Genomic DNA, 72,089 nt, shown 5'->3' with positions numbered 1-72,089 from the left:
CTCCAAGAGGAAATGTTCTCAGATCCTCAGATCTCTCTTTCCCCTGCGGTTTTTATGGGAAGAGGAAAGTTCAAATAGGCAGCAAGAAGGATTCTTTTCCTTTAATTTTTCTTTCTAATATTAGAGCTGTGCAGCAAAGACACACAATGACTCCAAGCTCAGAGGAGCAGAATCAAGCCTACAAATAGAGACCATCCTTGGAAGAACACATCCTCCAGAAGCCTTGTAACACAGGAATATTCCCAACCTTGCCTTTGATTTTGAGAAAACACTAAAGAATAGTGGGGAAAGATGAAATGAAAAATCAGGACAGCAAGAGGTCCCTGGAGAACCAAATTAAAGCTGAGATCTGCAAAAGAGTGACCTGGTCTAGTGGAAGTTGTCCCTGACCATGGCAAGGGGTGGAGTAAGATGGGCTTTAAGGTCCCTTCCAAACCATTCCGTGATTTCCAGATGACTTATAAAACGGGATATGAGGGGCTGAACAAGCAGGACACAGCAGCATCTTCAAACAGCACCTGGCAAAGGAGCTCTTCATGAAGCAGCCCCGTGGTTTTCTGTCCAAGACAGTGATGCTCAGGTAGGTCTTGCATGTCCTCAGAAACACAGCCCTGTGGGCCAGGAAACACCACCCAACAAACAATTTCATTGCTGGGGGCCAAACCTATCCCATGGCCAATTAGAGTAAATGCTTTCACAGAGACCAGGTAACCAGCTCTTCTGACCTCAGGCACACATGAAAACCAAATAAATGGGAAAAACGGGGCTCTGTGCCAGGGCAAACAGATGCTGGTGGTTTTCACCTGCCCTCATGTCCCCCCTTCCCCAGGAACGAGGATTCTGCAGCTGATAAACTGCATTTCCATAAATCCTTCATCCTAGACTGCTCATAAAAGACAGCCCTCTAAGGAGTCCAAGGAAGGGGAAATCAGAATCAGGGAGAGACCTCTGTGTGCTGCTAAATGAGGACAAAATGAGGTTACTTGTAGAGTAACAGCACCCAGCCACACACAATTTATTGTTTCTAACACTGCCTGTCTGCAGCATCATTTTTGTTAATGAAATACGAAGGATTTCTTTTCTTAGATCACAGATTTTGTGCAGCAATAGCTCTGTTATTAAGCACAGGAATAATCATTCCCTGCTCTGGTGCATTGGCTCAAAAATTTTATAAATTTTATAAAATACCCTGGAACATGCACATCATCCCTTTACAGAAAGGCCCCTTTTCATCCAGGAGCAGAGAATAATTCCAATTCAACTCCACATCTCACCTGCAAAGGCAAAGCCATTGGGAGTATTAAAGGCATGATGATCAACTACAAACTTGATTTATCCTGGGGTTTTTTCCACGCTTGCAATTTCCAGAATGAAATTTCTGTCTGCCCATCCAATAAAAAAAGAAAATGAAGACTAAAAGGAAAAGCATTTGGTCTTCTGCAAACACACACATTTTCTACCAGCCACTAGCTAAGACCACATCTGTTACAATATATCACTTCATATATTTTAAGAGGCATCTATGACAACACTAATTTATAACAGGAGGTTTATGGGAAAAAATTGATTTAGAGGAATATTTAAGCTTTCTTATTCCAGGATTTTACTTGTAGCCAAAGCAGATGTTACTGTTTCCTTACATTACTGCTGTTTTCTTTTCTTCAGTATCTGATATTTTGCTTATTGGGAAAATATTTGCATTATCTTAGATTCCAGGCTGAAATTATCAGCATTTTTTTAAAGAAATGAAAGAATACTTCAGCTCTCTCTGCAATTTGCTCCAAAATCAAGTGCTGTTAACTGAGGTGAAAGTGAACATTTGCTTCAAACTTCTCATTGTAATTTTTCCCTGGTTATTAAAAACTCTTCAAACCTTTAATTATGGGGGGGTGATACTGCCAGCACTCGGTGTCTGCCTCTTGCTGAACACTTTAGAAAGTTTTTATCCAGTTCAATCACTTCAAAGAGTGCAATTAATGAAGAGAGCCCTGTTCAGTAACCCCTTCTTGCAGCATCTCAGTGCTCTGGAGCAAGGAATTATCATTTCACAGGGATGAGCTCCATGTCTCAGTCCTTTTGTGTGCCCCCACAAAAAGTCTGGCGCTTTTTTTTTTTTTTCAAATTATTGTCAAAATTCAAATACATGTCCAAATTATTCAATGGTAAAGGTGCAAAGGGAACTGCAGAACTGGAAAGTCCAAAATATAGGGATGTATGGCAGTCCCAGGTTGTTCGAAGCGTGGTCAGAGGAATCCCAACCTGGTCACAGCCAGAAAATTCCTATTTCTCTGCACGCAGGGGGAAATTTTCAGCAATTACAGCAACTGAAAAGGGAGTCTTGATGTCAAAATTACTTTAAGCTGAAAGAGGATAGATTTGGATTGAATATTGGGAATAAATTCCTGGCTGTGAGGGGGGTGAGGCCCTGGCACAGGTTGCCCAGAGAAGCTGTGGCTGCCCCATGCCTGGAAGTGTCCAAAGCCAGGTTGGACGGGGCTTGGAGCAACTTGGGATAATGGAAGACATCCCCGTCCATGGCAGGGGGTGGAACTAGATGGGCTTTAGGGTCCCTTCCAACCCAAACCATGATTCTGTGCAAAGTCAGCATACTGGTACCTGTAGATGCAATAATTGTCTTTGGCCTATAAAGCAAGAGAAGCTCAGCTACTGCTGAAGAGGAGGCTGGAAACTCCAATTAATATTCCTCTTCTAAAAAGATTTGAAAATTTGGTGGTAAAAGGCAGTTCCTCACCTTTGCTGCCACAAAGCAAAAGAATGTATTTGAATTATTTGAGTTCTTTTTAAAATAGGCAATTCTCTTGGCCATAGATGCTCATGTATTCCCTCATGTATCTTCTTTCCAGAAATAAAATACTTGGTATTATCAGTACATTATTTTTTTTAAAGTAGCCTTTGTTTAGAGTAGAAAAATATGATAGTTTAGCTTGTTCCAGTGCAAAACAACAGCATGATGTGGACATGAAATGATCTTTTTATGTCACAAGACAAACAATCTACAAAATTATAGAATCTCAGACTGGTTTGGGATGGAAATGACCTTAATGCCCATCTGGTTCCACCACCTGCCCTGGGCAGAGACACCTTCCACTAGACCAGGTTTACAGCAGGGATTATTCTCTCTACCAAATTTAAAGCAAAATATCATCATCTTTCTTACAGTTGGAGAATATAATTATTAAGGAAAAAAAAAAGTATCAGCTTTTCGCCTTGTCCTTGTCACTCCTGTGAGGAGCAGATCAAAGAATCCCATATCATACAAGGAACAAGAGTATTTTCTTGAACTCTTTACTACAACCAAATATTCACCTGCAATTTTGGCACAGTTAAATATACATGCATTTATCTTGTATGAATACAGAATCATAGAATGGTTTGGGTAGGAAGGGACCTTAAGATAATCCAGTGATAACAGACCTTTCTGTTGAGTAAATGGAGCCTGATTACTTTTCATCTTAATTGTTGGGAGATAAAACGTTAGGTTTGGATCAAAATTAAGTAGCTGGACATCCTTAAATTTCACCAGAAATGAACATCTACCTACAGCACATAAATCCTACATAAACCTGAAGTAACCAAAGCTGAGAAATCGGACCAAACATGTACAGTGAAATCTCCACAGGCTGTTCAACAGTCAGCTTCTTACCTCTGTACTTTTTTTTAATAAATCCAAATTCTTACCCTTTTTAATACTAATTTTTAACTGAACAGATGCAATAAACCACTAGTCATTCCCTAATGATTTTCAGATCAACATAGAGCATAACGTTAGCAAATTACTTCCAGCTTTAGAGATGCCATTAGGCAATTAATTGCTCGACAAAACCTTGGTTGTTCCTAAGGCAGAGGCTACACACAATCATGAGAATTATGAAATGACAAGCCTTTGCTATTGCAAAGGTTTATTATTAATTTTGGATGCAGAACTAAATATTGAGAAACAGATATATTGGGAAATGCAGAATCACAGAATGGTTTGGGACGGTCCTTAAAGATCATCTCCTTCCAAGTCCCGTGGGCTGGGGGAGACCTCTTTCACTGGAGACATCTTCCCACCAAGCTAAAATAAACATCCCAGATTTCTGTACTGCTCTCCATTCACCCACGTCATTCCCTGACATAAACACCTGGAGGGAAGCAGGTAAATGTTTATGAACTGTTGGGGAAGCAGCTGCATCCTGAGAAAACACGGGCTGCAAATAATGAAAATACACAGATACACAAATAAATCAACCCTTTCCCACATTCTACACGAGCAGTTTTTAATGAGGTCAACCAAATCAACGTACTTTTTTGTGTAAGGTCCCACATAAATTATAGGGAATAAATTCAGTAGATGTCCTCCTTCCAAGGGATCTCCAGAAATGAGGTGGTGCTACTCTGCAGGACACAAGAACCCACAGATTCCTTATTCCCCACTAGGAAGAGCCTCTTGGAAAGACCTGGCACTGCTCCCACTATCACTTCTTTTGGGGGAGTTTTGCCAACTTTCTTCAAGGATCACCAGAGAGGCAGATAAACAAGAGGTGCAGGGTGCAGCAGGGAGAATAAGCTTGTCTTAAGGGTTTGGGAAGAGCGTTGACCATGCAAGGTGCCTCCACAGGAGCTTCCTGGGGCATGGACAGAGAGGAGCCCCAGGAAAGGGAAGCTGCCAGCTCTGTGTGGGCTTTCAGATCCCTTCCCCCAGAGCTGAGTCACTCAGATCATACATTTTCAACCTTAGCTCCCCAGTTACTATAACAACTTAATGGATTTCTTCTCTTATTAATTACATTCAGTTTAATCTGCTCATAAAGGACTTGGGGGGAGGCTCTATATCACTGCTTCTCTTCTCCTTTCCAAAGGCTCTTTCATTCCTAACCAGCTCCAACATTCAGGTGCTCCCCTTATAAATCTGCTTCCACTGAGATAAGGAAATGCTCATATTCCTTCCTTTGAGAACTCAGAATAGAAGGAAATGGGTTTTCTTCCTCAAAACAAACAAGATGCCCAAAATAAAACTGCGAAATATGTCCCCTCAGCTGTTTTCCTACAGTAAACACAGAGCACAGAACAGCTCAGAACCTGGCTGGGAGCAGCATTTCTAACACATCCCATAAGAGAGAGACTGAGCCCTTTGCAGGCAAAGCCACTGAGAGCCTGAGTAAAGGAGAATCAGAATCTAATTTATTAGGTCTGCATTTCACAGCCTCAGGGTATGACCAGACCTCTGCAGCAGGAAAATGCAAGGAACTCAAGGATAATCCCAAGGTCCTGAGGTGTTGCAGTGAGTAGAACGAGCCCCTTTCATTTTCCGTCGTACTGGCTGTGGAGCTGGAGATCACAAGTGCCACCTCTACCCAAGAGAGGAGAAAAGAGGAGACTTCACTTCCCCTGGGGGCACCGTGGGATGGGGAGGATGGAAAAGCTTCCTCAGCCTGGATGGCAGGGAAGGAGGGCACTTGCCTGTTCCATTCACACAGGGATTAAACAGCACTGGCCTCACAGAATCACAGAATTCCAGAATACTTTGGGTCGGAAGGGGCCTTAAAGCTTATCTCATCCCCACGGGCAGGGACACCTTTCACTATCCCAGGTTGCTCCAAGCCCCATCCAACTCAGCCTTGGACACTTCCAGGGATGGGGCAGCCACAGCTTCTCTGGGCAACCTGAATTTCACCCTCACAGTAAGGAATTTCTCCCAAATTTATTGCTGCATGTCCATCCAGGAGCAGGTATTAGGTGTGGGCTATTCTCCTTCCTCCACAGTTTGAGGCAACAGGAGCCAACACATCTTTTCCCTCTCACAGGCTTGAAAGACAGTCTGTGAATCCTTAAAAATGACTGCAGGTCTCTGACAGAAGTTTTGGCAGATAGCCAGAGAGTCAATAAATGAAAATTACAATATCACTTTAAACACTTATTTTTAGAAACTGTCTCCTGCTCACTGAAAGAAAAAAGTCCCATGTCAAAGGGCTAGACCATAAATATGAAGACAACAGGGTGCAACGGAGAACCTGAACTTCCTACAGCTTGAACCACTCAGGAATGAAACATTCCTGCTGCTTTCTCCATTTAGACTTCCCAATTTTAGGTGTGGATTGCAGAACTGAGCTCATCTGCAGAACCATCACCACACAGCACTCGGGATAATTTTAACCCCCCAGACATATGGAGAACACTCCTTTCACCCTCCTCTGCAGAAAAAGGAGAGATGATCTGAGCCCACAGACTTCCAACAGGGAAAGAAATCTTCTCCAGCTATTTTATATCAAAAAAAAAATTGTGGAAATTATAACTTTGATTATATTTACAGTGTAAAAACATTCCCTGTGCTTTAGTCACCAAGGATGCACAGATAAATACAAGAACACGGGGGGAACGATTTTATGCTGCCTGCATTTTTTTTAATCTCAAATGACTAATTTTTATGAATTTAATTACTCTGATTAAGAAGTGCAGTTGTTAGACACCTACAAGTACCCTTTAAGAACCAATCATTGTAACCACACTTACAAAAAATTCATATGTCTGATGTCAAAACCAGTGTAAAGTAGCTGTGGGTGCCACAGGACTGCATTTCACTGAATCCAGGCACAACTTGTTCGCTCCCAAAGGCACAACATCAATAATGAAACTCAAAATAGGCTTTGTTTCCTGAAAAGTATAAGATTTCTCAAAGAAAATCTGGTTTATGTAACCACAAAGTAGCTGGAACTAATGTAGAGAGAGACTGAATGTGCTCTGGATTAAAAGCGATGGGAATAATCAATAAAACATGGATGTATTTATCCTGAAGTATTAGAGATGGGAGTGCCATGGATCTGGGATGGGGCAGGTAGAGCTAAGCTGGTTTTATAATGGAATCATAGACCTTAAGATGGTTTTATGATAGAGTCCCAGACTGGTTTGGGTTGGAAGGGCCCTTAAAGACCATCTCATTCCATCCCCTGCCATGAGCAGGGAACCTTCCACTAGAGATTCCAATTATCACTAGTTTTATAACTATCACTTATGTTTTTCCAAACCCACAGCCAATCTGCAGACCAGGAAAATCCCCTGCACTGTGTCAGTACCAAACAGCAGCTCGGCAGAGCTCCAGCACTGAAAAACCAAATTCAAAGCTTTGCCCAGCCTAACCCATGCAAAAAAGGCTGAGCCCAGACCCAACAGCTGAACTCTGATCCAAACACTCCCATTTCAGTTCACTTACTGGTTTTACAGTGCTAAACTGGGAAGCAAGTGCTGGTGTCCACAAACACCAGCAGGTCTTGGATCCATTAAACAGTCACAAGACCTATCAAATAAAGAAATGATTACAGATCTCTGTAGAGTAAAATGGAAAAAGCAAGAGCAAAAATTACTCCAGAGGTTGCACCTCATTGCAGTCTAAATATAGAGTGAATTATGGGAAGGAAGAAGGGAATTTGTTGGGGGGGGCTGACTGCAAATGCCTTTTCTAATGCATCAATCCCAGCACGGAAAATTATTTTCCTTAAGGATAAGGAGGTACCTCATCTTTATGAGGCATCATTTCCACTGCCCTAAGGTGAAGCAGAACAGGAGCATGTGCTTCCTCCTGGTAAAGAGAGACGTGGAAGCATGAGCCATTCCATGGGAGGAGTTTGGAAAGTGTCTCCAGCTTGGTCCTTGTTTTATAAATAACCCATGATGCTCACAGTCACCATCAATTCCTCCTGATAGTGAGAGCAACAAGCGAAGTCCACCACAGGAACACCTCAGGGCACGAAAGAACAGCAATATTTAATTTAGGAAAATTCACCAGTATATTCTACTGATGTGCACAAAGTCAGTAAGAGTCTACTCAGAGCTAAGTTATTATTTTTTAATCATAAAGCTTCTCTATTTTACATGAGTATAAACAAATACCTTATCTTTTGCTTACCAAATTCTTCCTAAATTTTACTACACGTAACTGAACTGAGGAATTAATTTCATTCCAAATATTCCATGACAGGAGTCCCACACCAGGACAGTATAAAATAGTTTTACACTAATAGTGGATGATTAAGAAACAAGGAAGATGCTGAAGAATGTGTCTTTTTACTTCCTTCTAGCCATTTTTCCTTTTTTAAAAATATCTGGTTTTCTGTGAATATGCCAATTGGCTCCAGAAGGAAACCAAGCATTAAGTAAACAACGATTTATTTTTACAGTTCTTGTGCCTGACTTTATTTGAACACTGCCTTGTTCTTGCCTTTCTGAGAAAAGGCAGTTAAAATCTTCCATTTAGAATTTAATTGATTCATCAGTGACCCACAAGCAGCTTGAAAAAAACCACAATGGTCCCATGGCTCTGTCAGAAATAAGAAAAATGGAAAAAATACACAGGAACAATTCACCTACGGAACAGGGGGAACACTGGACACACACAAATAACACCTCAAACTCTACCAATAGCAGCAGGGGATTTCAGGATCCCAAAATATCCTGCATATGCTGAAAGCAAAGGACAAGCTCAGAATGAGAAAATAAGAGCTATAGAAGTGCCAGGCTTCTAGTCATCCTGCTTTTCCAAGTATTTCCCTTTAGTAAATGCTTTTCACCCAAAGGTCTGTAAGTTCCATACATACATAATTCACTAGGAAGGTGCAGTGAAGAGGTCTTAGAATAGAAATTCTGGGATGAATTCTAGAAAGGAAATGCAGAATTGAGGCAGACAAAGGAACAAAGGGAAGAAGAAAAGTGACACAAAACCAGCTGAGGCACATTGACTTCTCCCAGCCTGGCACACCTGGGAAGAATCAGTGGGGAAGGGAATCCTAACAACTATTATATTCATTGTAATGGTAGCAATAGATCCTTGGTCTAGAGCTTCCTATGATGTACCTGGTTTGGAGTTATCTCAGCTAAGAACCTGCCATGAAATCCTCAGGATCAGCAGCCAAGGACGGGATCCCCCAGCTCTGCTCTTCTTACTTGGCACCTCATCATTAAGGCTCCTTAAGAAGCTGCTAAAACTATCAAGGATGACAACCTGGGATAAGTTTCCTGCTCTTCTTTGAGAATCCCAAAAGATGTACTGAGAGAGTTTTCCTCAGTGGGAAGATGAGAAGTTCTGGAAGAATCACAGAATCCCAAAATATGCTGAGTTGGAAGGGACCCATAAGGATTATCCAGTCCAACCCTCAGCCCTGCACAGGACCATCCCCAAGAGTCACACCACGTGCCCCAGAGGATCATCCAAACACTCCCTGAGCTCTGGCAGCCTTGGTGCTCTGACCACTGCCCTGGGTGGTGTTCAGTGTCCTGTTCAGTGCCCAAACACCCTCTGGGGAAAGAACCTTTTTCTGAGATCCAACCTAAACCTGCCCTGACACAACTCCAGGCCATTCCCTGGGGTCTTGCCCCTAGTCCCCACAGCACAGAGATCAGTGCCTGCCCCTCCTCTTCCCCTCCCAAGGAAGTTGTAACTGCAATGAGGTCTCCCCTCAGTCTGCTCTTCTCCAGCTGAACGCACTAAGTGCCCTCAGCTGCTCCAAATGACACTTAACATCCCTCTTCCAAATGTGCTTTGCTCCTGCCCAAGCATGGCTGGCGAACTCAGATCATGACCACCTATTCCCAGATGAAAAATGGGAGAATCCTGTGCTATTTCAGTGACAATTTTCCAAGCTGATGCAAGGGAAGTTGAAGCTGAAGCTGATTCCAAGGGATTGCAAATGTTCTCCATGGACATCTTTTCTTCCAGTGGCATGACCAAAATAGGCAGCAGTGAGTTCAGCTCCTGCACCACACTCAGGCACTGGGAGATTTGTGATTAGTATTCCTGAGCACACTGTGCATCCTGAGAATATGATTTGCTTTGAACAGAATCCCATCAAACAGAGCAGCTTCACCCTGAAGGTTTCCATATGTCTTATACTTATTTTCTTCTCAAGAGCTCTTGTGCTGTTGGATTATTTTCTGCTTCTTATTTAGGCTTGGAGTTTCAGCAGTGGTTACTCCCGAGGATTAATCATTTTGGATTCCTCTCCTCCTGAAGTTCCTGTTCTCACTATTTATAAGCACTCTTGAAAGTATCCCCCTTGCAAGGAGCTCCACTCCAGATTTATCTTTCACATTTAACAAGTGCTCTGGCAATTTCAGAAGATTTCTTGGTGCTGTTTATTCAAGTGGGATGTAGCCTATTGCCTTCCTTGAGCAATTACTGAATTACAAAAGCATGAATGAAACAAAAATCAATTGCAAGAATTTATTTTCTGAGCTGAGCATGGTACTAATCCTTCCCCCAATGCTCAGGAGTAATTTGTCCCTGGGTGCCCATCTTACAGGCAGAAAACATTCAATCCAGATCAATCTGTGTGTCTCAGAGGGTGAGCTTTGTTTAGCAACAAGAAGGTTCCTCCATCAAGGGAAATTTCTCCTCATTTTTCTTGACATGCCACAGGTACCAAACCTGATTTTTGCACGTCAGTGAGAAAACACCACAGCTCCCAACAACTCCCAGATTTCTTCTGTACTGCAGGCAGTCACTTTATTTGACTTGGTTCCCAGGAAAAACACTGTTGGTTGTATGTGTCAGTGGCTCCTGAGTTCACCAGGACTCCAGGGAAAATCAAAACTGAAAATATGATGGTTATCTATTCTAGGAAAGGAAAGGGTCAGCTTCTTGTTTACAAGTTTAGAAACACTGTAATGAAAGAAAAGCATCTGAAAGAATACTGAGGAGAAAATCCTCTGTGAGCTCTCTGTGGCTGCCTTGTGCACCTGCCCTGAGGTACCTCTGTCAAAAACACACAACCACCTCATGAATATTGTCTCTACAACAGGTTGAGCTTATTCCTGGGTTTAGGAGAGCAGAGCTGATTTCTCTTGCAGACATGACTTACAAACCCACGCCGTGGCATCACCTTATTTGCTGCTCCCCATTCTGCTGTTTTGCCTGGCTCTGTGTAGGCCTCCAGACCATATCGTTCCCTTGGATTTATTTTAGTTGACCTTTCTTTTCCCTTTTCTCTTTTCCTACTTCTTCACTTGTAGAACAGGGTGTTGTTTCACAAGCTCTGCATTGAATACCTTGTGAAAACCATTCTTTCATTGCAAACATTACACGAACAATCCCTGTCCTAGTTCCTGAGAGCTGAAAATTATTTGATAAAGCAGGTATTAGTACCTGCTGTGTGGTTACTCTTCTGGTCAGCCTTTTATTACCTGTTCTGTGTCATTCTAGTCCTGTGCTGCTCCCCAATCCTGTGGCAAAGATCGTGCCACAAACAGCCACCACTCCCTGCAAAATCTCCTGCTTAAATCAGGTCAAACATAGGGTATTATCAGAGAGCAAATTAATTAGAGAGCAAATGGGTACATATTAACCATTTAGCAGCTGGGGCAGGTCAGCTGAACGTTCTCAACAGGCAGCTGTTGGCAAACGAGGTGCATTGCAGCAAACAACATTCAAAGTATTCCTCAAAAATGTCATCTCACAGTTTGCATCCTCGTGCTCCCATTGGAACACGGCCCAGACCTTCCACAGAAGGTTTTCCATCCTCTTCCAGGCAACACTCCTGACATTCCAAGGAACAAAGAGAACACCAGTTACCTCAACTTCTCTGATGCAAAAGATCCTGGTGGCCTCCATTGTTTTTCTGCTACCAGAAACTAATGTAATATATGAGAGAGTACATTATACACTGGAATACTGGCACTTCATCCAATCACCTGAAGCCCACAGGAAAACAGAAATGCTACAAGATTTCTTGGTCAAGCCACAGTGAAATCTCAGAGGCTTTAAGCACCTGAGAAGGAAAGCTCCTTTGAGTTAACTGGTGTTTCAATTATAAAAAGAAACTTCAAAAGTCTCGGTCAGCTTAGTACTTTCATTTTCAGAGCATGGAATGCAAACGGTGAGGAAAATACCTCAGAAGGGCAATAATAAGGATTTAGAGCCTTCAATGATACAAAAATTCAAGCCTGCAGCTCTTTTTGATCAAGTTCATCTTTCCTGTAGGCACCCAGACAGGATATTCCTTGGGCTCTGGATACCCCAGAATGGCCTCCACAGCTTGGTTTGAAGGAATTTCTAGAGTAGGGCACTAAAGGGGCTGACACACAATTATTACAAAAGGTAACACCAGAAAGACAAGGGACAAATGGCTCAGTTTACTGTCAAGAAAGGGTCAGTATGGGATGGAATCTTTCCTGGAGTGAAGGCTCTTAAAACCTTTCCTGCTGGCAGGAAAGCAGCCTCTACATCACTGCTCACAAAGGTGGGTGTCTAACAGGGAATCATAGAACCATAGCAAGTTTTAAAGGAAACCTGGATCTTAACTCCAGCTCAGCAAGGCTGCTCATCCTCAGAGCCCATCAAAAGGCATTTTGCCTGCTTGGCTTCAGCCACAGTTTAAAGACCATAACTCAGCACTTCTGGTGTGATTGGTGCTCTCATTTCCAAACCCATGCTGAGAAACTCAACCTGAGTGGGCTGTGGCTTTAACTACCATCTAGTCAAGACTTCTCCTTCAAGGCACCCCCCTGTTTGTATCAGCCCTTACTGGTGTTACAGAAATGAACAGTCATCAACACACAGCTTGCCAGCCCTAATTTTAGCCACACTACTACATGTAGCACTTCCACACATGGGGAGAAACACCTAAACTTGTGACAGATCCCATCCCTTTCCCAGTGGCTTTTTATGCCATATTGCACCTCTGAGCTCCTTCCACCCCACCAGAACCTACTGTAACTTCACAGGAGTCAAGGGTAACTCTGTATCACCCACTCACATCCTCCTGAGCTCCAACACCAAACCCAACCCAGCCTCACCCACTATCCCACAGCCCATCACAAGCCATTTGTTTGTGCTGGCACAACTTTTACCCGTCTCTCAACTCTTTAACAACTTAACAGTAAAGATGTTCAGCCCATAAGGTACCAAGTTTTATAATTCTACCCCAAATAAGCTACTTTTTTACTACATAAAATAACTCACTCTAAACAATACCTTTGCTCTACACTGTCCCAATTCCCAACCTACATTTTCAGTACCACCAAGACTGTCCTTACTTCTTCCAGGCCTTGGTTCCTCATGGGTAAAAATATCCATAACCTTCTTTGCCTGGCCTCCAAAGAGGAGAGAAATTTCAGGAAAGAGATGGATGGAGGGGAGGAAAAAAATCCCTCAATCCACACACACAAAACCCCCACATGGACAGGAAAAAAAAGGGAGAACAAAGACAACTGTAGGGGGATTTTCTGGCTCTTTCTCCCCTGATTTATGAATAAACAAAGTGTACCATTAAGTGGCCAAACACAAGGAAGTGCCAAACTCAGAGTGCACATGTGCACTTCCAGAATTACACTTTGTAAGCACCTGAAGAGGCACAGATCTAATCCCTCCCCATCCACTCATCTATTCCTTCATCACTCACAGTAACACCAGATGCTGCAACACAAAGTGCAAGAAATCCCACTGTAGGCAGACATGGAATAATCTGCTCTCCCAGAAAGTTTCCTACAAGTCTTATTTCTCAGACAGTGGCTTAAGCTATGAGGGATAACCAGTTATATCTTTTTTATTATTATTATTATTGTTCTCCAAAATTTTCTTTTTAGTATTTGCAAAGTTTCTCAGACTTCTGGACACCTCTGTGATTTACAGTAATTATTCTGGATTCAAGTTCTGTGCTTGAGGAGCTCTCTGGGAAGTATTCCCTTGGTCTAATTGGACATCTAATGAAAAATTAAATTAAGTTAAAAAATTAAATTAAAAGTCTTGAATGCTGCATGCCTACTTGTGTTTCTATTGCATGACCAGGGAAAAGGTTCTTAACTTACTTTCTCTGTATCATTCATGATATCCTCTCTAACTCGTTAACCTGAATAAGGGCTATATCCTTAAACTATTTGGGATGTACTGGCATGAAGGCCTCCTAGATTAACGGAACCAATTGCATTTTACACTCAGAGAACTAAGAGGAAAGAGAAACTAGCCTTTCCTAGATGTTTTTAGCAAGGAACATGATCCTATCAATTTGTTCTTCTCTTGTAAAGACAAGCTTTTCAAGCTGAAAGCTGTTTTCATAATTAAAGAAATCCAGCTAAAATGTTTTACCTACACCACTTAAACCATTCCTCTGCATTGCCTGAAACCAAAACATTGCAGCAGCAAGAAGCTGAGAGTGAAGCTGACAAATTATTTTAATTCTCTCAACTAAGGGAAATACAGGGGCAAAAAGAACACCCAGAGCATGAGTAATAACAGCAGATTAATATCCCTTTGCTTTAGAAGTAATATTTAAAGTAGACACACATCTGTTTGCAACAGTCATTAAGTTTATGGGAGTGCTTTCCCATCATTATTTGTCCTACACCTTTCTAATACTTTTTTTTCCATCTACTAAGGTTGGATTTATCCTACTGCCCTAATTTACTATTTTACTTACTGATGGAACCAGTGTAAAGTCTTACATGCTTTATTTGCATAAGAGGCATTTAATATAAACGACTAAAGGTATTTCTAAGCATTGTTTTCTCACCATTTTCCTCACTTTGTAAGGACTTCCCACATCTATACCAGGGCAGATCATCCCAAGGAAGGGGTGTTTGGGTAAAACAAACTTATCAGCACTTAAAATTGCCATTTTAGGAAGGATTTCACAAATCTATCCATGGTTATTCATTTCAAATATGGGAATTCAAGAGAGTTGATTGTAATGACTTTTTAAACGAGACTGGTGTTCCCAGAGACGATTAGTCAGCTAATCTGGTCTAAGCTTCCTGCTGGATAAGTCAGGCTCTGGAGCAAGGATTTGAATGCTGAATAAGGAGAGGTTTCCATGTGACGTGAAAAGAGCTGGGGAGTAAATACAGGGTTGGTTGAGGAAAAACCTGAATATGATTTTGGAAGAAGCAGCAAACAAGGCTGAATCTCACATTTTACTTCAGGTTCCCATTAAAGCATTACATTGAAAATTATTTACTGGAATCTAAAATGTCTAAAGATGAGGATAAAGGGTGATATAGCTGTACGTGGAATACCTGAGGAGGCACATGGAAAATTATTAAAACAGATTAGATGATAAGAGAAACATAATTACAATGAATAATTTGCCATATGCAGCCAGTACACCTAAAAAGTGCACTAGAAAAGCACTCATATGAAAAAGCTTTAGATTCCAGATGATTTATATATCACAGATTTACTTATAACCCGGCCACCCTCTCTGGACCAGTGAGGAACACAACAAACGAGCATCTCTCTCAAATTGGTCTAAGAAGTTCTGTGTTTCATTGGCTTTACAACACGCAAATTCACCTTACTGGCTGCTGACATCAGAATTTCAGAGGAAAAAGATAAAAAGCATTGTATGAATTCTGCTAAAAATTTACAAATCTCTCAAGAATTCTCTCCTCAGTGTAGGTGATCTCTTGGGACGTTTCCTATTGCAACACATGCTGAGCACCACACAAAGCAACCCAATACCTTCATGGCTACATCCTACCCCGAGAGATCTACAGTGAATAGCTTGTTGCACATCAGAACTGATTTATCACTCCTCAACCTCCACCCCAAGGGGGGAAAGGAGCAGCCCTCCTTGCTCCATGGGCTTGCAGGCAGCTGCTGCCGCGGAGCTGATGTGGAGTTACACCAAGGAAACACTCAACTTCCACATCCTCCCTAAACTCACAACTCCCACCAGGCACCGAACTGAGAAAAGGAGAAGCAGAAAAAACAAACTGACTCAAAGCACATGTCAGAGAACATGATGCAGAGCTGGAGAGCCTGGGAGGGGAAATGTCTCCGGGAGATGAACATCGGGAGGGCTGATCCCACCAGGATTCAGGAGGACCCAAGGCTGCAGATAGCTCGGGAGCTTTGGGCGAGGGCTGACCTGTTTTGGAGGTGGAACCCGGCCATGGCAGCCCCCAGCCCATGTGCTGGAGGACACAAATCCTGGGCACACGATTCAATGGATCTTAACAGGTTCAGGATAAAATGAGCAATTCCAACAGAAATTTGGAATAGAAAGCTTATAGAAAGAAACAGAAGGAATATAGAGGTACAGATAAAATATCCATAAAATGTTGAAGGACTAGAAATAAAATAATGTAAAATCAACAAATAAGTGCATCTTCGCTCTCTAGAAAACCACAAGCCCCCCCCTCGGCCCCCCTTTTTTTTTCCCCCCTCAAACTATCAGTTCTTAACACCATGTGATTCTATAGGACCAAACTTACTGGAATCACCGAAACACCCCACAAGTGACTCAGTCGTTTTCCTCCCTCGGCCCCGCGCCGGGCGCGCTCCCCAACCCCGGGCACGTAACAGGTACCGGGACCCCCGGGACCCGCCGGGACCCCCGGGCAGGGCCGGGCAGGGCCCCCCAGCCCCGGCAGCGCTTACCTCGGCCCGGCGGCGTGTCCGTGGCTCGGCCGCAGGTTCCGCAGCCCCTCAGCGCTCCATGGCGCGGGAATGGCAGCGGAGCGGCGGCTCCAAGGCGCGATCGGGGCCGGCACCGCGGGGCTGCGCCGGCGGCTCGGCTCAGCCACGATCCGCTCCTTCTCTTCCCTCCTCGATCCGCTCCTTCTCGCACCGCTCTGCTCCTGCCTTTCCCTCCTCGCTCCTTTCCTTCCCTTCCCGCTCCGCTCCTTCCTTCCCTGCTCCGCTCTGTCCGTCCCTCCCTGCACCGCTCCGTCTCTCGCGGCTCCGCTCCTCCCCGCTCTGCTCCTTCTCTTCCCTTCCCGCTCCTTCCCTCTCTGCTCCTCTCCTTCCCACCCCACACCGCTCCTTCCCTTCCCTCCCCGCTCTCTCCGTCCCTCCCCCGCCGCAGCCTCTGGCCCTGCCCCGGGTGGGGTCCAGCCCCGGCCCCGCCCGCCCCGTGTCCTCCCCTCAGCCCAGGGACCCCCTTCCGGCCGCGTTTGGCCCGCAGCCCGCTGGGCCAAGGTGAGTTCTGTCACACGGGCTGCAGCAAATCCAGCACAATTCCGGGCTGGATGGCGCTTGGAGCAACCTGGTCTAGTGGGTGGCATCGCTGCCCGTGGCAGAGGGGGGAACGACGTCCACAGTAAGGTCCCTTCCAAACTAAATCAGTCTGTGGTGCTATGGAATCACTCAGGAATAAAGCACAAATTTATCAGTATATGTGCATCCGTAGGGGCAGAGCAGGGGAGGGAGCAGCTCTGAGGGCTCTCCTTAGGCAATGCTCAAAGGCAGGGACAGAGGACACCCCACACACAGAGGGACCACCAGCCCCCTGCAAGGTACAAACGACAGGACACTCGTGATGGCACAGCTGGGCCAGGCTGGCAAACAAGAGCTGCTTCTACCTTAAAGATGCAATGGCAGAGTGTGTCATGTCTGTATGTGATGGTCACACCACCCCCAAACACCGCTGATGTGGGAGATAAGGAGAACTCATATGGTTTCGTTATGGCAGGAACTCCTGTTTGATCCTCACTGTCATGCGAGATCTTTGGGTGTTTGATGTCTTCATCAAAGGGCAAGTTTCTGGAGTAATAATGTGAAGAACTTGGTTCACATGTTAAAAGAGGAAGTTTCCAGTCTTCGTGGCTGAGGAGCAGCATTTAAAAGGCTTAAAGAACCCGCCCCAGCTCCCCAAACCTCAGAGTCCAGAACAGAAAAATAAAATCCATTCATTATAAAACCTTTTAAATTAAGAGTTAAACTGGTTATTTGTGGATGACACACAGCCCCTTGATTTTTTCCAGGGATTAATGACTGCAGGCTCTGAAAACTGAACAGAAGGGCTGCTGTGTTGTAATTCCTGCTCAAGTACCATCCTATGGCCTTATATCCCACAGACCCACAGTCCAGACCATACCAGACCCTGATAAACCAGTCTTTATGCAGTAAAAGGACAATATTGAATGAAAGTTTTGTACAACATAATCATAAAGAGGAGAAAAGATTGTCTGTCCTGCTGTCCAGCTCAATAAAACTAAGAGTTAATAACTGCTTGATAGATCTCTATAATATACAACAGGAGTTTCTTTTTGCATACACAAAATATAAAAGTAATTATCAATCAAATTTCAATTCCCCCTCCCAAAGGCAAATTTATTTCTGTACATGTGTAAAAAAATGTGTAAGACTGCCAACAATTCTAATTCAAATGATGATTTCAGGTATATACTGAATTTCCTTTATTACTTCATATTACAAACGAGGGTACAGAAGAAGGACAACCTCCATGAGCACACGATCCTGAAGTGCTGGAATCTTTACAGCCATGAAAAGTATTTCTCCTGAATGTTTTGCCCCATTATAACTTAATCACCTCATCCTTTCCTTTGCCAATAAAATATTACTCCCAACATTTCCCTCCATTTGCAGCATTTCAATGACTTGAAGGAGCAGCGGTGATATTTTCCCCTGCTCTGTTTGCTGCCTTGGACAGAGTCAGGTGTGAGAAATGTGGTTGAGAGTCTGGTGTGCAACAGTGTCAAACTTTGTGAAACTCCATAGAGAAGTCAGTTCAGCAATCATTCCCTAGATTCCAGGTTTAACCTTTGGGGTTTAGATTCAGGCAGGTCCTTGGTTGTTGGGTATGGAATATTTAGGAGAGTTGTCTCTTAACTGTAAGCACCAAACAATACAAGTTATGGGACAGAATTTTCAAATGGTTAAAAGAAATTCTTCTAGACTACAAAGCCAGGAAAATGAAAGTCTTGCTTTTCATCCTGCACAGCCTCCAGGCAGCACATCCCAGATTTTAACTCCCTGGCAACGAGACATCAGTAATCCTGGTTTAGACAACGATTTATGGTCATGGATGAAATTCCAAAGCCTGAGAACAGACAGCAGAGCTTCACCCTGGTGGGGAGGACCTGCTTGTTACTGCTGCCTTTGAGCTGGCAGCAGCAGCCCCAAGTGTTCCTCCTCTCTTTCCAGCCCTCTGGCTGCCTGACATCCTCTTGGAAACTTGGTAGCGAGGGCTGATACCAGGAGGGTGAAATTAAAAAACTCCTCAGAGCTCATGCTGTGATTGTATCACAGGCTCGTGTTATTCTTATATCCCTCCACTGATCTGCCAAGTCAACTCCAAGAAGTCATCCCTGGCATTAAGACATTCCAGAGGCCCTGAGCACTCATAATCCACACTAGAACTGAACACTGAAATCTGCAGCGCTCACAGTTCTGACACTGCTGTGCTACAATTATCAAATGCCACTCAGGAGCACAAATTTTTCATCGTCAAGAAGCTCTAAACATCCTAAAGGACTTAATGCCCATAAATCTGCCTGAGATCCTGCCAGCCTTGGGAAAAGGGCACTTCTCAGTGACTTACACTGACCAGTGCTGTGCAATCAGTGCCTTTGTCATTCCCCATAGACATCTAATGAGCTCTCAAATACACAATAGTCAGGCAAATGGTCTTTAAGATCATGGTTTAGATGAGCTTTAAGATCCCTTTCAACCCAAATCATTCTTTAAGTGCCAACACCATAGAGGTGATGCTCAAGGGATCAGTTCAGGCAGTAACTCAGGAGCATTTTTGGATGCATTGTTGACATGGAGTTCTCACTTACCAACCCAAGCGATGCTTTTCATCATCTCCAGGTTACCATTTCCATCATTACCATTTCTGCCCCGTTATGGTGCAGGATTCTCAGTCTTCTGTGTTGCAACTCAAAAAGCTGCCCAGTAGGATGAAGAATATTGGTGATACCTTCCTTCCTGCTCCTCAGTGGAGGGATAGTACAGCTTTGTGTCCAGAAAGTAGAACTACCTCTGGATCAAACCTGAGGATGTAGAGTGAGCCAAGAAGTAAATATTAGTAATAACTGTGTCACCAATTATTGCTCCGTGGGAAGTGTACATCCCTTGGGCTTTGCTTTCTCTGTTATAAAAAAAATAAAGAAGTGCACATGTGAAAGAGGATGGGGTAAAAGTCCAACTTACTAAAATAGGACACTATTGCATTCATTTTATTTTCTTCCTGAGGAGACTGAGAGAAAAAAAATAACCTGGCAGATGTCTGTCATTTTGCTTAATGCACTGAGATCCTTTGGAGAAATATGTGGTAGGAGAGCTTGTACAGAATAGAATAAATGGCTTCAGTGAGGCCCTGTCAAAACAGTACAAAGATACATTTCCCATTAAAATAGAAAGGAAGCAAAAGCAAATGTGTTTAGAATGATAATGGCTGATTTTAGGCAGAAGGAAGTTCCTGTACCCTCCACCACCACCCCCAACAGGCAGTGCAGCCCCAGAACCTCCACTAACACCATTTTGTGGTTTTTTGCAAAATTTTCTGGGTTTTCTCTTCATTTGGTGTCCTCCCCTCTCTAAAATCCCTCTTTTCAGAGAGGATCAGGAGATTTCTTGGTGCTGCCAACACCAAGCAAAGACAGCAAGTACCCCCCCACACACACAGCTTCCCTCTGTGTCCTCAGTTCAGCAAACCCAAATGGCTTTGTCATCTTCTCTCCTCTTCTGTTAAAGTTTTGGTACCAGAAAAGGGGATTCAGGTGAAAACTGGTGGGAGGCTGCAGAGTGTTAAGGGATTGATAGGACAGTATGGAAACAGAGAAAGGAAACAAAGACCTTGGATACTGTAAGAGATCAACGAATTAATTCATTGGGCAGAATTAAGGAATGTTTGTGCTCCCCTCTCTGTCCTTCCACTGCAGCCGAAGTGGCTGAAGAAGCTCACATATATCAAATAGAAGAGAATTGAATTAAAATAATTTTATTAAATTAATAACAGATGCTGTGATCAGGCAAGGAGATTTACCCTCCACATTTCATACCAGAAGTAGAAGAATTGTTGCTTCTGCTTTCAAGAGAGAGAGAAGAGCTGAGCAAGGAGGGATGAAGGTGCAGGGCAGGCACTCCAGCCCTCCTTAGCTTCCTGAAGCATTATTAGGGACTTATTTGGGAGAAATGCATGGAGCAGCCAGCTGTGCTGGGAAGGATGCACTTCCTACCCTTTCAAAAGTTCATTTGAGAGGCTGCTAATAAGGCTGTTCACTCTCACCTCTCCTCAGGATGAGGAGGTTGCTGTGGATTCCCAAATCATGCATGTAAATGGATAAATACAGCAATCCAGGCAGCCTCCAGACTGGCTTCCCTAACAAAGACCAACCAGCTTTACCTGGGAAAAGGGAAAGCTTAGGAAACCACTGAAGCTCAATTTATTAATTTTAGTATCTTCTAAAATGCTGTGCAGCTTTTAAATACAGGCACTCCCCTGCAGCCCTAAAGTAATGCCAAGGACAGAATGCAACCACCGGAATTCCTCATTCCTAAACCAGCATGGAGGTGCAGCTTGCAGCTGTCAGGATGGCCGGAGATGGGAAGCAGTGGCAGCATGAAAGGTTTTATCATAGTCCTAAGCCAATAAGAATTACTACATGGATGACTAGTCCTTCTGAAATAAGTTTGGAAACAAGAATGTTTTGGTTAAAGACAACCGTGCAGAATTACAGCACTTCCTGAGATCTCAGATTCCCAATTTTCTCTACAGGCTGGGTTCTAAGAGGGAGGAAGGGCATTAGGAGAATCCTTAGCCATGGGCATCATCACAGACATAGCTGTCTGTAGGATGAAGATGTAGCTGCCCAGTAGGATGAAGAATATTGGTGATACCTTCCTTCCTGCTCCTCAGTGGAAGGATGTCCTGGAAAATACATGCAACAGAGCAGAAAAAATACCACCAGGAAGGTGGATTGTTTTGTGCCCTGCTCTGGAAAAGGTGGATGTTCCACTGATTCAGCTCAGGATTCCACAGCTTTCATGGCAGGCCCAAAAGGTGCCCAGAAAGGATCAGGTGTTGATTTTATCAGGGAAGACAAGATAAGTGGGTTTTTCCAGGCAAAGAATTGAGGAAGGAAAAAGCTTATGTCAATTTGCAGCTTCCCCACAGCCTTGGATCAGTACAAGCACTTCACTCCTCTTCCTCCTCCTCAGCCACAAGACTGGCAGACACGGAGCTGATTCATTCCCCTGAGCTCTTTGGGAGGATCCCAATCCCTGAGAGGATTAAAGTGGTGCTGGGGGTCCCAGCTGACACTTGCAGAGGGAGCTGCTGGTGAATATTCTCCTGCTGGCAGTGAGGACTTTCTGGCTGCCAGCCTGGAACTCGAGTGTTGTACCCAGCCCAGTTTATAAAACCGTAGGAGGGTCTGTGTCTAGATGTTGATGAATTCTGTGAAAAAACAGCCACTAACAATATTTTCCAGTTCTTGTCTTGCATAACAGCAAAGGTCCTGGTATTTTATGAAGGAATCAGCTGAAGTTTCATCTAATAAAGTGATCCGAACTCAAGTAATACACGTAACAGACAAAAGGAATTGAGTCATGACATTAAAGCTTGAATTCTGCATGGAATAGAATCCTGGAATGGTTTGGGCTGTCAGGGATCTTAAAGCTCATCGTGTTCCACCCCCTCCTAATTCAGTGTCTATTTTCATATCCAACTGATGAGGAAAAGAGAATAAAGGACCCACAGTTACAATATTACAGATCATGGAATAATTAAGCTTAGACAAACCCTCTGAGACCATCGAGTCCAACCATTTCCAAGCACTGCCAAGGCCACCACTAAACCATGTCCCCAAGAGACACATCCACATAGTTTTTAAATCCCTCCAGGGATGGGGACTCTCTGCCCCGGGTGGCTGTGCTAGGGTTGGACAACACTTTATGGGAAGGAATTTTCCCAATATCCAACCTGAACCTCCCCTGATGTGACTTGAGGCAGTTTCCCCTTGTCCCTTGTTCCTTGGGAGCAGAGCCTGACCCCCACTTGGCTTCACCCTCCTGTCAGGGAGTTGTAGAGAGCCAGAAGGTCCCTCCTGAGCCTCCTTTTCTCAGGGCTGAGCCCTCCCAGCTCCCTCAGCCACTCCTGGTGCCCCAGAATCTTCACCAGCACCATTACAAGACAAAGCAGCAAATAAAACATTGTCTGTACTTTCAGAGTGCATTTCAAAATCCTGTGGATTGAAAACAAAAAGAAACCCAACAAAGAAACCCAAGGAAGACCCAAAAAGAAACCCAACAGGAAGAGCTGTTGGAAGAAACCTCTCTGCAGCTATCTCTGCCCCTGCTCCAGGCCAGAAAGAATTTCCAGGGTATGTGGGAAGGTACCTGGTGCAGAAACAGGGATCAGGGCTGAGCTCCTCACAGGTCCCTCAGGGTCCCAGTGCTGAGGAGTAGGTTGGTCCCCACTGAGGCAGCAGCCCCTCAGCTGGTGTTTTCATGCCCACCCAGCTGGAGCAGAGGGATGACAAGCTGTTCATGCAAACAGCAGCAGGTCTCTTTTGACATTAGGCAGCCACAAGACTAAATAATCCTTTCAGTGCCAGGCTCTTCCAGCCCAGCTCTTTAGTCATCAGTTGAAGCTTGAAATAAGTCTCTGAGTGCTTCCTTACAGCCTGCACTGGGTATCCTGCCCACCTGTGTATGTGCCTTGCCAGCTTGGATTTGAGAGAACTAACAGGGACTCTAGTCCTTGGTTTTCCAACCCTGTCCATTCATTGAATTATAGAATCCCAGACTGGTTTGGGTTGGAAAAGACCTTAAAGCCCATCGGTTCCACCCCCGTTCCCTGGGCAGGGACACCTTCCACCAGCCCAGGTTGCTCCTTCTCCTTTGCCAAGTGACACAGCTGGTGCCATATGGAAATTAGTTTCTCTGCTGAGAAACAGCTTTGTAAGAAGTAGCACGAGGCAGTTCTGTGCTTGTTACCTGTTCTTAATGCTCCTCTCGGCTTTGAAGGCACAAATGGATGCTTTTGAAGTAATTTTCAGTGATAGCAAATGAGCTTCATTTGCATCCAGAAAGGGCCCATCCAGGACTATGGAAAGAGGGGGGCTGCACTTCACTGGCAGTGAGAAAGGCCAAACAAGACCCTCTAATTAGATATGAACTGCAGAGGTGGGCACTGTCATGACCTTTATCACACACAGGCCCCACACAGCCCAGAGACATCGCTGGCCACGTCTTTCCATCCACATTCAAAGCCCCCCCAGGATCTCCTTTCCTCCATCTCTCTTCATAATTTGTTTTTCCATTCATTCCCTCCCAGCAGGACGCTGCATTATTTCAGAAGCCATCAAGACTGATTTTCAGCTCTCCTAGGGAGAGTCTCTCAGTGCCTGGCCCTGCTTTGCTGATGACAGCTCTTGCATAAGCAGCTCCTGATGGGTAGTAATTAATTAGAGTCTCACACAGACAATTCCCTTTTCTTTTGTTTGGGATCATTAGTGAACAGAATGGCACCTGCCAAAACCTCCTGGTTTTCCATCCACAAGGATTCTGTGTCTTTCCAGTTTGGCTCTTCTTGAAAGGCAGCTATTTTTTGGTCCTTTTGGTGTTGCTGGGGCTGGGTGCCAGCACTGCAGAGCTCTGCTGTGAGAGCCACAGCGCTGCCACCATGTCCTTGTCAACTGCAGCATCTGGGCACTGGGTCAGCACTGAAATCCCAGAGTTTGATTGCGGCACGTTGGAAAAATCTGGATGCACGCCACGGCCTATGGACTTAATTCAAACCTTGCTAGAAGTAATTCCTATTGCTTTCCCAGCAGAAGGAGGACTGGAAGAACGGGATCCTTCCTCTTGCAGAAATTCCTACCAGAAACCTGCATTTTAATTATCTTTTCTGCAACAGAGAACACATAATGTGGAACATCCACAGCAAAATCACAGGGTAATGACTTGAAGGATGTATCACTCACTTCCATGCTTTAAAATTATGGAATCCTGGGTTGGAAGGGACCTTAAAGGTCATCTAGTTCCAACTCCCTGACATAAAAGCAGTTTTGTGTTATTATCATAAAACCCTGACTGAGGAGGCACACTGAGAGTTAATGGAGAGCAACAGCGAGTCCCTGTGTCCCAGAGAGAAGCAGGGATAACTTGTTAGTGGTAGTGGTGGTTCACTGCAGTAAAATTTTAACAAAGTGGGATAATAAAAGCAACTGTTTTGTATATTATATTATTACTTAAATAATATTTGACTATCATAATATTTGCATATATGTATTCAAATAACTATGGAAACTCCCTCCAGAAGTGCATCATACTGAAGTATTTATTACAGACAACCTTAGCAGTTTCCAAAAATTAATACTCTTCCCCCAGCACATTAATTTCTGAGTTTGATCAGGGTTTTTTTATAGAAGGACACACAAAAGGAGTGTGTCCTGTTCCTGCCTCCCCATCCCCAGCTATCCACTGGCTTCCCAGTTCCAAGCAGGTTTCCCAGGAGCTGGTCAGGGTAAGCCCAGCAGTGGGTGATGCAGAGGGGGGAGGCAGGTGAGGATTTCAGGCCTTGCTCATAGAGGTGTCATGGAGATGGTGGCTATAAAAAAATAATATCTAAGGGGGTAAATTTCTTGCTTCTGTGTTTATTTAAATAAACACCAAAAAAACCCCCACCAGCCCACACCAACCCACCTGGGTATTCCTTGGAAAAAACCTCAACTTTCCATGTGTTCACTGCTCACCTCCATTGATCTCTCTCCCCATCCAGTGTCCAGCTGCAAAGCCCACTTGCATCACAGGACTTTTCCTCGTGTCCCAAAATAAGTGATCCATTGATCCTTCACACTTCCCAGGGCAGAGTGGCCATGCCTGGCCTGTCCCCCAGGCTCTGCAGTGCCTAGAGGGATGATTAAAGAGTGGGGACATGGGGGGTCCTTCCCCAGGAGCAGGGAAGGGAAGGTAGGGACAACCCATCCCGTGGGACTTGGTGGCTTTTCAGGGTACTCAAAGGCTTTGTGTTGCCATTTCAGTCCCTGAACTGTGACTGTGGGCAGCAGGAGCTGCTCACAGCGATGCCTCAGCTCACTCCAAATAACAGGGAGACCTTGCAGAGTCTGAGCACAGGAGTATCCCACAAATCCAGGAGGGAAATGCCAAGCCCGGAGCCGACTCCATGCGGTTCGTGCTGTGCCAACAGCACCAATGGAGGAGGATTTGGGCAGGAAATCTGCTCTTCCATCAGTTACTGCTGCACCTGCACACATGGACACAGCAGGACCAGGTGTGTGTGCAACAAATGAGCCAGATCAGAGAATTCCAGAGTCATTTCGGTTGGAAAAGACCCTTAAGATCATCCAGCCAAGCAAAAGCAGAGACACCTGCCCCTGATCCTCTGAGCTCTCCCTGTGCCCAGTTGCACAGTGTGGGGCACTGCAGGACAACAGGATTTCACACTTCCAGAGACAGCTGAGAAAAATGTGTCTCAGGCAGCAGCTCTGGGCTCCTCAGGTCCAGCCCTATAAAGTATAACTCTAAGGGTTTTCCCAAATTAAAAAAAAAAAAAACATGTCGATGAGCGAGTTTTCCAGTGGGAAACCCTGGGGCAGGACTGGCTCCCACACCAGGTGATGGCTCACTGTGACAGGCAAACACCTGCTCACCAGTGACAGCCACTGACAGAGGAGACCCCATCAGACCAGGGCTGAAGGTGAAGGGCATCAGCTGAAACCCATTTTGTCCCCAGGAACCCTGTTCCTCTGATGCAGATCCCAGCATGACCCTGTTCCCTACTTTCTCCCTGTTTCTTGGCAGGGACTTCCCAGGTCTCCTGCCAAGAGAGGCAGTGAGCACTAACTCCCGGCTCTGTTCCTCTCCAGTTTCAAGGACAGCTCCTGCTACAGAGCTCCTTTCAGCTCCTTCCTCTGTCCCTTGGGCCCCATGGACAATTGTTTTGAAATGAGTGAGAGCTTCTATTCTGACTACAACAAAAATCACCCTACCTTCCAAAACCACCTTTGCCCAGGCACTGCACCTTCCCATCTCCGTCTCTCCCACGATATTTTGCTCCTGCCTCAAACACATGTAGTGGCTGCACCGGGGCAGAAGGAGTTGGCTGGAAACATGGAATAAACCCCTGTGATCTGCCACAGCACGGGAAGGACTCAGCTGTGTTACACAAATAAACTGACCTGAAGTTGAGGGGGAAAAATAATGGTGGAAAATAACAAGATAACTTGTCCCAGCTCCTAATTTCCTCTCCCAAAGGCAGCTGCTGCCTGCAGGAGCGGCCGGAGTTGAAGCTGTAACTGGAGCCAGGGCAAGGCAGACGCAGCAGATGGTGGGTTCAGAATATGCAGATTTTGGCTTTATATGTGAGCAGAGAGAGGTGAAGAGAGGGATCGAATGTCCGTTTGATCCGGATGAAAATGCCAGACTGAGAAGCAGTTTCAGGAATTATTTATGGGATAAACTGGTACAGCTGTGGCCTCAGCTGTGGGTCAGGACCTGGGTTCACCTGCATGACCAGGAACCCCAGGAAGGGATTCTGTCACTTGGTTCTACACTAATTACACTGAAAATCTCTTTTTGCTGAAGCAGAAGAGACCAGCTCACATTTGCTGTATTTCTGACATCCACAGCAGGATTTCTGTAGAGCAGATGAATTTGTTTTCCTAAGGAGCAACACTTGGTCTGGCCATTTGTAAAAAACATGGGATGGCAGTGGGAGGACAGGCTGGACTCCTAAAAGTGCTGATACCACCATCCATCGAGGGAAAACCCTGTGCACTTCTCCTAACAGAGCAATTCCTGAGCACAGCTGGAGGCACAGTCCTGCATGACAGGGACAGAAGGTTAACTCCTGCATTTTCCCACATTCCCAGGAAAGCCTTCCCTGGTTCCCCCAGCTGATCCTTCCCACGGTTAATGCTACTCTTGTCCTTACAGAGTTACTGGGTAAGGACTGAGTGCGCTAAAATCAACGTGAGCTCTTCACGTCTTGAGAAAGAAGATCTTCAAACACAGCTAAATTATTTTTCTGGACACTCACCTCCCACATCTTCACACTCCAGGGGATGTTGGATCTGGTGGACAAACCCCCTGGAGAGGCAGAATCCAACAGCCGAGCCCATTCCCAGGACCCTGGAGTTGTGCCACATCAAGTTCCCATGCCGGCAGGAGGGAATTCCTTCTCTCAGATAAATCCTAAGTCAGCATTCCCCTCAATGCTTGTCACAGCTTTACCCCTGGAATGCTGCAGGAACCTGCAGGTTTGTCCCACAGCCTCCAATCACAGTGAAAGCAAGTTTTGGGGTCCTCAACAGAAAACATCTTTTAATCCCTCACCACACACAATATTTTTGAAACCAGAACATCAGATCTGCATCACAGTCAACATCAGAAACAAAGCAGCCCACAAGAGCCAGGTCAGCAGCTTGTCCAAAAAAACCAGCAGCTGGGTTTTGTGTTAAGCTGGTCTTAAATTCACACTCCCTTTGGTTTTTACTATTGTCGCTGGGTTTTGCCCTTTTGGTTTTGCCTCTGTTAAGTTTTACAGAGATTTAGCTTTGGAATACACAATAAATTCATCCTTCTTAGCTCCTCAAAATAGTTCTCTGAAAAGGCACATGTACAAAAATATTTACCAACTATGAAGTAAAAAAAACCCACAAAAACAACAGATTTGGCTTGCAAATAGGTATGGGCTTTTTTACCTGGTTATCCCAGAAAATACAGCCAGAATGCAAGACCTGATTTTCCTCCCACCTGGAGCTTTCCCACTGACTGGAGTAGGGCTGTGGAGGCGAACTGACTTCTCCAAGACCTGATTTTTCTCCCACCTGGAGATCTCTGGCTGAGTGGAGCAGGGTTGTGGAGGCAAACTGACTTCTCCAAGTCCATACAGACAGGTTAGCTCACACAAGATCAAAAATACAGGGTCCTTGGATCAAATTCCTGTCTTTTCTACTGCAGAATCTTAGGAAAGTGGTTGGGAGAGATGTCAGTTTTATGGTAGTACCATTTGTACTGGAATCTCATGTTCAACAACAAAAGTGTGGATGTTTAACTTCCAAACATCAGTTTATCCAGGTAACACCCATGATTAATGGAAACTTAAGAATTTTTATTCTCTTCCTCTTCTTGAGGCTTCCCTGAGCCTTTCACTGCTTGACCCCTTCCTTCCAACCACATCCAGCTCAACTTGGTGTCACAAGTCATTCCCAGTGAAATGACACATTCAAGCTTTCCCCCCACAAAACCACCTCCCATATAAATATTTCAGTCTACACATTAGGTCACTCCTTGCTCCCTCATCCTTGGGGTCCCCAGGTGTACCCTAAAACCAGAACAAGCTCTTTGAATGCAGTTTGAGGAGACACTTCACTCCTAAACAGAGAGAAGACATGTGCATGGGTCTGTGCTGCCAATACACGTGCTCTCCCCAGGGGAAAACTGCTGGACAACAAGAAATGGAGAGAAGCTCAAGGCTACAGAACTGGATGGAACCCACACCAGGACAAAAGGACAGTCAGTGACTGTACAAGAAGGGCATTGGGTTCATTTGGTGGATGGTGTTGAATCCTTCTGAGCCCTTGAGGAGTGTTTGGGAATCTCCCAAAGCCTCTCACCTCAATGTCTACAGCACCCAATCTGATTTCAAGTCCAATTCTTCACTGGAGTTGTCAGATGTAACACCTCTAACAGGCACCAGCAATAGGTAACATGGTACCTGAGGTAACTTGGACAATCAGATCTCTAAAGGAAGGCCTCACATATGAAAATTAGGTCAAGGAATGGAATTTTTTCCTACTTAAATCCTGGCACTTAAATATAGAACCCAGCTCCAAGAGAGGGGAGCTCCTGGAGGAAGTCAGGAGAGGGAAGAATAGGGGAATGCATCAACACCTAAAAAACCACTAGTAGTCTCAAATTATGGTGTGATGACAGCAGAGTTTTTCTCTGTGGCCTCCTTTCCTTTGGCAGCAGCCATCCCAAACTGTGGCACATATGGCACCATGGCTTTGGGCTTGAGGCTACTTTGGATAAATCCATGGACATCCGTCGGTGTGTGCTGAAGAACTCCCGTGTCTGTGAGCAGATTCCTTGTATGGAACTGACACAGCATCTCAGAACTTTCTGTTAGAAAAATAGCATTTTCTCTTTTTTCCAATGGTGTTATCCCAAGGTAACACAGGCTCCGCTCAAGACTGTCCGTGAAAGCATCGTCGTGGTCGGAAGGCTCTGAAAATCCCTCTGAAGAGATAAGGGACAGGGTCTTGCTGGGCTGCCTGCCCGGTGAGCCAGGGAACACCAGAAACACTCCACTTCCCACCTCCCAAGTGCTACTGGAGAAGGCACCTGAAACCGTGGAATCTTCTGCTAAGAAGCATCGATCAAAACAACTCCTTGGATTCATTTTCCACTCGCAAAGCCCATCGGATCGGGAGTTGCCGACAACAGTCGTATATTTGAGGTCAATTCCTCCACTGCCCTGCACCTCCTGGGAGCTCTGGGAGGAGCTGCTGCTGTTGAAGTGGCTGCTCGAGCAAGCAGAGTCACGTTCAGAGTCTTGGGGGTTTGGAAATGTGGAAGCAATTCCTAAAAAATCTTGTGTGTCTTCTTTTTCCGAGGCTTTGGTGACACTGATGTCTTCCAGCACTATCTCTGCATCTAGGAGAGGTTCAAATGAGGTGGCTTCAGGGTGCTTGGTAAAAAGATGCTCAAAAGTTTCAGGCTGGAAGAAAAGAGATATTTTAATGCTCATCTCTTGCTTAAAAGTTTTATTGCAGTATCAAGGTACTGATTTTATGGATCACAAATCCAAACACCTGAGTGCATTCCCAGGGCACTCTGAGCACTCTGGAGTTTTGCCACATCAAGTTCCCACATTGTTTTTCAAGAGCATATAGTTGAAAATCCTCTACAATATATTTCCTCAACAGATTTAATAATTTATATGGCAGCTGAAGTAACTTTCCTTGCTAGGATTGTATTATTCAGGGTCAAATTCAGCCTGTCCATAGTATTTTTGGAACATCTCCATCTAAGCAGCAGCTCTATGTTTTGGGTGAAGAGAAACACCTTTACTTCAGAGAAATATAGGATTTACTACTACTTAATACAGGTGTGTGTACAGCAGGATGAACTGACAGCAACACCAGCACTCCGAGAGCTACAAAGGAAAACTCACTTGAAAAACATATATTTCCTAACGAATTCAGGACAAAACAGACTAAACCAGGTTTTATGTATATCAACAAACCATGTTTTACAGCAGGGAAGCTGCCAAAACAATGAGGAACATGTCAAAATACTCAGAGGAGTGTGCAATTATAGCAAAGAGTGTACAACTCATGTATCTTGGGCTTCCAGTCACTCCAAACTCGCTATCAGTGTTGCCTCGGCCCTCGCGTGACAGGACTGATTTCTTGTGACTTCAGTACTTGTCCCACACAAGTCCATCACCAAAATTAACAGGAAGCTTTTGAACAACCAAAAAACCTTGTGTCCCCCTCATACACCTGCTCGCCTGAGGCAGGTGGTTTATCCTGAACACAGATGTTTATATCCCTTCCCTCATCCCAGCCCCCGGGATCTGCTCTCTGGCACCACAGCAAACACAGATAGAGTTGCCCACAGAGATTAAACCCACCACGTCCAAGGACCAGGGGTGCTGTGTGGCAAAGGCCACCATCTGTCAGCTCTGACACATCACTCATTAAAGCCTGTCAGATATTTATCAAATACAATGCATAATCCAGTGTCTTGGGAAATGGAATCCTCTGGAGTATCAGCCAGGACACAGCTGGATTTCCAGATGCATGTATGGTGTGAGCTAGGTGCAAACTGCATTAAACAACAGGCAAAGGAGCTCCATGAAACTCAGGAGAAAAGTCAGCCTCAGGTCACCAGCTCCCAGACTTTGCTGACCAGATGGAACTAGATCCAAACCCACTCAAGCATGGCCCTAAGATGCTTGAGGGAAGCTCAAGCATGGCCCTAAGATGCTCTTTTGGAATTACCAGACCTAAATTTGGATTATTGTCTCAGTGATGATACTCTGGGACCAGGAGAAGCTTTGTTTGCTGATACAAACTAAGGTGCATAAACATTACAGCCACGGGATTCTACAACTGATTCACTAATTGCTGTAAAATTTACACATTCAAAAGAGCTCTTGGGGTCTGGTCCTGGCACTTTTCCAGCTCTCAGCTCTCTGTACTGCTGACTCCAGAGGCTCCAAGTTCTTCCTTCAGAAGTTAGGCAGGGTCTGGCCTAACCCACAGGTAGAGCCCAGTCCTGAACTCACAGCAGCCAGAATCCCTGGGCTGGGGGAAGCAGCATCACCAGGGAAATACACACCTGCTGAAAATTAACTTCTTGTGCCCACGAGCAATTCTTGGGGTTTGGAACATCCTCCCAAAGCAGCTTCTTCATTCTGAAATGTCAGGTAAATGCTGGAGTTGGTACGTCATAGGGGCTGTACTGTACAGAAAAGGAATCTCTGCAATTTTATTTATCCAGAGCACTATGACCATGAAACATTCATTTTAGATATTATAGATGGCTGAAATTTAATGCAAAATATAAAGAAATAAAGAAGTGACATACCAGGTGGCAGTTTTGCAAATTATCAAAGGTACAGACAGTCTGTGCTGGATGACCCCAACCCACCAATGCCTGAAGGGGCTCCAAGAGAGCTGGAGAAAGACTTTGGGCAAAGGCCTGGAGGGACGGGACAAGGGGGAATGGCTTCCCACTGCCAGAGGGCAGGGTTAGATGGGATAGTGGGAAGGAATTCTCCCCTGTGAGGGTGGTGAGGCCCTGGCACAGGTTGCCCAGAGAAGCTGTGGCTGCTCCATCCCTGGAAGTGTCCAAGGCCAGGTTGGACGGGGCTTGGAGCAACCTGGGATAGTGGAAGGTGTCCCTGTCCATGGCAGGGGGTGGAACTGGAAGAGCTTTAATATTCCTCCCAACCCAAACCAGTCTGGGATTCTGTGAAACCAGTTCAGCAGACTGGGACCAGTGAAGCTGCACCACCTGGGACTTCTAGATGACAACAAAAAACATACCTTTGGTGTGAAACCAGCAACACTCCCAGCAACAAAACAGAGGTTGAAATAACTATTGGCAGAACCACAGAGAGGCTGCCATTTTTCTCATTTTCAAATCCACCTGGAAATAAAGGAGTTCAGATAATAATGCAGAAAAATAATTTGTCTGTGAACAACTAGTTTGCAACAGGGAAATAACACACAATAGAAACAACTGCTTAAATGGAAAAAAGCCTTGATAAACAGTGTCACTGCAAATCAACAAACCTTTCCCTTGAGAATAAATAGACAAAAAGGAAGGAATCATTTTAAATAGGAATTTAGTCTCTCACTGAACTCATCCCACAGAGTTTTCAAATTAAAGCTACTGAAGTCTGTTTGTAGTTACATTACAATTGCTTCATTACTGATATTTTTTTCTGGTAAGACAGAGACTTTTGCATTTAAAGGTCACTTTTACAAGCTCCTTTTTTATAAAAGACAAGGACAAAGATCCTGTCAGTCACCTTTGCTAAACTGATCCGTTGCTCTGGCTCTGCCAACTCCTCCAGCAAACACAGGGTACAGGCTGAACTGGTACTTCTCAATTAGAATAAAGTAATCTGGAAAGAGGAAATCAGACATTTGAATCCAAAATATTATCCAACTTTTAGACAATTCCCTCCACAGAGGCTCTGGTCACAGTTCAGAGTTCAGATCAACCCAGAGAAGGCAATAAGGGAAATAATCCTTTATAGATCCCTACTTTAATATCACAAGATTAAAACTATTAATCCATCCTGGATAATCCAGCATTATTCTGTCATGGAATTAACATCTTCATGGATCTACTGTAAAAACTTTTAAGGTTAAAGCCAAAATGCAAATGAAAAGCACATACTAAACTAATTAGCTTCTGTACTCAATATTCCAGAACTAATTTTATTGTATTGCCACAAAATGAACACACTCCTGAGCCTCACTCTGTTAACCTGATTATTAAAACAGTCAATCCTCTAATAATCATCAAAAATTTGTCTGTTGGTCCTTACCATGAAAGACATCAGAAATAAAAATAGGACTCCAAAAGCTCAGCAAAATAACATATTATGCGTTATATTTTCAAGTGCGCACTCACCATAAATGTAATATTTACTCGTATTCGGAGGAACTCGCACCCATTTTGTCTCCTCTTCTTTGTTAAGGTTCTTCCACTCAATAACAAAGGATGTTATCATATAGATTTGGGGTGAGAGAGTCCAGACCACAATGACACAGGTGCTGTTCACGGGGTAAGCGCTCAGCGACCGCACGGCGTCCACTGAGGAACAGGGGGAACAGCCACGATCAACATCCCATAAACTATACAGGACTGCTAAATTTCAGCACTTGAACACTTGTTTAGTTATCTCCTACCTAATAAAGCCTGATCTTCAGTTGACATCAGCAGAGATGTTTCTCTCTAAGTTCAGTTTACACCAACCAGTCCCAAATGCTAAACAGATCAAATTTCTTAGACATCACATATCCCGATTCTCATATGCACCTCCTTATTTATCCTTAACCAAAAATTATCAGCAAATACTGAACTGTCAGGAATAAACACAGCAGAGTGCAGCCAAATCCATGAATTGCTACTCAGGAGGTCAAGCCAAACCTCTGAGAACTCTGCACCCTGGCAGCCTGTCAGGTGAGCAGCCAGAAACACAACCACATTTCATTTTGGAAACAACAAAACATTCCCCAGCAGGAATGTTGCGTGTTCCCAAGACAAAGTAGATGAAAGATTAGTTCTACAGTAGGATTTCATTTTTCTTTGACTAATTGCTTTATATTCTGTTAGGAGGGGAGTCAGCCCAGTGACAGCCAACTCTTTTCCCAACTCAAAGATCATTAGGATTTTCATACAATGGAAATTTCAGTTTTCAAATAGCTCTCTTGCTGCTAAAAGTATCCCCATAAAACATTTCTTATTCTAACAGAGGGAATTTTATTACAAAGAAAGAGCATCACAAGGATTCCTTGTGACTCCCAAAATGGCTGTTCATCATTGTTCTTACCTGTGCTCATTTGCTGTGAGAGAGTTAAATTAAAATTAACTGAAGAAACTCCAACAGAATTCATGGCTAAAACTGTGATGGTGTGAGTGTGCTCAGTCCATGGAAAAGACCAGGTGGTGCCATGATCAACATATTCCACCCAGGAGGTGTTCCCTGGTGTCTGGTGCTTTATGATGTATCGGCTCACGCTGCACAACGAGTGGTTCTTCATCAGTGGCTGTCGCAAAAATGGGCATTAATTCATTCCCCTGGCTCTCATTTCCAAAGCAAATGTTATTTGGGCAGTGCCAATTTTAAGAAAATATGACCCAATATATATATATACTCTGTAGCCTGGCTCCTGTCCTTTTAGCCAAGGCACTGGAGTCCATGTAAAGACTTAATTCCTTCTGTGCCTCTCAGAGAGCTGACACTTATTCCCTCTCTTCCCAGAACAAGGAAAGACAAACTTTTAGATTCCTACAGTAATTCACTGTTTCACACATTTTTTAGGGCTCAAAACCCAGAGCAGCCAACTGCACACAACATGGGCAAACAGGAGTGAGCAGGCATTGAGGGACTTTTTCCTCCGTCCTGCCTCAGCCTTTAAAAGCCAAGAAGGAAAAACCATTTCCAACTGCATCCCAGTAGTATAACCAGTATTCACCAGGATAAGCCAAGCAAAAGGTAGATCCCAAGTCCCATAAGCAATGACTGCCTGAGTTTGCCTCACAGGGAAGCATGTGCTTGTCAGACTCCCTTTTTGGCATTTCTTGCCATTTTTTGGATCAAAATGGTGGCTGCTCTCACCTTCCACACGAGCGTAACGTTCTTCTGCCTCCTTGCTGGATCTTCGGTAATGATTCTCCAAAATTCAGGGCCTTGCAAGGGAGCTGCAAAATGACAGTTTGGAAGAACAGTGTCACTCCTCAGCCTGGAAAACACTGGCCCAGATCTCAAAGTGCCCCTGGAAGGACACAGACCTCTGATGTCCTGTACAAGTGTTTGGGCTGGTCTGCTCCAGTCGCTCCAGTACCCGGATCCATCCAGCTCCCTGCACCGCACCTGGACAACGTACTCCACACAGAGCTGCTCAACTTCTATCACAGTTGAGCTGCTTGGGGTGCTTGAGACTTCACAGAGCTGTGACAGAAGGTTAAAAAAATGTAGAATAAGAGCAAAAGTCTGTTTAGGCAGCTCTTGGAGTCAAAATCCCTGAAAATTAATCCAATGAGAAAGTGAAATAATCAGTAATATTCCTTTGCTAGATACTGCAAATGCTTATGCCTGTGATTTCTTCCATGCCAAATATTCCACAAAAAGCAGCTACACAGTAAATGACAACACTGCAGTGATTCCTGCTCCAATTCAGACTAAAAAAGACAGTACCTCCCATGGAATCTCTTCCCTGTTCACTGCGTACCGGATCTGGAATTTCAGATCACTGTTTGTAAACACAGGGTTTGTCCAGCTCACGTTCAGCAGCCCCACATTCCTGGTGAGTTCTGCTCTGATATTGGAAGGGGGAAGCGGCTTCACTGGAAAATTGGAAGAGAAAAAAAATGGCTGTAATATCTGCACTGACATTCCTCATTAAATCCAATCATCATGGATTACTTTTGCCTCATCCTGGGGGTAGCAGGTAACACGTTGCAGCCTCTGCAATTCCAAGGAAAGCAGGACTGTGCTGCAAACACATAATCCATGGGCACATTTCCTTGTGTTTCATTTTAATTTAAGGCACAACAGGTTATTTTGGTGCTGGCATTCAGCATTGATCCCTGCCCTGGGACAAACAGCTAAAGATGTTCACATTTGTGTCTAAAAAATACCCAATGAATGCTCTGAGTCACAGAACAGATTATAAACCGTGATTTGCACATTTTTGAGTCTTTGAAAACACTCAAACACTGCTCCTGCCTCTTGATTTATACAAATTTAAGTGCTGTGTGTGTCACAAAAGAAACTTTGCGTAAGTATGAAAGAGCATGAACAGTCCCCATGAACTTAAATAAATATATAACTGTGTAAATAATACATATAGTGCCCTACTTATCAAAATAGAAACTAATTGAAGGCATAGGAGGTATGAAAAGTTAGATAACCAAAAATTACCTAATTAAAAAACGAGCTGCCTTTTTCAATATAACGTTTGTATTTTGTGTAGGGAAAATAAACATGCAAAACTGGATGTTTAATTTTACAGGTATTTGGTGCAGTTACAATTTGCTCCTGTGCCAAGCAAAATGTATGGAAATAACATGTAATCCAAGACAATATCAAAGTTTTTATGTTCTTTAAGTTATTTTAAATGCTGTGGAAAACTTTAACTACACCATCTAAGGACTGAAATCCAAAGTCACAAGTGAAGAGAGATGTGCATGAACCTCAACCTACCCACATCTGCTGGAATGACACAGGCTGGGGAGGATTCAAGTGTTCCTAGGAAGTGCTTGAACTCTATCCACAGAGTATATCCAGATAAAAGGAAAATAGGCTGAAATGTGCACTCGTAGGAATGATTCTTCTGCAAATGGCATTCTTTCACCTCTGATTCTGGAGATGGGCTTGGAAACTCAGAACAATAAATCTGGCTCCTTAAAAGAAAAAAAAAACCCACATTCAGTTGATACATTGCAATTCTAAGCTGCTCATGGCAACAACAAAACAGAAGTCTGGAGGTAATTAAAACAAATAGTGTCACTGGAACCATCCTGGGGGGTTTGATGATTATTTGGGCAGATCTTGAATCTGCACTAAATGGCTAAATAGCACTGCAGTGTCACTCCTCAAAGCTTTGGCTCCTTGCCTGGAAAAAGCAGGACATGAAGGCTCTCCCCAGTGCAAAATGTTTTGATAGGAGACTCATGACAAGAAGAAACAGGTACAGCAAAGCAGCTCCATAAACTCATCAATCATGTGATTTGAGGTGTTAGCAATAAACACAGCAAGGCAGATCTCCTGCCAAGAATTCACTCCAGTCAGGAATGACTTCCAAAATACCAACTGGAAATCAGGGGAAAGCTGCCACACAGACCAGTCAGACATGTACAGTGAGGTCTCCAGGAGATGGAAATCCCATAAAATATCAGTTCTGGAGGCTGCTTTTAAAATACAGTTATCACATCTGGCAACAGAAGAGAGGAGACTGGCTTCTGGATAAAATGGGCCTGGATAACTTGTTGGAAATGGAAAGTTTTCAAATTTCTCCTCAGCTTGTGCACAGCTCAGAGGGTGTGGTGAGAGGGACCAGAGAGGGTATTAGTTACTCAACTGAACCACAAGAGTTACACTTGGTTGAATCTCTCCTCTTCCTGTCCAGTTTAATACTGATTAAAGCAGTGCCTTGTGCTTTGGAGGTTTAGCTTGGCATTCCCTGTTCTCCCAGAATGATCCTTTCGGAGCTGTTTCTGTTGGCAGCACTGACTGTAGAGGAAGATGTAGTAACAACCCAAGCAAAACAGAACTCCAGCAGCCAAACCATCACACACATCACTGCAGGGCTGCATTTCAGCTGCAAAATCTAACAGCAGCAGTAACTCAGAAGATTTTTTTTTTTTATTTTCTCCTCTTTCAGATCTTACTATGAGCAAACAACAACAACAAAAAAAAAAAGACAAAAAGAAGGATCACAGTAAGCACCAGCATTTGGGAAGCATTTGCAAGCAGTCTTAAAGTCACTCTTTGATCTAGCAGGAACACTAACAAATGTACAGATTATCACCTCCTACTAGAAAATAACATTTTTAGCTAGACCTGAACAGTGAAAAGGTGGGAATAAAAAACATGGCAAGAGCAGCATGGGTTTTATTCCAAGCTCCCTACCCAGTAGTACACTCATTATATTCATAGTTGTGAAGACAGTTTAAACAAAACCTACCTTAGCAGTCAGCCAGTCACTAATCCTACCTGAAAAGCCTTCACTTGAAATTTCAAGCATTCCAGTTATTTCTTTAGTCCAGAAAACCCTGTGAAATATTCACCTTGGTACAGGATACTTCAAAATTTCAGCCTATCTCCAACAGAGAAGACAGTTTGGCTTTCCAAAGGATTAGGCCCTCAGCAGTTTGCCAAAATTTCTGCATATCCAGTCCAACAGAGCAGTAAGATTGGAGATTTTTTCTCTCAGGAAGGGTTGTCTGTCTGTCTGTCTTGTTTACATAAAGACTAAAGTGGTTCTAGGAAACTCTCAAGCTCAATATATCAGTAACTCAAAGGGATTCTTCAGTTTCATGGTAAAACAACACTACCAGGAGCAACATTTGTGCAGATGAATGAAGATAAGGGTGATGGTACCACTGATTTCATAATCAGGTTTGTATTTTGCAAACAATAATGTGTTTGCTGCACACAACATCCCAGTTCTCCAAAAGACAGACAAAATTAAACTATCTGAAAACAAAACATAAGGAAAACTGAGAACTCCCCATCTCTGAAAGTGTTCAAGGCCAGGTTGGACTGGGCTTGGAGCAACCTGGTCTAGAGGAAGGTGTCCCTGCCCATGGCAGGGGGTTGGAATGAGACAAGTTTTGAGGTCCCTTCTAACCCAAACCATTCTGGGATTCTAGGATTCTATGAATTGCTGTAGTCAAAGATGCAATATCCACTTCATGAACTAAGATTTGATTCTCTAAGCAAGATTTTTTCCATCTGAAATGAATTTATTTCATTCTATATTTTTATCTGTCTGCATATAGAAAAAAAGATAACAGAATTATAGAAAAATCAAAGATTATATGGAGGCCTTAAGAGGTCCCAGGTCCTACATCCAACTCAGAGCAGGGTTAAATTCAAAGACAGATGGAGTTGCCCAGGGCCCCATCCAGTCAGGATCTGAGAGTCTCCAGGGACAGAGATTCTACAGCCCCCAGGCCATTGCTCCAGTGTTCAGACACTCTGTGAATGGGCTTTTTTCTTATTTCTTTACAATTTGTTAATATGAGCAACCAGAATAATTTTTATAACTGATCCAAGCAAACTACTTGAAGAGAGCCGGCTCCCAAAGTGCATCTACAGTTTTTAAAATGCTGAAAAACGTAAATAGATGTATGTTACATACTCAGGTATCTATGGTTCCCTTCTGCACACACAGTTATACCTTTGGAGCTCCAGTTGGAAGAAATCCAGCTTACAGAAACTGGAATTTTCTACTTGCATGTATTCAGAATTCTTCGCTGGCATAATATTTTGAGCAATGCTTTCCTATCACAAAGAGAGAATTAAAAGCTCTACATACCTGTAGTATCTTAACTGCAAGGAACTCCCAGGGAGTAGTAACATGTTTGGGTCTGCAGACCAACTGCAAGTCATTTTAGTCAAGTATCCATCTGTTTCACAGGTGATATTAATATTCATATCTAATTAAAACACATTGAAAGCTTATTAATAAAGATACAATGGTTTATACAAAAACAATGCTCAATAAAAGCTGTTGGAGTTCAAATGGAAATATTCTGACCTTACTATTAAAATGCACCAAAAGGAGAATTTAAAATCCAGCTGGAATCTTACCTACTACATATAATTCAGCGTATCTAGGATGACATTCCCTACTTTGGTGACAACAGTACAATGTGTCATAGAAGAAACTTCCTCTAGGTTTGGTTGCTTTCAAGTTGAAAAGAGTAACTTTGCTTACGCGATCGCTCACAAGGGTATAAAGACTGGCTGGGATTTCTTCTGCTAAATTCAGCCACCAAACAACCTCCTGGGGCTCTACAATCTTGCTTTTGTTTTTATAGATGCAGTGAAATGAAACATTAGAACCAGCACTGGTCAGGATCTGAGGAGGGAAGTACAGGACTTCAGCTGCAGAAAAGGGAAGAAAGGGGAAAAAAAGCTGTTGAGATTAGAAATTGAACAAAAAGAAAACATAAAAGCTAGAAAATAGCAATTACAATTATTATTATCATCACCATTATTATTATCATTATCATCATCATCCAGTTGTATTTCTAACTTCTTAATCACTGTTAACAACTACAATGCAGAGGAGCAGAAATTACCCTTGGACTGTCTCTCTCCATAACTGATGTTTGTAAATTCTGATAAAAATAAACTTTAATATCCCCAGGCAAACATGAGTGAAATGAGCAGAAAATCACTGGAGGGTAGAGTGGAAGCAACACACAGCAGCACAAGGGAAACATAAGAAAATTAACCAATCTTTCCAGGAGTTGCTGCTCCTGCTCCTACTGAAGTCAGCAGATTAAAGTCTCAAAAACTTGTTTTACAATCTCAGCAGTGTAATTAACACCAAATGGTGGCAGCAGTACAAAAATTCACCCAGGCATAAAGACACTGAATTTCCCAAGGATGTAAAGATGTGTAAGCTGAGCCTCCATCAGTCAGGGACTCAGGGGAGGTACAGGTGCTGAACACCTGCTGGAAAGGAGCAGTTTGCCAAAGATCATCTCAAAGCCAGCATGAAAATCCTTAAAAGGTCAGGTTTACTTTCCACAGCTGAGGAACCACTTCAGAGATTTGTAGAATTTCCCCAAAATACAGGCCTGCTCAGAAAGCAGAGCACACTTAGGATATCGTCACTGTCAAGGATTTTCATGTTAAATATAAATCAGAACATGAGGCTGGTCAGATGTAAAAAACCAGAACTCCCTGCATGAAGAAATTAACCCCTCTCTGCTGCCATCAGGTTGTCACATTGGGATTATTCTGCTGATGAGATGTATTTTTAATAGAATTACATATCCCATAAATGGGATTAATAAAAAATAATCTAACAGTAACTACTGCACCTCTTTTAAATCTGTATTTCTCAATACACTCACAAACCTCTGAAAATTATGAGTATATACATATGTGAGAGAGAGAAAATGTGTATTCACCCCTAAAAAATTCTCAAAGTTATATAGTTCTATACACACACTTTTTTTTTTTAATTTATATGTCTATATAAATGTAAATCCAGAACATTAAGGGCCAGTTAGGCCTCTAGACCAATAACCAGGCATCCTGTGTATCATGTTTATTTGCCTTAAGGGTCTGTGTATTTTCAGTTTTCCTGGGAAAAAGCTCCATTTCAAAAGTCTAATTCTTTCCTCAGTACTTGGTTTAAGCACACACATGACATGTTTAGCCACAGTAAGAGATGTCCATGTAAGGGCTCAGGTAAAGCATTACTTCTGGCATGGAATGGTTCAGAGGATTCTTGTGACAGCACAGCCAAAACATCTCCAGTTAATCCTAAGCAAAGCATGGAAAAATCCAACAAAAAAAATCAGAAAGTCAGTTTATGCATAGCATTACACACCTAAATGGGTTGTTAAATGTACATTGAGCTCTGTTCTGGGTGTTCAGTTCAGCTACAAAGTGAGAGAAAGCACTACAAGAAAAATCTTGTAGCGAGTAGAGATTCAGCACTGCCAACTGTCTTTTGAAATGGAAAACCTCTTGGAAAAAGCTTTTCCTGGGTCTGAACAGGTGCTGGGTGAGCACGGCACAGACATGGAGGTGTCACGAGCTGCCACTGCAGTCTGCACATGTTATCCAGAACTCCTAATGCAAGTCTGGCACAGAGAAAAGAGCTGAGCCTCAGGAAAAGCCAGGCAAAAGAGGAGCAGAAGGAGCAAGTGCTTCCACAGGATTTTTCAGCCCATAACACCCTCAAACTCATTCCACAAAACAAACAAACTGGGATATCTGTTCTGTTCCGAAAGACTATTCACTGCACGTGACCTACCTCCCAAACTGAGATCATATGGTGTGCTCCAGTCACTCCAGAACCCCAGACCCTGGTGATTCCTGCACCTCACTTGAACCAAGTAAGAGGAATCAAATAGGGTATTATCAATGGCCAGAGAGGCTTCCAGAGCAACTTGAACCATCTGTTGGATTATCACAAGCCATTATTGTTGTATAATGAAACAGGAAAAGAGAAAGACACAAATTAGTCTAGAGAGTAGGTTTTAGGTAGCAAGTTGGGTAAAAAAGCTTTCTTCTTTAAATTTACTGTGAATTTGATTCTGGTAGAAGTTGCATAACTCTGTGGAAAACAAGTTATTTCATTATGGATTGCTAATTAACGGCTGCTTTTTATTCCAGAGCCAGTTGTGTGGTAGAAAAAGCAACTCGCTAATAAAATCTATAAATATTAAACATACACACATGTATCATAGAATTTGGGGGTTGCTGAAAGTAAAAGGCTTTGCCTTCAGACTTCACAGAATCTAGGATTTCATCCAAACAGAAAGATGGAAGTTTGTTGTAAGACCCAGCAGGAAATGGGTCTTTCATCCCTGTGTAATGGCTCTTTACAGATGGAAAGTCCAGCTTTCCCAGCTGAGGGAAAGGCAATGTGCCACACCCAGCTCCACCAGACCTGCCATGTTCCTCAACCCACCAGAGTTTCTACTCAAAGACAAGGAGGGTTGTGAGAAATCCTGGGCTCTGGGAGAGCCCCCTGATCTGCACTGCTTCATGGGAAAACCGTGGGAAATCCAAGAGCACGGAGCTGCCTCACCTGCCAAGTGCTGTGCCCTGGCTTTGCAGAGATCCTCACTTGGTACTGCAGAGGGTATGGCAGCAGTGCAGGCTCAGACCAGCACATCTTCACCTGACCTCTCTCTGTCATTTCCAGATGCAGGTTCAAAGGAGGTTCAGGCTTTACTGCAGACAAATTCATTGATAAGTTCAGCTCCAACCTCATTGCCTGTGACTGCTGGGTTTTACTGAGCCAAAACTCCCTCTCACACCTTCTCTTTAAACTCAGTTTTCACAAGCTGCTCTACAGCTGCTGTGTGACACTGATGATGTGTAGCATCACTGGAAAAGCGTGCCCTGGCACTGTTATATAGCTGGTGATCACAAAATGCTGTTTCACCTGGTGTTTGCCTTAAATCTACATGAATTCCTTGCCTTGGGCCATGACTCTTCCCAGCAACCAAGCACCAGCCTGCCTGGCTGAAAAGAGGGGATGGGTAAGAGAGGGATGGGAGAGCTGAGCAAATCAATCTGCTCCTCAGAAGACAGGAGATAATGTCCTCATACAAAGACTGTATACAAGGACTTTCTAAATATTCCCATCCTTCCACAGTGATTATGGTTCTGAAAGAAGGTCTCTAGGAGAGCTACCTTAGGGTAAAGTAAAATGGAGGGTTTGGAAATTTCCCACGAGGATGGAGAGAACTCTCTGGAGAGGGGAAGGGATGGGCAATTGGGAATGATCACTAGGATTGTAGTCCCACTTCCTCAGACAAAGGCAAGGACCCCAGATCCTACTTCTATCTGTTTCTCAGACCTTTACAGATCACCAGGCTTTTGGTTGGCCTTGTCCTCATTCACAGTTTCGCTCTTATAAAACATTGCAGGGTGAGCAGCAAGTGCAAAACTGAAGGGAAAACATTTCCAAAACATTCCCATTGGGCAGTGGGGATGTGTTCCCTTCCATCTGCACTGGGTTTCCAGCTCTCTAGAGTGTCTCATATAAGCAGTATTACTGGAATCTCACTCAGTTGTACCACAAACCTGTTCTTATTTTCAGTATAAATTCACTCCACTAAGTCAGATCTTATTTAATTATTACTTATAAACCATCTCAAAGCAATTAAATTCATGAAGCCCAGCAGGGAGTGATTTGGGAGGAGGCAGAGCTTTGAAAACCAAAGTCAGAGGCTTTTACATCACACTCTTACGAATCAGATCACACTTTCTGAACACAGATAATGATTTCTATTCTGCTGATGCCACTGCTCTACTATAAGCAAATAAAATACACATTACACAAGCATTCATAGTTTTACATTCAAAATAATTTTAATTGAGCTGAATCTTGGCAGAACATATACTAATATTATGCATTTTTAAAACATACTTCACTAAGCAGAACTAACTAATTATGTCATTTTAAATACTGGCAGACTCAAGTTTGAATTTTTAATTTTTTCCTGTATCATAATTTAAAAAGCAGCAGATGAAAAACGCAACCTCTCCTCTTCAAAACTAGCTTACCCAGAGACTTTGTACTGATCCTGTCTGCAAAGCACATCAGTTGGGAAGAAGTTTATAAAACTCATAAGTTTTTAAATTAATAAGAAGTTTATAAAACTTCAGTTTTCCCACACACACACAGCTGACAGACTCCTTGCCTTTATGGAATTCATCCAAATCTGCAGTAACTGGGCATATTGGACAGCAACACATATCAAATTCATACTGTCAGTATAGTTTAACTTGATCAAACACAGAGGAATGTTTTCCAACTTGGACAATGCTGGTGTTGAATGTATAAGGAAGGGAAGCAGCAGGACAACAAAGCTGCTTGTGAAAAGAGGTGGGTTTATTTGTTAAGTAACTTTTGGAGCAGCTTTTTTCTCCCCTCGGTTTTTAAGTCCTCAGCTACAGAAAAGCTCCCTCACAGCCCCACAATGAAACACAGAGAGGCCCTGATTAGAAAGGAAAGAATTAGAAATAACAAGTACATTGACTGCCTGGCCTCTGCTCACTTTGGTTTGTACTGGAGCCCAGACAGGCATTAGGAGCTGAGAAATCCCAGGAAGCCTTTTCCTGTCCTGTCTGTGCCCTTCTTTTCCAGGAGAGACATCCTGCTGCTGTTGCCCATTAAGAACAATTGAAAATATAGGTCATACTCACCTATGTCAACGGGCTTGACTGACATCAAAGGTGACCACAGAGGTGTCACACCAGCCAGCACCTTCAGCCACATGATGTAGGTGTGGTTGAGCCTCAGAGAGGGCACAAGACACTCACATGTGTCATCCTCAGTGCACTCACACTGAGCAATCCTCACAGTCCCCTGCAGAGAGCTCGTGGACACATTTCCCAGGGACAGCTCCGAGCTACAAAGGGGAAAACAAACCATGAACCAAAACAGACCATGAACCAAAACAAACCAGTATTTGTTCTATATCTCAAGAGGTTTGTCCATCTGGATCAGGTTTATTTATAAAAAATAATATTAATTGATGAAAAAAGTAAAAAAGTAAAAATTGTAACTAATGGCTTTGACTTTGCTGCTTCTCCCTTTTGAAATGGTTTCCAAGTAGTTAACACAATTTCATTAAAAGTATTCCTAAGGCTTGGCTTTAAAGCAAATGTGTTACAACACTAGATGATACCTGTAGTTTAGTCAGACTAGCTCCTGATTCCTGAAGGTCTCATTCCTAGATCCTTCTCAGGCACACAAAGTTAGTTTACTTTCCAATGGACTACTTGGCAGCTCCCTGCACCCTCTCCCTCGAGATTATGTTCTAATTCCTCTTCACGAGGCACTGAAATAATATTGAAACAATTTCATATTCCTTCCAGCTTCTGCTACAATTAAGCATTACAAGTAATAAAATAATCATGGAATGGTTTGGGTGGGAAGGGATCTCAAAGCCCACCCAGTTCCACCCCCTGCCATGAGCAGGGACATCTTCCACCAGGTTGCTCCAACCTGGCCTTGGACACTTCCAGGGATGGGGCAGCCACAGCTTCTCTGGGCAACCTGTGCCAGGGCCTCCCCACCCTCACAGCCAGGAATTCCATCTAAACCTACTCTCCTTGGAACCAGCAATCCCCAAAGTATTCTTTATTCTCATTTCTAATCCATAGATATTCTTCAGTCTCTTCCAAACACAGCTCCATGTTTATGGAGTCCTGCAGGTATTCAGTGGCACAGGCCTCCCTAAGGTAGGGAATTTAAGAGTGTGAATAGTTTGTGGCCAAACTTCTCACAACAGCAAAGCCAAGACAAATCCTGACAGTTAAACCACTTTGGATTCTTTCCTGCTTTTGACTTTTCATCCTTAAAAAAAAAAAAAGAAAAAGCTTCTGTTTTGAATTGTTCCAAAGTAATTTTGGAATAATTTCTGTACAGTAAGGGTTTTGTTTTACTAATTCACAGAAAGAAATTGAAGTTCAGAGAAAAGAACTTTTCTGTACATTTTTTAAATAGTTTTATAGCTGGCATGACTCTTTGGAACACTTGAATTCAGGGAGGGCAGAGAACTAAAAGAAAGGACAAGATTTTCTGTGCTTTTTTTGGTTTTAGTCAATTTGCTATCTAGTACTTTTATTTGAGTGTAAAGCACAGGGGACTGGGCATGATTCACTGCTTCTCTTACCATTCTCTGCCCTACTTAAAAAGGAAAAGGTCAAAACAGAAGAATTATGGCTTATGGGAAGAGCACAAGCAAAGCACAGACTGGGCCTGCAGGAACCCCACCAGGGTCACTGCTGGCTCATCTTGAGTCAGGGCCTCATCCCCCCATCCTGCACTGATCAGCACACACAGGGTGCATCCCCCTTGGGTTTGGGACATCCTAAGGCTGGGAGCAAGGATTTTTAGCACCACTCTGCCCTCATAGCACTGTGCTCTGCAGTAACCACCCCAGAAGTTATGCAAGTTCCTACGAAAACGTAGTTTATGTTTATTAATGCTCCAGCCAGCCAATACTGACATTCCCAAAATCATTTTCAGCAGGGCTCACAGACTTCAGGACACAAGAATTATGCTGATGGCATCTGGCAGACGTAGAGCTTTTAAATTACTTGGAATTATTTTGGTTTTATAGTTGTGGCTCCGCTTTTTTCTCCTGAATTTTCTTTCAAAGACTTTGCAGAATTTTCTTTTAAGTTTCTCTGCTTTCTACTGTTTCTCACTGATTTTATTAGTCTCAAAAAAGCCACAATAAATTCATAAGAATGTAGTCTTTTCATCAAACCATGTCTTTGATCTGATCTATCTGGAAACTGGTTACCACCACCCCACCCCCTAATCTTTCCTAATCATTATTTCAATTTTTAACCATCAAAATGAACTTATTTGCACCCAAAAAGCGGTGTACAGGAGGAAAAATGGTAAAGAGTTTTTCTCCTTGTTGTGCCAGAGTCAGTGCTACTGACTCATCAACCCTCACAAGTTCAGGAGAGGTCAGTGCCCTCACACAGCAGAGCGAGAGGAGAAATTTGGGGCAAATTTCAAACAAGTGAAAGGCAGCGTGACTTTCAGCTGGAAACATGGGATTAAAGCACAAAAAGAAGGAAAAAAACTAAATACTGCATGCCCTGAACCACAGAAATAATTAATACTGCAGCAAGGGCACATGCCCAAGGCTTGCTTTCCTCCTCCACTCCAAACCCTGTCACAGATTTAGTCACCACCTTAACACCTCCTAAATATTTTATATTTTGGTGCACTATTCAACCCTACTTCAGAAGGTGATTTTACTTATGCTACATTAATCTGTGGCCCCATGGCAAACTTCTAGACTTTAAATGTCTTGAGCGAATTTCAATCATATTCTTGCAATTGGAAAAATGAACTGAAAATAAAAAGTCAAAACTATTTTAGGAAGAAATACATGAACTTCTACAGTCCCTCTAATTTCAGGAAAGGTACATCCCATGCAGGTAGCTATGAAATAAAGGTACTATTGTAATTCTGCTCTCAGTATTTCTATATATTGTTTGTGCAAGCACCACCTTTAATAGGAATCAGTGGAGCTGTCCAAGGTTCAAGGACTTTCCATAAAAATATTCCAGTGTATTTGATACGTAACAGCTCTAGCAAAATCCTTCTTTGAAGAAGCTGCCCTGTTAAACTGCAGAACATCTGATGGCTGTTGAGCTCATGGGAGGATAAATCTGTAATGAAAGGTTGATATTCCCTGGCTGAAGAAGGCTCGGTGTATGACTGATGCACTCAACTAAGACACCAGTCTTGGGGCTAACTGGATGGTTTATCCTTCAAAAATATGGGAGTCTAGTCCCAGAACTAAAGGAGAGCCCCACAGGTACTTCAAATAAGTCAGAAATATGAATGCATTCTATACACCACCATCTGTTGAAAGGGCAAGTGATAATCAGTGCCCCAAATGAACATTCATCTGTGTCACTCCAAAGGGATCCCTAAGGCTAAGGCATTTCAGCTCATGGAATTAACCACTGGGGTTTACAACATTCCTAGAAAGATCAATCACTTTTGGTAGACAATTAATCGAAATTATCTAATTTGGAATAATCTTTCCTCTCCCAAATCCAAGCCAAGGGGAAGGTAAAGCTCCATCATCACCTTTGCTTGAGCCTCTCCCAGAACACGGCACTGGTTTGGGCAGAACAAAATATTTCTATTCCAATGATACCATTTACAAGCAGGAATACTGTGGATGTGCAAAATAAGAGGGTATTTCTTTAATCTTGGAAAAGATAAAAGCTGGGAAGGACCCAAGCTTTTTTGTTGTGGATTCTTCTAGGTCATTATTTCTGTGCACTGCCTGTCCTGTATATGAGAATTCTGGCTTGGTCTCCTGACTCCCAGGGAGAAACACATGCCAGGAATGCATATTTTTAAAACTGGGCATGTTTTCAAGGTATTTTGGCTCATGTGAATAAAATGTTAAGGTATCAGCAAGCCAACAGGGAAAGCTGTCACCTCACCAAAGTCTGAAATGCTTTACTAGCTGCTCTCCCAACACACAGGGATCCTAAAGAAAAAATACAAATACAGAATCTGGGGAGTGAAACAAGTTCTCCAATGTCAAGGACTGCTCTGTATCTCACCTTTGCAGCAAAGAGGAATCAAACAGAGAAACGCCAGGAGGACTCTGGTGAGTCCTTAGGGCCTGCTCTCCTAAATTGCATGGCACTTACTGAATTCCCTTCATAACACAAAGAACCTCTTCATCCCAGCTGGGACTCCAATTTGTTGTTCCATGGATGTTTGGCATACCAAAAAAATTCAATACAGAGATTACTGCCCTGGGATCACTGGCAAAGATTATCCTATTGCAGTTGGGACTGGACGGAACAGAGGCAAAGTCAGATTTACTCCCATAAACACCCATGTAATGGTATTTCAGAAATCAAAGTAATGAAGAACCAACTTAATCAAAATTTGATTTCAGCATTAGAGTATTCTGTCAGCTAACCAACCATATTTATTCCTAGTTAATACATTTGCTTTCTACCCTGATTACAGGGACGATTTCTGGCAAGACATTTGTGGCAAGACACTGTTTTGTTAAGTAAAAGATATCACCTGTAAATTCAACTAAATCAGCTATTTAAGTTTATCCTGCTTCCTAAAGAAATTAAGTGTCTGTGTTTATGCCATTCTTTCCAATCCATCAGTAATTCAGAAGAAACTGTGTGGTTTCATGGAATCACACAGATCTTTTTATAACCAAATCAGGCAGGTCATATGCACAAGACCTGCCCACCCACAGCCAGGATGATTCCATCTATCACCATTCCAGGGAATATTTACCACAGTGACAGTTGCACAGGTGAGTGTCTCTCAGAGGCACTGTTGGGATTAGAGCAGCATTTGGCACTGTATTACGGGTTAAGCATCACAATTACTTCAAGAGAGACAATATTATGGTCAAAAGCAAATAAAAGGCAGAACCAAGAGGGCAGCCTTAAAAGTAAGCAACTGTAGCAGCAAAGAAACTTTAACAAGTCAACACTGATTTCACTAAAGCATTTTAAGAAACACAGAAAACACAAAGGAGGAAGACTCTTCATTCCAACCATTTCTCATTTAAAGAAATCTAAATTTTCCATATTGTCTAAGATTACTTTTAGACAAGACAAAGGTACATAACATAATCTGCTTCCTAAACTCGGGCTACCACTGTGCTGCAACCTGGAATGCTGATATTTTAGAAAATGCTTTCAGATTTCCAATGTCAATAGTGCTAAATTTAACAGAGTCTGTACTTACCCAGCATAAAAAAGATTAACCTCCAAGTCCTCTCTCAAGTACAATCTCAAAACCCGCAGGTTACAAACTAACAGGTCCAGCTTGCCTTTAATCCAACATTCCATGTTCCAGTTTGAACCTAAACAAAAGAAAGGGATTACCCATTCCTGACCTATATTAAAACAAAATAAAACCACAGCTGAAGAGCCAGGATAAAATTCACTCCCAAAGAGAGGACAAGTAACAGATATTCATGAAGGTGAAGTTGCACCACAAATGTGCAAATGTTTATGAATAATCTGTATTGAATTAGATGCCCTTTGACACTTGCAAGGCTCCCAGTCTGCAGTACTGCTGCACTGGCATTATTAAAGAAGGACTGTTTTTTACCTGGCTTTATGGACAAGGCTGCAGGGTGGAGAAAAATGAAGCTGCTGCTGCTGGTTGCTGTGTTGCTGCTGTGAAGGGGCACAGCTCTCTGTGGCTGTGCTGCGGGTTTGTGCACATACAACTGCAACACGTGGGACACACTTTAACAGAGAGCCTTTTGTTCCATGGGGAAGTTCTTGGAAAATGAAATTCTACTCTACTGAGCTCAACGAGATTCCTGCAGGCCAGTATGTTCCTCAGAGACTGGGGTTTACAGGAGAAAAACAGTCTTGGAAAAAATAATTCTAATCCATGTACAGATACTTACTAATGCATCACAGTTCATGCAGAAATGATGCCATTCGCTCTCCATCTCCCCCACCTCCTAAAGGAGTTTAAAGCCCATATCCATAAAAAATATATAAAATATTTCTCATAGTGTGTAAACTCCTTTGAAGTTCTGGGCTTACATCCTCATATGCACTGCTACATATTTTATTCAGAACTCCCCTAGAAAGGCAGCTAACTTTTTTTCCCCCTTGAAACTGTGCTCTACAATTTCCTTCATCTTCCACTACAGACTCTGTGAGGAAGGATTTTACCACACTGTGTTGTGTGCCCAGGATAAAAATGAATCCCCACTAATACAACCCACCCCTCTCCTCCCAAACAACAAAAAAACCCAACCTGTTTTTGAAGAAGGAACTTCTTCTGCCCTTGAATGCTAAACCCACCTATTTCTTGAGAAGCAGAGATATTTATTTCTGAAGGAATAAACTTCCTTGCCTGCAGGCTTGCTCTGTACAAAGAACAATCAATGTTGTTGTCACTCCAAAGGCAACACAGAAAACTTTCTTCATTCATTAGAGGTTTGATTTCAGATGTCCTACGATGGTCTCTCCTCAAACCAAACCAACTCTCAACTCTGGCAGAGAAAGGGCTCAAAGATGTCTCATTCAGCAGCACACAGGGTAATGTAAAGTTCCTGGGAGGAATTGCATGGACCATACAATGGGCAACTGCCATTTGAAGGAAGTCTGCAAATATAAAGGCAAAGATATTGGAAATAAATGAAAAAGTTGATCTTGTCAGTGAAAAGGGACCGGTTGATGTTATACAGAAACACACTCACAACATAAAAATCAGGCTGTTCCCAGGGGCTATTCTATGAGTTGCAGACACAATTACTAAAAACATCCCCTCTGAACTGGTGCCACAGCTGACAGATGTCAGCCTTTCTGCTTAAACCCACAACACCTAAACTTTGGATTTCTCAGCCTCTTGAAATAAGGCCAAGATTGTAGGGGAAGAACCTCTTTGGGTTAAAATGGCTTATATTAATCCAAAACATGGTGAATCCTATACCCAAGTTCACACACTTTACAGGTGTGAGTCTCATCTCCCCTGCAGTGCTGGAACACATTCACTCCAGCTTCTGTAACACAGCTCCATTTCTGCAGGAAAAAAAATAATCCTGTTGTAAATATAAGACATAATCACACTGGAACTGTTAAATACCAGAGGATAGTGTTACAAGATGTATGACTGGGTGCATTATCTGGGAAATGAGATGCAGAAAAAAGAAAATTTTTTTCCATCAGATCCCTCAAAATGAAATTGCTCTGACCACATTTGCAGCTCTTGTTGGTAAGTCAGAACTTGAATTCCACTCCCAAGGATTTTGAGAATGATGAGAGTGTGGGTTTTGCAAACAGCTTACTGTAAAACACTATGATTTCAAAGATTAAACCCTAGTTACAGAAAGGCATGTGGGTCATTTGTGCACTTTGCACTTAGCTGTTTGCTCAGTAAGGGCATAAATATTTTAAGCAGTTCATTAGATAGAAATTAATTGATGCTCTATGCTTGCAAGGGCCAAAATAAGAAAAGAACAGAATTTCTCTAGCACTGTTCGATTAATAGCACAGAAACATGAGCTAAACAATATAAAGGTACAAAAGTTTTAAAAAATAGTAGATGCAGTGTGTTATTATGCAGAGTGTTAAAGTGTTTAGTTTTCTCTCTCCACAGGTTTTGTGCTGCCACACTTTTGGAGGGTCCTGCTCTTTCCTCTTCTCCCAGTTAACAGACTTTGTGCCTCTGTAAATACCAGCTTCAACATGCCTCCTGGCTGCATGGGGAGGATGCAGCAGAGCAAACAGACTCTTAGTCCCTAATATATGATTAAAAAAAGGACAAACAAGTGACATGAAGCAGGACAAACAACTAACAGCACCACTCAACTCACAGCCCGTCAGCTCCCCTTCTAAGGAACAACTTCCCCCTCACATATCACACCCCAAGGGATTAATTAGATCTTATCCAGTCAAAATGTGTGCAGCTCCTTCCCACTTCTTTAGAAATGTAAAAAATAAAGTTAAAATGAGCCAGAGGAAGCCCAGAACAGCAGCATATCTGAGTTAACAGGGTTAAAGATGCCAGCTGTGGTTATCTGCTTATGGCCAACCCATGGATACGCTGATTTTCAGTCATTCCAGGCCATCAGAGAGGACAAACTGCTTGGAAACCTCAGGAAAACTCCCTGAGGCATCCAAGTCTGTCAATTAAAGGTACACAATATGTTCAGATCACGGAAAGTATTTAAAAGAATGTCAACAACACAGTATTTGATACTGAGTGGATAAAAGTACATATATAGCAAGATAAAAAAGATGTGTATATATATATATAAATATGTATATAGAAAAGATATAGAAATCTAATGATTTATTCTTTTTTTTTAAGGATATAAGATGACACAAATTTTGAGATTAACTTCACTGGATTAAAGTCTTCTTTCTCCCTGAGCATGATCATCAAGTCTTCAAAAAGTTCTTATTTTAGTAAAAAAATGAGAGGCAAATACCAGCTGTCCTTGAACAGCATCTGCCAATATTGTTACAGACATTTCCCAATTAGAAAACTAGTTTATTAAATCCAACATTTGCAGTTAGTTGAGCACCCTTTAGCAGCCCTGTGCCCATGGAAGCAGGAATGTCAGCCTCCTAAAAAGGCAGAGCTCAGACTCAGTGACACCTCGGCTACACTGAAACTTTGCAGTTCTGGTGGAAAAGGGATCTTTCTTTATGCTTTCGGACCTATTTGGGTAACAAAACAAATCACCCACAAATTTCTCTCTTATCAAATTCTGCCTGGGGCATTTATCTGAATGTCTCTTGACTTATCACATACTTTCTACTGATGTTTCCTGAGCTTAAAAGTCAGTTCACTGCTTTTTTGGGGTAAGAGACACAGGCACAACCCCGAGAGGGTCAACATTTCAATCCCACACAATGACAACATCAGGTTCTTTGTACATTCTAGATGCATGTTGTGATAAGATACTAATCCAGTAGCATGACTTGAGACACCACTGTGAAACAGAAATGTGATTCTCTTTATTCTTCCAACAGACTGATTCTTTTAGGAACTTACCCAACAGCACAAGAATGGTAAGAATGATTTGCCAATACATCTTGTTTTGTAGAGCTGATCTGAAAAACACACAGAAAATTAACTGAGAGCTGACAATTATCAGTCTATTATTTCATTAGGGTTTCATTTTGGTGCACTTCAGTTAATTTGACACTCACACCTTCGTAAACAGAATCACAGAATTCCAGAATGGTTTGGGTTGGAAGGGACCTTGAAGATTATCTCATTCCACCCCCTGCCATGGGCAGGGACACCTTCCACTGGACCGGGGAAAGGAGAACAGGTCAGAAAGTCATTTGAGGAAAAAAACTTTGCTTAGAATATCAATTAAATACCAACACAGCTCTCTCACCATTAGGGCCCTCACTCCTCCAGGCTTTTGTTGATTATTGTTCACCTTCTGGGTTTGGTCTGAAAGGCACTACAAACCCAACCAACCAAAATGTCCAAGGGATACCTAATTTTCCAAGTGCAGCACAGACAAAAGCACTTGGGCACCCATTTCAACAGTGAAGACTCCACTAAATTTTACAGTACTATTTCAATATTGTTCTTTCATTTCAGGTACTTTGTTCTTTTTTATTTTCATCCAATAGCTATATAAATTCTGTTAAAATCTAAATATAAGCATTTTTATGCTTAAAGCTCCATAGAAGATATCAGAACAAAACAGATTTTGGCTGCTGTTGTATTTAACCAGAACTGAGCGATGAGTAAAATCTACAGCTCAAGTCAGACAGCAAATGCCAGGGCAAGAAATTATATTGAGGGAATCCCTCCAAAGTATTCCATTCCTTAAATATTTCTGAGAACAGTTTCCTTGAGAACATCAATGTAGCCAAAAGAGTCAGTGCCAAGGTTATGTAATCCACTGGCCTTCCAGTTTGGGGCTGCATGTACTGTTATAGATATATATATATATATATATATAAATATAATATATATATATGTAGACAACTGACCAGTGAATGACAGTATTCCAGGATTCTTGTCTCCCCCTTGATTCTAGTCTCCCCCCTCCAGCTGAAGGAGGGGGGAGCCAGAGCTGAGCCATTTCTCCAGCAGAGACCATCTGCACTGTGGTCTGCAAGATGACTCAGTCCCATCCACTTTTCTTCCCACTCACCAGGTTATAATCAGGGTACATTTAAGCTACATTTTCAGCAGTTAAAGATGAAAGCTCAGAGGGTGGTCAGGCATTGGAAGGGGCTGCCCAGGGAGGTGGTGGAGTCCCCATCCCTGGAGGTGTCCAAGGAACAACTGGACGTGGCACTCAGTGCTCTGGGCTGGGTGACAAGGTGGGGATTGGGCGCAGGTTGGACTCGATGGGCTGGGAGGGCTTTTCCAACCTCAAGGATTCTGCCATAAAAATGACCAGATAGAGTAACCAAAGAGATTCTGATGTCAACACTAATTCAACCATAATTAACAATATTTGGACCAGGAGGTAAAAATAGAGTTCAGATCAGCTTGGACATCTTCTCTTCCTACTTCTGTCACACTGATTTTTACAAAGGAGTTATTTTCCTCTCCTGGCTCCAATGACATCCATGAACCAGTGCTGTACATGATCAAAAAGCTGCAAATCCCCAGCATTTTTCTGTTCAGTCTTCCTTGTGTAAACTTTACAGGGGAATTGGGTAAAAAGAGATATCTACAGATAAATCCCAGGCCAGAATAAATGTATTACTGGACCACAGAGGGCTTCCCAAAATCTTTTCCAGTGAGAATATTGAACTGGCCAGAATTTCTAACTTCACTCTAAGAAAGAATACAAGTTTTACAAGAACAGTTACAGGGAACATAGAGTTAAATAAGGAGACTTATTAAAACTTGTAACTATAGCTTTATCCCACAGAGAGTAAGTTAACACAGCAAGAACAAACCATTTTATGCATAACTGGGAAAGTGTTCATAAAAAGGAAGGAATCAGAGTCTGTTTTAACACATATATCTTAAAATACTGTGTTCCAGAACCACTGACTTTGCTGCTGTGTATAAGAAATTTTCCAATTTCTTATGTAAATAGTGTGTTCTTCTCTGTGCCAACCACTGCACAAAACATTTCAGCAAGTAGAGTCCCTGCCTTGACAAAAACACTGGATTAACACCAAAAAGCAAGCAAGGAGAACAGCAGCAAAATAAGATCATTTTTCTTTACAGGTCGAGTGAGGAGTCATAGAATCCACTGTCATTTCAACATGGGAAACATTTTCAGCATAGCCTGAAACAAGCAGGACCCACAAACAGCTGCACTGGGCATGGAAAATAAACTGAAAGTTTTCCTTTTCCTTCTGGAGCTGCCTTTTTCTTCAGGTTCTTGTCTCAACAACTCACATTTCTGCACATCTCCTTTCTGAACCTCAGGAAGAGGGTCGAGGTGAGGAGGGGATTGCAGAACAAGGCAGGTCTACCTGTCCAGTTTGAACTGAGGGTGGCACTGGTGGATCCCTACAACCCATCCCAGACACAGTAGAGCAGCACAGCCCCAACACCATTGAACTCAGCTGTAAAATCCTCACTAACTTTTACAGGGACACAGAGATCACATGAGAAGTGTTGCAATAAGCCAATGATGAATTTCAAAGCCTACAGAAATGTATAGAAACCTAATTTCCAGGATCTCCTATTTTTCCCCAACTAATATAACATACACATACAGGGTCTAGAGCTCTCTTTTTCTCATTCCCATCCTCCCAAAAACCAACAGCTGACTGTTAATGGGAAACAGGAACATAATACTGCACTCATACAAACTGTTTTTGCAAGCACTGCACCACAGCTGTTTTTAAATATTTTAAAAATCTCTATAAAGCATAAAAATATTTTAGTAATAATGTCTCGGCACAGCATCTTCTGACCTGCTCTTTAAGGGTGCTGAGGGCTTCCCAGTCCTGTTGATTTGGGCAAGACCCTCGCACTTGTCTGCCATTGAGTACATTAGATATCATTATTAATAAAGAGTTTGCAGTAAGTGGAACACACAAAGTAGAAATGTGTATGACTTGCACTGAAAAATTCTGCTTTCTAATACTAAAACTTTAACCAAGGCAACCCAAGCTGGGCAAAAGTACAGCTGCAAAATCAGGCCCCAAGAGTGCTGGTGGAGCCTCTCCCCTGAGACTCAATAGTAAAATGTCCCAAACTCTAAAGAGTTTTCTCCAGATTGTACAATTTCTCTTGTTTGTACCAAAAATACCCATCACAGATACTCATGCTGCTCACAGGCAGGTTCCCATCACCAGCCCAAGATCCAGCAGCATTTGCTCCTGCATCTTCACTCCACAGCATTGAAGTTTGCGCACAGTCACAACACACAGTCTGAGAGACTTCAGTTTCATAAATACTCCTGATTTTAAGCCGGCAATAGAGAAAAGCATTTTTAATAAAAACTTTCCCTCGTGGTTTTTCACATGTATCTGTCTTTTCTTAAGCGCTGCTGTAAGCAGAGCTCCTGCGCCTACCTGGCACTTTGAGGTTATACCACGTTACAGCCACGCTTGGTAGCTAAGGGCTCTCATTATAAACTCTGCTTATAAATGCTGTATCACTAATTAAGTTTCCAAAGTGCTCTTCTATCAGAGCGAGCTATCACAGCTCCTGCGGCATCAGAAATTCACAGCCCACATCCACTGAGATTTTTCTTTTGCTTCAGAATTGAATCTTGGGGAATAGACGGAGGGAAAGGGCCGCTTTGGGTACACCGTGCCTGCCTCTAAAATCTGGATTCTGCCAGAGGAAGGCAACGCTCCCCCGCCGGCAGCGATCAAGGGTAATCTCAGGGGGATGTTTCGGGAAACAAGAGGGAAAAAAAGTAAATTCACCGACCTGTTTCTCTTCGCTCCCGTAGTCCCGACTGACCGACCGACCGACAGCCGAAGTGACGTCGCCACCGCTCCGCTGCCCAGCCCCGGCCGGGCGCTCCCCTCAGCCCCGATCGCTCAGCCCCAGCTCCCTCGGCCTCCCCCGGCTCCCTTCAGCTTCCCCCGGCTCCCCTCAGCCCCGCTCCCTTCAGCCGCCCCGCCTCGCCCGGACGCCCCGCCCGCCCCGCTCCCCCTCACGGCTCCTCACACACACACGGGGTGCCGGGGGAAGGAGCGTCGGGGCTGGGGAAGGGTCTGGAGCACCAGGAGCGGCTGAGGGAGCTGGGGGGGGGCTCAGCCTGGAGAAAAGGAGGCTCAGGGGGGACCTTCTGGCTCTCTGCAATTCCCTGACAGGAGGGTGGAGCCAGGTGGGGGTCGGGCTCTGCTCCCAGGGAACAAGGGACAGGATGAGAGGAAATGGCCTCAAGGTGTGCCAAGGGAGGGTCAGGTTGGATATTGCGAAAATTACTGCCCAGGGCAGTGGTGGAGTCCCCGCCGTCTTGATGGGGCCTTGGCAGTACTGGGGGAACGGTTGGACTTGCTCTTGGAGCACTTTTCCAACTTAAACCATTCTGTGATTCCCTGAACGCCTGTCCCCTTCAGAGCACAGCACTTCACTGAAGAAAATAAAGTTCCAGCCTTCAAAGAGCTGCCAGGCACTGCGGTGGGACATGCATTTTGGCCCTTCTGGACTTCAGTGTTTGTCCTGATGAATAAAGGGTTGATACACGTAAAGCAATACCACGTATTTAACAGGAACTTGCAATTAAAAAACAACACCCAGAAGTTATTTCAAGGAACTTAAAGTCGAGGACTGAGCCCTGATAGAAAAGACGGACTCGATCTTGGAGGTCTTTTCTAATCTTAATGATTCAATGCACCTTTAATCTTTCTTGTGCTCATCCTTTTGGAAAAGACAGCAAGAGTTTAGAACTAGCAAAGCAGAGACTGATAAGTCCCAGATGGGTGCAGCTGAGGGGGTTTTTTAACTTTTCTTTCTTTTCAGCAATATTATTTTAAAAGAAATGCAAACCCAGTATCTCTGCTTCATGAGGTATGGAGAAAAATATTTATATTTACCTACTGCAAGCTCTTCTCAAGCAACCAGACTGTAACTATTTTTTGAATGGTGTAAACAGTTCTTGGAACAAAACCACTGCTTGGCTTTAATTTATTTATTGACTTTCTGTAATTCATGATCCATTTCCTCAAAGCAGCATCAGCCAATTTCGCTCCTTGTTAAAATGACCACCATCTCTTAATTGATAAATTCTATTTTTAAAATGTTTCTGTGTTCTAATACCTCAGTTTGGGAAATCTGACCACATACAACTTGTGTCTGAGGTTAGGAAACCACTGAAGTTTTTGTGTGCCAGACTTACACAGCATAAGCAAAAGCTGTCAAAAGCTACCACTAGAAAACTCCTTTTTATTTAGAACATCTTAAGACAAACATTTCACAGAGCAAGTTTTTTTTCACTTCCTTGTGTACCACTGGTGTTCAGTGAACCAGAAAAAAAAACCCCTATGCAGCCTCCACTCATGCATATTTATTTATTTTTAAAGGGTTTTTTCCTCACTGAATATCTAAACTAAACCTTCCTGAAGTTTAATCCTCTTACTTTTTCATAGACATAGGAAGACAGGTATTTCCTCGTTTCAGAATTCTTTCATCTTTCATGTGTCTTACATTGTTGTCTCATACCAATCATCCTTTGTGCAAACTTAAGGTCCAGTTCTTTCTGTCTTCATAGATCATCTTTTCTGGAGACCTACTAAGGCTGATCTTCTCACTCTTCTACAACTCCCTGACAGGAGGGTAGAGCCAGGTGGGGGTGTAAGTCTATTCATTTAACAAAAATAATCCACCTGTCTGATTTAGAGCAGGATTAATTCCTCCCCAGTATTCAGAAGTTCTCTGTGGACTCGTTTCATGAAAGGACAAAAGGTTTAAGTGTTGCTTTGGCTGGAGAAACTCTCAGAGCACACACCTTTACCTTCCAGGACAGAATCATTCCTTGTTAGGTGTCCAAACCTTGTTGACAGTGATTCACCTTAGAGGCACAAAGGAATGAATCCCATCATTTAACAGCAGAGGTGCTGCAGCAAGACAGGGATATCAATACATTGACTCATTTTCTGTCATCACCAAGAGAGATCTTTGAACAAGGTGTAATATGAGAAGATCTTCTCCTTTTTCTGCCCTTGGGGTTAAATTTAATATTAATGAAAAACCTGCCTCATATTGTAGAACTGTATTAACCTTAAACCATTTCTCCAGTGAACTTCTTGGTTTAGATACTTTCCAAATTTGCTATGAGGGGACATTCCCTCTCCCCAAAAGCATGCAGGGATCATAGAATCATGGAATGGTTTGGGTGGGAAGGACCTTAAAGCCTAGCCTGTTCCACCCCCGGCCATGGGCAGGGACACCTTCCACTATCCCAGGTCACTCCAAGCCCCATCAAACCCGGCCTTGGACACTTCCAGGGATGGGGCAGCCACAGCTGCTCTGGGCAACCTGTGCCAGGGCCTCACCACCCTCACAGCAAATTCTTTCACAATCTCTCATCTAAACTTACTTTCTTCCAGTGTGAAGCCATTCCCCCTCATCCTGTCACTCCAGGCCCTTGTCAAAATTACTCATCTTTTAAGTAACCAACACAAGTTTATGCCACAGCAAGCCCAGGGAAATTTTCCAAATGGAAAGGATGAGCACAAAAAGCATAAAACCTTGATATTCATAAGATATGACTCTTCATTTATGCAGATCTGTAATTACTTTATAATCAAAGTATAATTTGAGGAGGCAGAACTGCCACCCCAGGGAACAGCACTGGGCTGGGAGCTCCACAGCAGCTGCTCATGGAGTGGGAGGAAGGAAGAAAGGGAGGAAAACTTAGTGGAACTAAACACCCTTGGCTTTCCAAGTGTTCCAAGGGACACTTCTCTCCCATTCAGCTGCACCAGTGGAATAGGCAGAAGGAAAATCTAATATTTTGCAACATATTCCTAATTCTTTTTATGGTTAGATAGCTCTAGCTGCTAGAAACAAGCTTTCAAAGGAGGCAGAAGGGAATGATCTACAGAAAATTCATTACAAGGGATTTTCATCCCTTTTTAAGCCTTCTCATGGCTGCAGGAGAGGTCCCGGGTAATTAGTGCTGTCACCGTTAGTGAGGTCTATTTCCCAAAGGCTGAAGTGTAATTTGGCAAGAAGAAGATGCTGAGTGCATTCAAGGGGGAAATTGCAGCAAAAATACAAGTTGGACAAAAAAAAAGTGGTCCTTCAAGTAGCAGGCTCTGTAGTTTAACTTCCATTTTGACATATCTATTTACTGGGCTTTTAAATAAAAACACCAGTTACTATAGTAACATTTACATCAGAGGTTGTACTTCTGCTGCCTCTGAGGTACAGAAAACCCATCTGCTCTGTTCACCTTTGTACTTCACTCCTGCAATATTTTAAATGACAATCCCGTTTTCTAATAAACTTTTTTTTCCTAAATATTTTCCTTCTCAGCTTAGAAATTAAAGTACATTTGATCTAATTTTCTTTTAAATGACTAAGCCCTGTGTGTGGGAACATGACTCCTGGTTCCAGGGAGAACAGGATGTAAAAAGAACAGTGGAAGTGTCCAAGGCCAGGTTGGATGGGGCTTGGAGCGACCTGGTCTAGTGGAAGGTGTCCCTGCCCATGGCAGTGGGTGGAACTGGATGGGCTTTAAGGTTCCTTCCAACCCAAACCATTCTGCAAGTCTAGGAAATAAGACAAATTTTGCTTTTCTAGTCCTGCTGTAATTTAGTTTTCTCCTGTAGGAATCATGGTAAAATGACAGATTATTATTACTTCCTTGGACAAACAGTCCCCTCCACACCTTTTATTTTAGCCTGTTATAATGGCAAAGCATCACAGCTCATTCCAAGTTCTCCTGTGCTGCCTCTTCCATTTTTATTCCAGCCTCTTATCAGTAGATTTGTTATGAAATGCTTCTGTATCTCTGCTTTATTTCCACCCCTTTGTTTACTTTATGAACCCTACAATGAGTAAACAAGACAGAGCTCCTAATGCTCCTGAGCTTGCAGAGCCCTGGTTTAGTGCTGGAAGACCTACCACACTTTCCACGAGGTTTTCATGGTTAAACTCTGTTCTTACTCTAAAGAAGGAAGGTATTTACATAGCAAAACATGACCCTTTTGGGCAGATGGAGAAATGAAAACACCCAGGGTTCTCAATTCCACTAAACTGAGATCATGCCTGGACCTCACAGGAATTACAGCTGGAAAATACAGGGAGCAGAAGATAACAAAGAGTGAAGGTAACTCAGACACCTACTTTTTTCTTGCTTTTTGCTTTTTCCTTCTATTTTTCCTCCTGATGAACACACACTTAAATCAGATTGTAGTGAAAACCTGCATGGATGGGACTGTGGCACAGCCCAAATGCTGCTGGTCATGTAAAGTTATGCTTTGTCATAACCATGAGAAAACCAGGATTTGCTTTTAATTCCAAAGAAAAGCATTGTTTAGTCTGTTAGCCCCACAATCCCTACCAGGATGAGAGCACCACTCAGACACATCTCAGTGTCTGAGAGGAAAGTAAATACCACTACTTTTTCCCCAAGGGAGTCATGGTGGAAATCTATTTGCAGAAGCACTTTCTAAAACCTGGCACCAATCTGAGTTTCTCAAGTGTGTCATCGAGCCCAGAGGAGATGAATCCATGGAACAGAACTGGCAAGAGAGATAAATGGGGGAGAAAATGAGAAGGTATTTTGAATAAATGCCTTCAAGAAAAAAAATAAATCTAGGCCTTTTAGCAACTTAGATGTTTCTAAACCTAGCAGAAGTTCAGCTTGTGACATTCATGCACTCAGAGAAAAAAACACCCAATAAAATGGTGTCATTCAAACTTTTGTGCTTTTGGCTATGGAAACAGGATTTTACTTCAAGGGTTTATATATCAGTGATGAGTTTCAGTCAACACCAAATAGAAACTTTAGATACTTCATGCCCATAATATATTAAAACCATGGAATGGTTGGGGGTGGAAGAGACCTTAAAGATCATCTACTTGATGGAAAAAAAGCCACCATTTTTTCATGAAAACTGGTGAACTTAAGAGAATGGGGACAAGGATGCTCATCTACCTTGTCCAACCACTCTAAAAGGGAAAAAAAATCCTAAATAAGAGAACATCACACATCTTTCATGACTGTTTTCAGATGCATTGTTCTTCTCTAAAATCAGATCATTTTACCTAAAAATGAAGCAAAGTCCTACCATAGTGTGCCCAGTTTTCAGCTACTACTAACCACAAGTTTAGGCACTAATTTTAGGTAATTCAGCATCAACCCTGGAGGATCTGGGTTTCAGTCACCAAAATCTTGGCAGTATTTCATCCCTAATAAGATGCACTGTGATCAAGACCTATTAGAAAGCACATCTTACACTCATCCCAAACCCAGATGCACTGCAGTGATGAGACATCATGTGCAGCAGCAAAGACACTTCTGTCTCAGTAACTTCTCAGAGCCAGATCCCAATTTCAAAACATCAGGGAATATTTCAATGCAAGTAGCCAATTGTTTTGGAAGGAAATCAGAAAAATAGAGTGGGGAAAAAAGGTGGGGAATGGCTGGATCCATATGGTGAGATGTTGACATTCTGCATGACTTATTTTCTGGACAAACAGTAATGCGTGAGAAGGAACAGCACAGGGGGGAAATAAAAGGTTATAGAGTGTGTGGTGAGAAAACAGGAAAAAATGGGTTAGGAAGAGGCAGATATGGGAAAAGGCAAGAACAACAAGCAAATGGACCCTGCCAGGGTGGAAATGATGTGTCCAGATAGTGCTGGCACAGAAGAAGTGTGACCAAAGGGATGATCATGGGATTCTGACAGGAGGGAAAGGGTCAACAGGGACAGAGTCCCCACGAAAGAGGGGTGAAGTCCCTGTGGAGAGGATGGTGCTGCCAGCAGGATGGGTGCCAGACCCTCAGGCTTAGGGGCTGGTGAGAGCACTTGGACACTGGATTTTGAAAATATTGCCCTCTCCTTGGCAGAGAAATGGGAGCAGTAAGGCAGGGGCACCACACTCAAGCAATGCCTGGGACAGCTGCTCCCTGTTATAACAGTCCCAGTTTTTAGTGCCATGTGGATTAGCCTGAGAGTAGCACATGGAGAAGGTGTTCTGTATGGCTTAATTCCCACATGAATTCCCCATGGGAAACGACTCCTCAGATAGTCCCACCCTCCTTTGCCTCATGCTCCTGCACAAGCAGGTGAAGGCTAAGCCAGTGCTGGTGTTGGAGGAGATGAGAAGAACAAGCAGGGAAGGGATCAGCTCTGTCACTCTGGGTTCTTTGGCAAGGACGCCACCAAACACCAGACCCTTGAAGTCTGGCTCTCAAGGGGAGCAGACACAAATTTCAGTCCTTCCACACACACAAACGCCCTGCTGGATGCAGAACTTTCATTTCATCACAAGACTAGACAAGAGCAGAAACGATTCAGAACATACCCCAGTCTTTCACTCATATCCCAGGCCTTGCACTCTGTTTAAAATGTCACAGCTTTGCACATTTACAGATACTCTCCATGTCCAAACATGAAGAGTCTCCCTTATTGATTAGGTATTTGAGCCAAAACGTCTCCACTTGAAGAGTGTCAAACACAAATCTAATTTGATTATTCTGTTCAGACAGGCTTTCCCTTCAGAAAGGTCATATTTAATCCGGCGTTATTCCATCATGGATCTGGCCACAGGATATCTGAATGGCTACTAATAATATGGCACCCATGAACTAGTAATATGGTACCCATGAAAAACCCAGCTAAACATCAGTTTTTCCCCCTCCACATCCCCACTTTTTACTCCCTCAATTCCAGTTTCTTTGTATGTGGCTTAAAGGGGAAAAAATTTACTATCGAACATGATTCATAAAAGTAACTCCAAAAGGTTTCATTTTGGATCAGACGTTTTGATGTCTAAATGGGAACAAAATAGACTAAATCCTGCTCCAAATAAAAATACAGCCACAAGGAATGACCTATTACTGCAATTTAAAAGGTAACTGTTATCAACTTAACATGATTACTTAAAGTGCTACAGGAAAACAGTCACTGACTGACCCTCAAAACAAGTTTACCCACAAAATTCCTCATTACCTGCCCACTGCAGACCAGAAAATGCAATTATCTCCAGTAACTTGTACTACCTCACACAAAACTGAGAAGAGCTGGGTACAATAACATCAGGCACTGCAATATCAGACAGACAGGTGATGGTGGTTTTACCCTTTGATTTACTCACACAAAGCCTTCTGCAAAGAATCATAAAGTTCAGGATCTGTTTGTAAATGATCCCCCAAAATTGGCTTTATTTCTGTTTTAGGTGTAATTATTCTTGTCACTAAAGGAAAAGGAGGGTGCAGAGGGATCAGTGCTGTCATTAACTGTGACTTCCATCACTTGTCAGAATCAATCACTGTATAAACAGAAGATGAAACTAAAATTCAATTAACTGGGCCATTTTCTGAGGTACACAAATTTTGAGAAACTGTTTTTGAACAAACCCTTCCAGAGCACTTACTTTCAAGAATTAATAAGCAGACTTTAGGGTTTTATATTTAATAACAATTGTTCTACCCTGTACAGAGCTTAAGACACAACCGAGAGTTTCTATTTAAAACAGAACATTAAAAACCATCCAAATATGCCAAATCAGAGCTAGGGGAAAAGTTTAAAACTCTTTTAAAAATTAACAGAGCCTTTAAGATTTAGCACAAGGAACTCACTGTGTAGTTCAGGATTGACTGACTTATTGATGCTGGAGTCCTCTCACTAATCATGATCAATCTACCACTATCATTTAGTCCAATTCAACCCTCAAACAACTGATTTCCAAGTTTTTCTGTAAGATATTCTGTTTTTTCAGTCTTTTAGGTGACTTGCTGCAGGAAAACAGAATTTTCTGTTTAATGTAGACACGATGATTTTTAGTCAGATATTTTGTTCCATGTTCACATCTGAGCAGGATCTCAGACAGAATTCACTGAAACCACCAGGAGGCTTTTTGCTGATTTTTAGGAGATTTGGGGTTAAGCTTTTAAGTGAAGATAAACGGTGAATTTTTAACATTTTTCTCTACACAGGGGCAAATCAGGGATATAATCCAGATGCTTCTGCTGTGCCAGTTGCACTGGGAGATGAATGAGATGCATCCTGGTGTGTGATTACTGGCCTTATCTAGTAATGCTGGATTTGTATCAGAATTAATACACAATGTCAAAAGGCACATTCCTTAAGAGCATGTGCCAATTCCTCTGGAAATAAGGACTCAGTCTCAAGGCTGTCCATACACCTGTTCTCCTTAGGCTCTGGATAATCCTCACTACACCCCAAGATGGAACGAATTTGTCCTTTCACTTGTGCGTTTGACAGAAAAGTGGCTACAAACAACACGATTCTGCATCCAGCACCTCAACACAAACCCAAATTCAAGGCCAAGCCTCCCCCTTGGATGAGAGGTTAAGTTTTAACAGTTAGGCAGTGCTGTGGTTATAAAATGCAAACTCAAATTTATCCTTAAACCAGGTTGTGTTAAAAAAAAAACCAAACCAACAAACCAACATATAAAAGAGGTACTTACTTATATGTTGCAATAGGTTGTGGCTGTCCCATCCCTGGAAGTGTCCAAGGCCAGGTTGGAACAACCTGGTCTAGTGGAAGGTGTCCCTGCCCATGGTAGGGGTGGAATGAGATGAGCTTCAAGGTCCCTGCCAACCCAAACCATTCCAGGATTCTATGATACAAAAAAGTCCTGATTTTAACAGCAAAGACACCAAAAGGCAAATGAGGACATGGCAATCAAGACAAGAGTACTCCAAAGGAGGAACTGGAATTGCCCAACTCCCTGGTTAAGGAAACTCATCTCAGAGGGGTTTCTTGATGCAGCTGAGGAAGTCAGTCCTTACAGAAGAACACTGAATATTTTGAGGCTCTTTTTGTTAAAAACCAGTTTTAAGTAATTAGAAACTGGAAGTCAGTCATCAATTCCCATCCAGAACTAATGAGGATTTTATGGCATAGTTCTTTCTAAATTGCCACTTGCCTGTCCCTCCTTCCATCTCATTAATACCATCCAGAAATCACTGTTTGTGAGTGCTGAATGCAGGGCTGGCCTTTGGCTCAGCTTCTGACACCCAGAGGTAACAACAGCTCAGTCCCATCAGGGCAGGGAAGCTGGGATGGTGGAATTACTGACTGGGGGAGCTTAAAATTAACTCTCCTATTCCAGAGGACCTTGGAAGTTGACAACCAGTTGCTTTGGGTTGGTTTTTGGTGGAACTAGCTAAAGGAGGAGCAGGGAGGGGACCCTTAGGCCCTACTGTAGCCAGGGTTTGTTCAGTGATCTGAGGGTTGCAAGGGCAACCCCAAGAGTTCAGGTGAGGGCTGGAGTCAGGGCAGAGCTGCACCTCAACACTTGGAGCTGGGACCTTCTGTGCTTCCCTTGCAGGGCTAAAACTACTAAAAGGAGATGAAGAGAACAGAGCAATGATGGGGCACAACACTGTAAAAGAAGAGAGGGACAAAGATACCTGTGTTGATCTTTAGGTGACCAAAGGGAGTTGAATAATCCCAACCCTGAGGATATTTGCTGAATCCTAATTAACTTTGCACATTCATCACTTCTGAGACTCCCAAAGGCTGTGCATTTTGAAATTATTTCTAATGATTATCTGTCCAGCTATTATGAGATCCTTGAAAACTAAGATATTTTCTGCTGTAGATTTTAATTAAACAGTAAAATATTTGTTAGAAATACAATCTTCTTTGAAGGAATGGGGAGAAAAGAGATCATGTTCTGGACTGGCTACAGTTTCTATTACCTGACTCAAAAGGTAAAATTTACTTTCTGTATGCATGAAAAATATGCTGCATTTCTTAATATTTTAAAATGAAACTAAGAGCAGAGTTCTCTTTTGGGACTTATTCCATGGGAAATAGTTTTATCATTATGCAGTTGTTTGAAACATCTTAACGTCTCCTTGCAATCACTATTTAGTGATAAAAAACTGGCCACATGGGGTGACACTGAGTTGTGTTACTGGAAACAAGGACAAGCTGTTAAATCCTCTCCTGGGTGAAGTGTCCTGTGTTTAAGACAGGGATTTGTGTATCCAACATCCTGTGAGGCACAGCCAGGAGACACAGACCCCCAGACAAGAGGGCCAGTGTGTCCCACAGTGACTCATGAGCACACTCAGATTGTCCTCACACATTAAAGGGTTCAGCACACAACTGGATTAGGCCTTTCATCCCTCCTTCCCCACCCCAGTGATCCCAAATTCCCATCAACTTCCAAACTTGATCAGCAGCCATCGCAACAACTATTGCAGCTTTTGTTTCTGTGTGGTAGAAAGGCTTTTTTTTTCCTTTTAAAGATGGAAAACCAGTAACAAAAGCTCCTGTTATATTGGGATGCCCAATACGACCCAGGCTTGGGCACAACGAAATGAGGAACAAAATCCCAAGCCCAGATCAAACAGTCCCAACAAAGGGTAAGCAAGACATACAAATGTCACCATCAATCCTCCTGTTCCAAGCATATGCTTTGTAAGGCACAATAAATACAGTTTAACTTGTTCCCAAATCCTCAAGCAAACAAAAACATCCAAGCAGCAGCTGTCAGTTATTCATATTGACCAAGAAAATGAAAGCACCAGTCAGTATAGTGGAAAATGAAGCTCAAAGCAGGTGATAAAAATCAAAATTCACTGGCATTGAGAGCCTCAGCTAAACTCTTGAATCTACCAGATGCTAACACCCCTGCTTTTGTCTCAGCACTCCATTTAAAGATTTCAGATTAACTCTATAAAACTTGAGCATGAATATGATTTCTGGGGGTTTGTGCACGTGGTTTGTCTTTTTAACTCCACAAAAGTGAGTAGTTAATTTTATCAGCATTCTCCAGGAAAACATGTAATTGAAAATACAATATAACACAGGCAGTGAATGCCAGTTTAGCTGTCAGCAAGCAAAAAGCTAAGATCATCTCAGGGTTTCAGAGCACAACAGCTGGGAGCACTGCTGGAACTACAGATTTGAAATTCCCCATTTTAACAGACAGCCCTGTTCTAAGTATTCCACAGTAAGGTCTTCCCTATATCCAACCATCTAAAAGCAAGGCTGTTCTGTGTGTAATTTTGCACAATTATGTTCAATACACATAAATTTCTCTATTAAACAAAGCCATGGGTTGAGTCTCAGTTTGAAGACAATCTTCTTCCTATCCTCCAAGAATTTTCTGGGAGAAAACAGGTATGTTTTTAGAATTCCTCTCCTCTCCCCAGCAGTATCTACACTTCCAGGTGTTTAGGGCCAGTGGGAAGAGTCTCCTGCACACGGAGACAAGGAATGATCATCCTCCTGGGAGAGGAAGCAGGGACCAACCAACCAGTCCATTAGAAAGAGAAGTATCCAGACTATTTGTTACAATCTAGAACTAGTCCACAGGAAGTAAAATTTCCCCCCCAAAAGCAGAAAACCTCCTGCAGAAATACTGGTCATGGGGAATAAACAACTGTGACCCATTTTTTAATATAACCCAGAGACAGCTCAAACAAACCTCAGCATAAAGGACAAAAGCAAAACAATAAAACAAGATAAATACAAGGACAAGGCATTGGAGAAAATGTTTCTCTAAGAGTGTCCCAGCTGATCTTTAAAATTTAATCACAATTCACCAGCCAGAGCTTCCTTACCTATTTTATTGGGAGACACTTCCCTGTAAAGCCCTCCAGTACACACTGGTCATGTATTGCAGGGGCCACTTAAACAAATCAATGACTCATTAGTACCTGGTGAGCATCTAGCTTAATGAAATAGTCTGTTCATCCGTTATCAGAGACTAGAAACAATCCCTGCAGAGTGAAAGATGTAGGATCTTAGAAGTCCTGCTGTGTTAAGGATTGAGATCAGGGTTAGAGATCATTTTAGAGCTTTACATCGTTGTCAGTTTAACAATACAATTTGATATGTGGTTTACCAGGACAGTTTGTTTGGGTAACTCCTGGGTATTAATGAGTTTACATTTATTTTATGGGACTGAAGTCTGTTTAAAGGGTTTAGGAAGTTACCTGAGGTCATCACAACTAGTTATGAAGGTTACCAGCTTTCTTAGAGGAATGAAGAGCCTTCAAAACCAGTGCCAGCCTGACCAGCACCCCCTTACACAGTTTTTTTCCCTTCAGCTAAACATATGTCTTCAATAAACATCTCTGTTAAGTACAAAAACAAGCAGCTACAACAAGGGTGGGAGGGACAGGAAATAAAAGTTACACCACAAAGATAATACTCACAAATCCAGCAGCAGGTTAAATAAGGGAGCTCAGGAACCAAGCCTAGAGCCTGAAGTGACTCTCTGTGCCAAACGTGAGCTGGGCAGTTCAGAACAGTATTCCCAAACATTCCTTTTCCAAACCAGGACCAATCCAGCAGCTCACTGATGCAAAAACCAATACACTCACCTTCTCCAAAGCCTGGTTGCTCGAGGTACTGCTGGGAACAGAAAGCTCCAGCTATTGAGAACAGACACTCAGCCTTCTCCTGATGGTGGGGACCTCAGAAACTGATGAAAAACTGAGCAAGCTCCACCTTCACAAGCTCTGGTGGGATCAAAATCACCCAATTTAATACATTCACCACCTTAATTGCAGGAGAACTGACCTGGAAATGAAAGAGAGCTTTGATGCCCTCTGCATCCCTGCATACCAGTGCTGGCAGGGTCCAGACTGGAAAGTGGAAGAGGTCAAGTACTACCTTACATCCCATCTTTTTTATGGAAGGCTTTTAAAAAACTCACAGATTTACCATGTACTAAGAGGTAAGTGATGATAATTTACCTGCATATTTAAATAGAGCCTCTACAACACATCCTACAGTAATTCCACCTTCATGGCTTCCGAAATTTGTCACTTGTACCATCAGGAAAGCACCACTGGATACATTTTATCTTTCTTCTCGCCTCTTGAAATTTAAGACAGACAAACACTTAAGCATCAGATATGTTTATTAGACAACTCGAAAAGTCAGTTTTATTAGACAACTCAAAAAGAAAAGTAGAATGTATTTTAATGTCCATGTTTTAATACTTCATGATCTCAAGAACGTGGCAATCACAGAAGATAAAAACAGTGTTTACAAAAGTTCCAAAAGCTGCACTGCATTCCCAGTTACAGGAAACAGGATTAGAGGACAAGGAAGCTTTATGAAATGCAGCCACAGATTTTCAGCTCATTATGAAACACAGTGATATAGCCATGTATATGCATTCACAAAAAAATCGGCACAGTATGGAAATTAAGGCACTTTGGATACATAGTATTCACTTCCAAATAGGAAAACAATTTCAGAGAAACCACAGTAAATTGCTACTGGAGGATGGTGACAGTATGCCCAGTACAGACCAGCAGAGCACCAGGGTTGGGTGAGTGAGTGAAGTTCTGGTTAAAAAAAAAAAAGCAATGAAATATTTTTTTTACCCTATTTGATTCAAGCAAATTTACTTTTACAGAGGCCAAGGAAGATTTCCATGATTTAAACACTGATAAAAACAATTTTAAATGTAAGAAGTCCATGTGAAAACTGCATGAAGTTCACATTAAGGATTAGTGCATGTAACTGTTTCAAAAAGAATAAAAATAAAAAGCAATGGCCTTCTCCATTCAGCCTTCACCTGCTGTTTCATGAGGTCCCCACCAACCCCAGCCAGACCAAGGGAATACAGTACAGCAGGATAATTTGGCAAAAAGCAATTTCTCTTCAGAGCTGCACTTTCTGCTCCTCCTGTTCAGTTCAGATTGTCCCTGTTTCCTTCCTGTGTCTCCCTGTGCCACCAGCACACTGATATTTAAGACATCTACAACACATTCCACAAATAATCATTCTCTAATTGAAAGAAAAAATCATCTCAGCTGGTTTCCCCCCCACTGT

General features: G+C 42.8%; 2 protein-coding genes across 4 annotated transcripts in view; both read right to left on the bottom strand.

Annotated features, from left to right (window-relative positions):
* Positions 1 to 27,737: 27,737 nt before the first annotated feature.
* LEPR (leptin receptor) lies at positions 27,738 to 58,158 on the bottom strand. Of its 3 annotated transcripts, none has more exons than XM_017805753.1 (19): positions 58,057 to 58,158; positions 54,229 to 54,287; positions 51,528 to 51,830; positions 50,446 to 50,563; positions 45,369 to 45,574; positions 43,240 to 43,385; positions 42,460 to 42,604; positions 40,272 to 40,568; positions 39,997 to 40,117; positions 37,158 to 37,357; positions 36,150 to 36,298; positions 35,744 to 35,903; positions 35,571 to 35,653; positions 34,782 to 34,998; positions 33,860 to 34,042; positions 33,249 to 33,344; positions 32,761 to 32,863; positions 32,051 to 32,126; positions 27,738 to 30,422 (listed from the first exon to the last, which is right to left on the bottom strand). In XM_017805753.1, exons 2-19 carry the CDS (start codon positions 54,266 to 54,268, stop codon positions 29,619 to 29,621), a joined length of 3,447 nt encoding a protein of 1,148 aa, XP_017661242.1. In that variant the 5' UTR covers positions 54,269 to 54,287; positions 58,057 to 58,158; the 3' UTR covers positions 27,738 to 29,618. The 3 variants fall into 3 exon arrangements, 2 of the variants coding, with proteins under 2 accessions (XP_017661242.1, XP_017661243.1); XR_001873274.1 differs by having other exon boundaries at positions 30,386 to 30,422; positions 32,051 to 32,173; XM_017805754.1 differs by lacking the exons at positions 50,446 to 50,563; positions 51,528 to 51,830; positions 54,229 to 54,287; positions 58,057 to 58,158 and adding an exon at positions 45,854 to 45,995.
* Positions 58,159 to 71,148: 12,990 nt separating this feature from the next.
* Positions 71,149 to 72,089, bottom strand: part of LEPROT — a 5,478-nt gene continuing 4,537 nt past the window's right edge. Inside the window, exon 4 of the mRNA XM_017805726.1 lies at positions 71,149 to 72,089. This exon is cut by the window's right edge and continues 1,799 nt beyond it. The gene's annotated coding sequence lies outside the window, so the exon portion shown is untranslated.

Source organism: Lepidothrix coronata, unplaced genomic scaffold, assembly GCF_001604755.1.
Source record: "Lepidothrix coronata isolate B3197 unplaced genomic scaffold, Lepidothrix_coronata-1.0 Scaffold12, whole genome shotgun sequence".
Taxonomy (NCBI): Eukaryota; Metazoa; Chordata; class Aves; order Passeriformes; family Pipridae; genus Lepidothrix; species Lepidothrix coronata.
Note: the sequence above shows the minus strand (reverse complement) of the source record. Positions and strands in the feature narration are given on the sequence as shown.

Bases quoted from the DNA above. Each gene is read 5' to 3' on its own strand.
- LEPR (XM_017805753.1), bottom strand. From the start codon at position 54,268: ATGTATTGGCAAATCATTCTTACCATTCTTGTGCTGTTGG. The intron at 40,118-40,271 runs GTAAGATTCCAG...TGTTTTAATTAG, and splicing joins CGCTGAATTATATGTAGTAG to ATATGAATATTAATATCACC. The intron at 32,864-33,248 runs GTGACTGACAGG...CTTTATTTCCAG, and splicing joins AACGGATCAGTTTAGCAAAG to GTGGATTTGAAAATGAGAAA.